Below are 72,089 nucleotides of genomic sequence, written 5' to 3'. Positions count from 1 at the left end.
CCAGGCTGTACCAATGGTGGTGTAGCGGACCCCTCAGAACGAGGCACAACCTCAGGCAAATCATAGACACGAGCCCGGGTAGCTCGCTGTGCCTGACTAGTCTCTCCCATCCTTGCCTTGCCCTTCTGGGCCGCCGTTGCCTTCTTCGGAGGCATCACAGCAAACACAAGAACGGGTTAGATCAGAATCATCCTAATAGCATAGCTCTATCGCACGATCTAAGATTCCAAAGAAAGTAACATTCTAAATGCCCTGTAGCCTCCTGTTTATAAATGTGGTGCACAACACATCGATAAACAAGACTCTACGAGACACGACCTGTAGACACTCCGAGGACAAACTGCTCTGATACCACTTTTGTCACGACCCAACCCCGTAGGCCGTGACTAGTGCCCGATCTGGGCACCCAAACCCATCTATCAAACGTATTCAAATGTATAGCAGAAGCCGACCAGGCTATATTCCAAATACAGATAATTTCCAGAAAAATTTCGGCAGAGTTTCCTTTGTTTTTCGGACTAACCAGAATAACCCTGTACACAGCAAACACTAACAGAGGCCACACAGAACTAATCAAAGCAATGCACAAACATATGCGGACCGACCGCCTCGACGTATGCGATCGCCCAAACAACATATACACATAAGCATACAGACTGACCATAACCCAAAGACATGTCCACAGACCTCTAAACTGACCGACAGAATCATATGACAGGACAGGGCCCCGCCGTACCCAAATAGTCAGATATGCAGAAATATATACATGGCAGAAGATATATATATACCAAAAGTGGACTTCGAATCAAGGGAGTACTCCGAAATAGCAGAAGTGGAGCCTACAGTGGTGGATCACCGGCGTCTGTACCTGCGGGCATGAAACGCAGCCCCCGAAGAAAGGGGGTCAGTACGAAAGATGTACTGAGTATGTAAAGCATGGAGTACAAAAATATAGGCCACACCTGAAAGCAAACAGAATACAAAGGAGAGAAATGCCGAGCAGTATATCAAATGTTTATCAAAAACATATATACATAATGCAAACAAAATCATGCAAAGCTCAGGAACGTGGTCACCACTCCGACGCTGGTGCCACACACAGCATAACACCAGAAGGTTCAAATCTCCGTACATCCCAGAACACACACATATGAGCGTATCACATTACAGCCATATCACAGCATAACTCCAAATGGAACCCGGCCCTATGGCGAGGCCTCGGGGAACCGTAACACAGCATACGGCCGAATCATCATAGAGCGCACGAATCATAACCGGCCCGGGAACCGGTGAACGAAGTCATAGTAAGGCACGAGCGGAGTCGTGAGAAAACAATGCACTTTGTATATTAAAATAGCCTTTCAAAACTTGATTACTTCATAAGTCAGTTCATTAACCAAAATAGTCAAATAATTAGTTAGTACGAAAGTTTATTTCACAAAATGTTTCCAAAGTGGTACGTATGGCTCAAAACATAGTTTGTTACATCATAGTGTTCCGAACATTATTTCATAGAGGACAATTTCAAAATCGAAGATTCTTTGTCGAAGCTTATCCAAAAAGAGAGCCTAGTAGGACAAATAAGGCATCTCGGGGTCAGCGGGCCCACCCCGGGTCAAGTAGAGGTGGCGAACATAATTTATGAACATTTCGGGTCTATAAGATCATACATAAAGATTTCAAAGTAATCCGATTGCATTTGCATAAGTTTCGGACGTTTGATTGCTTTCTAGCCAAAATAGGAACCTTAGGCTTCAATTGAATTGAATGAATAGTAGCCATTTTCTAGATCGGATTTCGAGGAGCAGAATTGCTCCCGGGGTTCCGATATCAACCTAACACACTAAGACATGCCAAAAGAAGAAGTGGGAAGCTTTACATACCTTAGAAACGTCTTATGCTCACCCCAAAATCAAATCCCGTTTCGTCAAGAATCTGCAAATGGTCAAAGTTACATATTAGAGATTCTTAAGCTTAAAAATTCCATTAACTTCATTTCTGCCTACCGAAATTTCGGCAGCACTTCCCCTATATATCTAACACCCCCGAGACTTAGCTCGGCCTAAAATACATCAACAACAACAACCCAAACATCACAAACAACACAAACCACAACTAAAGCACTTTAACTTCAATATTCTTCCTTACCATATAAGTTGACAACTTTCTTTCAGACTTCACAATACCAAACTAATGTTCACCTTATTGTACTCATTCACCGATTAAAGGTTATTCAAGCACAACCCAATTAGGTTCCAAACACTATACATAATTTCAAGAAGTCCTTACTTTCCATATTTCACCCGAAACATCAAAAATTCCGATGAACATTCCAACTTACATTGTTTCATTCCAAATTCATTAACAACAACCATAAGTCACATTTAAAGCCTTAATATCATAATTATACAATGATATACACAAATATACCAAAATCATATACTTTCCCACAATAATTCGCAACCATTTTCAATGCCAATTCAATTCGTTTAACATTCATTTACATCATAAATGCCACAACGACACAACTAACAAACTAAACAAAGTCAAATTCACCTCCCCTCCACCACATTATGGCTCACGGCCAAACACACCCTTCTCACACACACACGCCATGCACAAACACAACACCATTCCATAATCTTCATGCAACATCAATCACTATAACATATAAACCCATTTCATAACATAAAAACATAGATTTCTCACCTTTTTCTTGAAATTCCGATTTGCCGCAAACGTCGCTCTTTCGCCAAACTACTTGTATCACGTCGGAGAGCGTCTTGCGTACTCTACGAATACAAGAAGAACAAGATTTTTAAGACTAAGATCAAGGCTAGAAAATTTTCTTTTCTCTTCTATGGGGTTTCGGCCGAGAGCCTTTTTTTGGAGCTCAATGGTTTTAATATTTGTTTCTTGAACATTCTAATGGCTAAGGATGCTATATACTTGATTAAGGGTCATGTGCTAATCACATGACCACTTAAAATGGGGCTTGGGCCAAGCCTTGGCCGGCCACCCCTTACACTTGGGCTCAAATTTTTGTTAAATATTTCTTGGCCCAATCCATTGAAGTCTCGTTTTGTAATTCCCGAAACTAATTTCCGAAATTCCAAATTTACCCTCGGCCTTCCCCAATGACTTAGCACCAATAGTTTCATAACCAACATAGTCATATTCTCTAGAATCAAAATATTTCCTTATAACACACAAGTCTTATTCATTTTTCTCGATTTCCAAATATGTGAAAACACGGGACATAACAATTTGTCTCACTTGAGCTATTTTTGTATGATATAAAAGTAAGACTTTCGTCTATGAATCTAAGACTCCGTTTGATTCATTACATAAGTCATTGGAAAGCTCCTTAATGTGAATATCCTGATGTGAGCATGTAATTCGATATAAGGAGTCTGTTATGAGTAATCTGATATAGGTATCTTGACGGAAATATCCTGACACAGGTAATCTGATATAAGTATCTGAAATAAGTATTCGGTTATAAATAATCCGTTACGAATATCCTGGTAATACATTCGATTCCTTCATCGGGTTTTAATTTATGTGCATCTAGTTTCTTACTAATCCGCTCGTATATATGCTATGATCCCTTTCACCGAGTTTTGGGCCGGTATGTATCGTGCGTATGGTTCGCCGAGTCCCTTGTCTAGTAGTCGGGTTCCATGTATGTAATTTCGAAGAATGATGTGTCCGGCTCCGGGGTACTGTGGTATATGTCCGTCCCCGGTTGCCGTGTATATGGAGTATGATGTGTTCAGTTCCGGAGTACCGTGGTACATGTCCGTCTCCGGTTACCGTGTACGGTTCTGGGGTACTGTGGTATATGTCCGTCCCCAGTTACTGTGTATATGGATTATGATGTGACTGGTCCCCGGGTTCTCGTGGTATATGTCTGGTTCCCGAGATACCGTATACATGTTATGAAATCTTCTGGAGCATGGTGTGTTATGGCGCCAGAGACGAGAGTGGCCACCATGTTCCTGCGCCCTTTACATGACTTTGGTATGCATCAGTTGTGGTTGAAAAGTAAGTATTCTGATATTCTGGATAAGCTACTTACCTTCGGTATTTTTCTGATATACGATTTTGGTATACATGAATCTATTCACCGAGGGCCGGGGCACGTTGTATGTATGTGTGATGCATGATTCTGACATGTGTGATTTATGTTTGGAAAGTAATAAATTTGGTTATTGACCGCTGGACCCCTGACCGCGGTATGCCGCACTATGTGATATTGACCGCTGGACCCCTGACCGCGGTATGTGCGACATTGACCGCTGGACTCCTGACTGCGGTATGCCGCATTTGTGATGTTGACCGCTGGACCCCTGACCGCGGTATCTACGACATTGACCGCTGGACCCCTGACCGCGGTATGTCAGGTTTGGGATGCTAACCGCTGGACACTTGGTCGCGGTATGTGTGATAGTGACCGCTGGACTTTTGGCCGCGGTAATTGTGTGTTTGATTTTCTGTGTGTATGAGACGGAAATGTTTTTCAAAGGAAAGCAAGTATTTTGGCATTTTGATTGCCGTATTTGTCTTCCGGAACCTTTTATGTATGATTTGTACGTCAGATGCAACACTTTGGTATTCTGGCTATTGTGCTTACTTTCTGTACATTTTACTTCGGTTATGGCTTCGTTTTTTTGGTGTTTCATGCCTTACAAGCTCAGTACATATTCCGTACTGACCCCCTTTCTTCGGGGGTTGCGTTTCATGCCGCGCAGGTACTCCCAAATGAGTTGAAGATATTATGGAAGATGTTCCAGTGAGGATGGCAAGCTCCATTTGCTCCCGGAGAACTGCCGAGTCAAAATATATGTGTTAAAGGTTCTATTAATGTTAGAGACTTTGCAGACAGAGTCGTGGGTATTGGTTGTCAGTCTGTAAGCGGCTCCGTCAGCCGATATGTCGGATTGTGTTATGTACTGAATTTTGTATGATCATAGATTTGTTCGGCCTGGAAGCTACGAGAAAGAATATTTCAAAAAGAAAAAAAAATTTACTATGTATTTTAACTTATTTGATTTAAAAAGTTTGACGTGATTTTATGCACAGCAAAGTCTGAGGGTTCGCTCGGCCCTAAGTAAGGGTCGGGTGCCCATCACACCCTAGTAAGGTTGGGGTGTGACAGATATGATGATATGATGATGTATATGATATAGATATGTGAAGGAATACGAATATGATACGATTACGAATGAGAGTATGTACATGATATGAATGTGAATAAGGATACGTAAATGGATACAGATACGGTTATGGATGTATGTACACAAATACACATTAGAAATGGAAGGTTCCTATGAAAGGCAAGTAAGTGCCTATGACGGTGATAGTACCATCTCCCATCTTGTGCTATTTCTCATGTTGTTCATTATGCATCTATATTGATATTGATTATGCTTTACATACTCAGTACATTCTTCGTACTGACGTCCTTTTGTTTGTGGATGCTACGTCATGCCCGCAGGTGCACAGGGAGACAGGCTTGATCCATAGCCACATTCTCAGAGACTACGTAGCAGAGCTCCACTTCATTCGGAGCTATAGCTTTTGGGTACTTATTCTTTTGTGTACATAATTATGGGCACAGCGGGGTCCTGTCCCGCTTATAGGATATGTTATACTTTCCTTAGAGGCTCGTAGACACGTGTATATGGTTAGATATGTCTGGACTTGTCGGCCTATATTTTATATATCATTTTGATAGCCTTGTCGGCTCATGTACATTGGTGTGGCATAGATACCAATGATAATGCAAAGGCATTGTTGTCCAATGTGACTAGTATGATGAATGAATAGAATTATGTGTTTAATTATGTGCCTCACCTAGATGTAAGCATAAGAGTAAGCCAAAGGGGGTGCTCAGGTGGGCTAGTACCGGGCGCTAGTCGCGGCCCCCTAGACGGGTCGTGACATACATCCTGAACCCGAACCAGATATAAATATACCCCTTTCTAGTCATCTTACTTGCCTTAAGGTAGGAAATAAACCTACCCCTCGGCGAAACAGCATTACCCTTCTACTCTAAAACTGGCTCGTCTAGAAACTGGAATCGGACTACCTTCATTCTACAATCAACGTTAGCATAACAGGAAGCCAACCAATCCATACCTATAATAACATCAAAATCAATCATATCTGACTCAATCAAATCTACCATGGTATGACGATTACAAACTATAACTACACAACCTCAATATAACCACCTAGCTATGAATGGGTCACCAACTGGCGTAGACACCTCAAAACGTTTAATCAACTCAGGTTCTATCCCAAACTTACCAGCAACAAACGGAGTAACATATGACAAAGTAGAACCTGGGTCAATCAGTGCATATACATCATAGAAGGAAATTGATAATATGCCTGTGACAACATTAGGAGATGATTCACGATCCTGTCTACCAGCTAATGCGTAAATGTTGTTCTGATGACCGCTCGAGCTAGATGCTCCACCCCTCCCTCTACCACGTGCTACAGGTATATAAAAACCTTGCCCTGAAGAGCGTACAGATGAAGAAGAACCAGCTACAGACCCTGTAGGCTGAACAATACCTACACCACCCCTCGAAGGATATTCCCTTGTCACATGACCTAGCTTGCCACAAGTATAACAAGCATTAGATCCCATTCGGCACTGTCCAGCATGTAATCTACCACACTGGGCACACCGTGGAAAAGGTGGCCTCATTTGGCCCGACTCCTATCTATACTGAGAACTCGAAGCTCTAGAACTCTGACCCACTCCGGTCAAATCTCTGAACTGAAAATCGCGAAGGTGCACTCGCCACTAAATGAGATGGATACCGAGAATAATGTTGTCTCTGTCCCCCTCTGAACTCACTAGCAATATCTAATGATCTAGCCCTCTTACCATGGCCACGGTCACGCTCACGCTCTATTCTCCATTGATGCTTACGATCTTTCAGATTTTGTACATAAGCCTGTATACGGGAAATATCCATACCTAGCTGTAGTGCAGCTGTCATACACAAATATCAATAACTAGCTGTAGTTCAGCTGTCGTACACTCATCAATCAGATGTGGCCCTAGACCAATCACAAAATGGTGGACACAATCCTTCATATCGGCCACCACAGCTGGGGCATATCTAGCTAACGAGTCAAAGAGCACATTGTATTCTCAAACACTCATGTTGCTCTGCTGAATAAGCAAGAACCTATCTGCCCAGGCCAGCCAGACCTTTGGCAGAAATTAATGGCGAATAAAGGCCTTTGAAAACTCTTACCAAATGGCTGGAGGGGCATCCTCTCCCCTAGATAACTCCTAAGTCTAGTACCACTGCACTGCAACCTTACGGAGCCTATAAGAATCCAACTCCACTGACTCAACCTTATTAGCGTGCATGATCCTCAAAGTCCTCTGCATGCCATCAGTAAAGTCTTGAGGGTCCATGTTCTACCTTAACCCGAAAAACTCTAGGGGATCCAAACTAAGAAAATCTTTGACCCTCGCACTGACAGCTCTATCTTCCTGATCAACAACAGCTCCTTGACACCGAGCCTGAGCAGCTACCAATCTAGTCAACAACTGTATAGCATCCCACATATCCTGAACTGGTGCATCTGGCTAAGGGACTGGAGGCACTGGGGAAGGTGCTACAGGTTGGGCTGGCTCCTCTGGTGCAGGCGGGATATACGAAGTCTAAGATGCGGCATCACTTTGAGACTCGCCCCGAGACCGAGTAGGTCGCTGAGTATAGCTAGTAGCCTCACCAGCAACTCTCTTGCGCTTCTAGGCAACTGTAGCCTTCTTCCGAGGCATCGCTGAAATCAGAACAAATTATAAGAATGCGAACTCTTACCACACGGCTCTATTGCACGATCTAAGAGATAAAGAATTACAACATCCTAAATGTCCGGCAGCCTCTTGTCTATAAGTGTGGTGCATAACACACCTATAAACAAGACCCTAGGACGGAACTGCTTTGATACCACTTCTGTCACAACCCAAACCGATAAGTCATGATGAATGCCCGACCTCTACTTATCAGACACTCTCATACCTATACCTAAATCTTACTAAATAAAAGGGTGGCCTATATATGTCTCATAACTGAATCATACTGTCTTATGTATGAAAACACAACGACAGGGACAGCGCCCCATCATACCCATATAAACATCAACATAGAATACCAAAATGAACAGCAGCTCTGAACCGAGTGGAGCGCACCGACTACTGCAGGATAGAAGTCCTACTGAGCTGGACCGCCTGACTGTCTACCTAAACCTGCGGGCATGAACGCAGCCCCCCGAGCAGTAGGGGAGTTAGTACGAATAATGTACCGAATATGTAAGGTGTAAGATCAACATGTACATGAGAATCATGAAGGATATTTGAAACATGAAAGCTAATCTCAATATATACTCTGAATAAATTAAAGTGCCTCTGCAGCGTATGATATGCATGCTTCCTTTCAAAACTGTATACATATATCATAGTATATCTGCTAGTGTTGTGGAACGGACAGCGCGATCCATATATCATGTCATCTCGCGTCCGAGCTAATCTCATAATCTGCCCACTGCAGTGGTGTGCACATCTACGTGCCTGCCCGGCCGACTATAGCGCGGCGCGGTGGTGAGAAAATAGGTGTATATATATATATATAATGCATGAAAGACTCGTAAAAGGATACTCTGAACTCCTCTGGGTAACATAAGAGGCTAGTATGTCAGTGTAATAAATCTCTGGGAGCAATAGACATGAAACATAGGAAGCCAAGGATACGATATCCCTACGTTATCTAAGAATGGAGTCTTTGGAACTCGCTCGTTTACTTCTTTCGTTCGTATAACAAAGATCATGCCAAAAATGAAAGAAAGGGATAGCCTTAACATACCTTAAAGTCTATCTAAATGTCCAACGTCTACTTCTCGAGCTCGTAGGTCTACAATTAAGATAACATAAGCCACAATTAGATCATTTACACCACTTACTAACAAATCCAAGTATGAATGAAACTTAACAAAATTCGGGCAGCATTTCTCCTATAATTCTTATTCCAACCCAACTCCAAAACAGCCCACAATATACATAACATCAACAACAACAAAAACACATAGCTATACTCATTATCATTTATCCACCCCTGCAACACAACAGGTACAGCCCCAAGCACCACACAACTATACCCAATATTCATTTACGACTTTGGATCACCGTCCCTTAAGTGCTTTATCAGAAAATTGCTAGAAATACTTGGTTAAACACGTAAACAAAATTGGGATGGTATCCTCACTTCAATAAATTGAAGGAACACCTTATTAGCAAGCTTGAACTTTTAAAAGTTTTGCTGGAAAATTATAAATCCTCTTCTAAAAAAAATGAAGCCTAGCCGAGAGCTCAAAACAAAGTACAACCGTACGCAGCTGCTACTAATAGATTTATTCAAAGTGTATGAGAGTTGATAGAAGTATTTTTTACTCCTCCAAGGAATAATTGTTATATCCCGTATTTTTGAACCTCGGAGCATCTGCTGGGGTGGGGCCCACATACCGAGATTTTTTTTTGGAACATCTGAAAAGTCATATGAATCACATATGTAAAGTTAAACACAACTCATGAAGTACCTTTGGACCAAATCAAAGTGGAAACCCTCCAAACGAATATTTTTAAGAAAACGTTTTCGGGTGACCTGACTTTGGGGGGCAAAAACTGTATTGTAAGTTTGGAATTTCGAAAATACCTTGAAATAGAAGTTGTAGATAATTGAATTAGCTTTCCATCCATAGGTCGTGGGTTCGCAGGTGACGTCGGTACAAGGAGATATGAACGTTTTAAGGTCGAAAGGTCAGTGGGCTAGGCCCAACTCGGGACCAACCGAGTTGGCCCAAAAAAATGAAAAAAAAAATTCAGGCCCAAGTGAGGAGCCATTCGGCCATGGTCCATAAAAAGGATCCAAGCCCGTGGAATTAAGTCATGTGGTCAATGAATAAAAGACCACTTAATCATCCAAATTCCATAGAACTTTCAAGAGAAAGAATAGGAGGAAAAACAAGAGAAAAACAAGAACAAAAAGAGGGCATTTCGGGTTTGGCCATAGAAAAATCACCCCTCAAAATCTTGCCTCTAAAATTATTTTCTTGTTGAATTCCTACTAAATTAAGTGTCCTCTACAACTTGGTGTAATTGTTTTGGAAGAAGGAGCACTTATTTCTTCAAGTTGACAACTTGTTCAAGTGAAGAAGTTTGTAGAAAAAGGTAAGAATCAATTCCTTTTTCTTATGTTATGAAGGTTTGTTTGTGTTGTGGTATGTGGAAATGAGTAGAAATTATGGAAATAAGGAAGTTTGCAAAGTGGGCATGTATATATATATGTAGCCATGGGTGTATATATGTTGTATACATATATGAGTTGAATTTTATGTTGCATTCTAGTTGTGGTTATGATGGAAATTATATTGGGAATGAAAGTTGAATGAATTTTGGTTGAAGTTGGAATGTAGATGATTATGTCACTTTAGAATAATTTTGTGATATTATGGAAATGAAGTTGTTAAGATGTGAATTATGATTATGGTTGATGAATTTGGAAGTTGGAAACTTGTTATGAAGTTGTATGCCAAAGATTTGATGTTTTGCATAAGTTATGATTTTGGCGGAAGATTGTATATCATGTATATCGAGTGTATATCTTAAGGAAAACGATATGAAATGTTTCTAGAACTATATGGTGATGATCATGATGGTTGTTGAATATGAAATTATTGATCTTAGTTGAAAGTTGGGTTGAATTGAAGATTATGTCAACTTGTGAGAAAAATGACTAGTTGAAGGATATTTGTGTTTTTAATGTTCATTGTTGATATTGTTGTTGTCGTTTGGGTTGTTTTTGATGATTTATAGCCGAGTTGAATTCTCGGGGTGTCATATGTATAGCGGAAGTGCTGCCGAAATTTCGGTAGCCAAATATGCTTAAAGTTGAAATAATGGGATTAATAATTCACAATTGGTAAACTTGACCAATTGCAGTTTTTCGACGAAACGGGAAGTGAGTTTGGAAAGGCTTAAGGAGCGCGAAAGGTATGTAAAGCAACCCCAATTCTTCCCTTGGCATGCCCCTACTGTGTTAGGGTCCGATCCGGGCCTCGAAGGACCTCTTGGCCCTCGGAATCCGCAAGACAAAATTTCAGTTTTTCCTTCAGTAGAATTGAGCCATTTTGATACGCTTTTTCTGAAATTATGCAATTTTGCTCTAAATTATTCAGAAAATCATAGAATGTTTGTATAACCTTTTTAGGTGATACTATATGCTTAGAGGGCACAATTTGAGCCCGCCGCCTTGTTTGTCCCAAGGCGGGCCCGCTATTTACGGTTTTGCCCCTAATGTGTTAAAGCTTCCTTTTTAAGCGATTTTTGAAAGAAATGTTTTAATTACCCTACTAATCGCTTAATGAATATTATTTTAAATATTCTGTTAAATATTATAAATTATTTTGACACTCGGAATGACTTCGGGAAAGTTATACTTCTGTAATTTATTATGATATCCGAAATACATTTATTATGATTCCGTCCGACCCCATTGGATTTGTTTGTCTTTGATACGCTTCATCGAGTCTTTGAAAACATTTATTATATTTTTAAATTGCATTAGTCTCTCACTACTCCATTCGTGGATGTCCCAATGTTTCCCACACTTAGCCCGGGCCAGGATATGTTGTCAAGCGTAATTCTCTGCATTGTTCGCCGCGTCCCGATGTGAGGGGGCAGGTATACGCGTACATGGGTCTGTGGAGTATGATGTGCCATGTCCGCCTATTCTGATCTGATATGTATGGCCATTTTGATATGACATTATATGATACGGGGCCACGCCCCTTTTTCTGATTCCTCTGTATAGTGGCACCAGCGTCGGGAGGGTGGCCACATTCTGTCTGCCGAGTCCCGTGTCAGGGACCGGATATGATATGATATGATATGACATATGTTTCTATACGCATTCTGTCTGTTTTGGAAATATGCATTTGACACTCTGGATTCTGTACTCATTTTCTGTAACCATTATGATTTGACTTCTGTGATTCCGCTTTACATATTCAGTACATATTTCGTACTGACCCCCTTTCTTCGGGGGCTGCGTTTTCATGCCGCGCAGCTACTGACGACAGGTTCGCTGATCCACACGTTTAGGATCCTATTTCTGCTATTTGGGGCGCTCTCTTCTACAGAGCCCATCTTTTGGTACAGTCTGTCACTGCTATCTGGATATGTACTTTGTTCAGGGTATGACGGGGCCTTGTCCCGTCTTATGATTATGATATGTTCTGTAGAGGTCTGTGGATACATCTGTGTGGGTTCTGTACATATGTTTGGGATATTCTGTTCTGTGATGGCCTTATCGGCCTATGTGTGCCAAGTCTGCTTTTCTGCTAAATTCTGTAGCGACCACTAATATTATTATTATATTATTATTCTGTTAATATGCTAATTTGGGGTATCGGGTACGTATAGGTGCCCAGCTCGGGCACTGGTCGCGGCCCACGGGGTTGGGTCGTGACAAAAGTGGTATCAGAGCGGTTCGTCCTCGGAATGTCCACAGACCGTGTCTAGTAGAGTCTTGTTTATCGGTGTGTTGTGCACCACACCTATAAACAGGAGACTACAGGGCATTTAGGATACTACCCTTCTTTCTGTCTTAGATCGTGCGATAGAGCTGTGTTATCAGGATGACCCCTTCCTAACGAGTGGCTATATTTGCAGATATGCCTCCAAAAAAGGCGACAGCGGCCCAAAAGGCCAAGTCAGTTGCCGTAGGAGAGACTAGCCGGGTCCAGAGGACTACCAGGGCCCAGGTATATATTGCTCCGGAGACTTTGCCCCAGACAGAGGGTTCTTCTACACCGCCACTCGTGGAGGAGATTGGGGCAGCCGTAGCTGCAGATCGGGGGACGGCTCCACTGCCAGCTCCCGCAGTTCCAGTACCTGAGCCTCCAGCTCCACGGCCAGGCACTGAGGATCAGTCTATGAGGGAGGCAGTCCAGTTGCTGACTAGGCTTGTGGCAGGGCAGGTTCAGGGGCATGGACTGGGAGGTGACCGGGCAGTCAGGCGTGATAGTTCGAGAGCCCGTGAGTTTTTGACTTGTAACCCTCCAGAGTTCTTCGGGACAAAGCCCGAGGAGGATCCTGAGGAGTTTATTAGGAAGATGCGACGCACTCTAGATTTGATTAATGCTTCCGAGACAGAGTCAGTCGCATTAGCTTCGTACCGGTTATATGATGTGGCGGCAAACTGGTACGAGTCATGGGGGCTATCCAGGGGGGACGGCGCTCCTCCAGCAGTTTGGGGCGATTTTTCTCAGGCATTTCTTGGACACTTTCTGCCCCCAGAGTTGCGACGAGCCAGATCTGATAGATTCTTATTATTGAGGCAGAAGGGCCGCAGTATTCGGGACTATAGTTTGGAGTTTGATTCCTTGGCCCGATATGCACCTACTGTGGTGGCTACTATGGCGGACCGGATGCATAGATATATTATGGGGCTGGATCGGTATTTTGTTGATAGCTGCTTAGTATTGGCTGCTCAGCCCGGTATGGACATTGCCCGTATCCAGGCCCATGCCCAGGGCATGGAGGATCGGGGCAGAGGAGGACACCAGCCTGACAGGGGCCAGGATCGGAGACAGCCCAAGAGGGCCAGGTCATCTGGAGACTTTCGGGGCAGACAGTCCCAACAGCCGCAGCAGCCTAGCAGATTTTCATCTCAGCCGGCGCAGAGCGCGCCTCCCAAGCCTGCAGGTCGCAGATTCGATAGCCCAGGGTATTCAGGAGCAGGCCAGAGCTCCAGGGCTTCAGGTTCGCGGACAGATAGGGGTTCTGGTCAGATGAGGCCACCCAGGGTTCAGTGTTCTTTTTGCGGCAGATACCATACGGGAGAGTGCTACAGAGCCACCGGTGCATGCTTTTCTTGTGGCCGTCAGGGCCATTCTGTGAGAGATTGCCCGTATAAGGGTCGTTCGGGTGGTGCAGCGCAGCCTACCGGATCAGCCGCTGGGTCTTCATCTTCGTCAGGGGCTATGCGCCCTACGGGGCAGGGTATTTCGGCACCAGCGGGTCGCGGCAGAGGCCGTGGTGGAGCTTCTGGTATTAGCGGTCCTTCGAACCGTATTTATGCTTTGGCCAGCCGCCAGGATCAGGAGGCATCTCCTAATGTCGTTACAGGTACTTTATTGGTCTTCTCTCGGTCTGTGTATGCATTAATTGATCCAGGTTCAACTTTATCATATATTTCACCTCTTGTTGCCGGTAAAATTGGTATTATGTCTGAACCTATAGAGCCATTTGAGGTAGCCACACCGATAGGGGACTTTATTGTAGCGAAACAGGTTTATAAAGACTGTTCTGTGATTGTATGTGGCCGTGATACTAAGGCAGATCTGGTAGAGTTAGATATGACTGAATTTGATGTTATTATGGGTATGGACTGGCTAGCTTCCTGTTATGCTAATGTTGACTGCCAGAATAAGGTGGTTCGCTTCCAGTTTCCCGGGGAGCCAGTTTTAGATTGAGCTGGAAATACAGCATCGCCGAAAGGCAAGTTTATTTCATACCTTAAGGCAAAGAAAATGATTAGAAAGGGTTATATCTATCATCTGGTACGGGTGCAAGACTTGGACGCAGAGACGCCGACACTTCAGTCAGTCCCCATGGTTAATGAGTTTCCAGATGTTTTCCCCGACGAGCTTCCAGGTCTTCCTCCAGAGCGGGAGATAGATTTCTCTATTGATTTACTCCCAGACACTCAGCCTATCTCTATTCCTCCGTATAGAATGGCGCCTGCAGAATTAAAGGAGTTGAAGGAGCAGCTGAAAGATTTGTTGGATAAGGGCTTCATCAGACCCAGTACTTCGCCTTGGGGAGCCCCGGTATTATTTGTGCGTAAGAAGGACGGGTCGCTGCGTATGTGTATTGATTATCGACAGCTGAATAAGGTAACTATAAAGAATAAATACCCCCTCCCCAGGATTGATGATTTGTTTGATCAGCTGCAGGGCGCTAAGTGTTTTTCGAAGATAGATCTTCGATCCGGTTACCACCAGGTGCGAGTACGAGAGGCCGATATCCCTAAGACAGCTTTCCGGACCCGATATGGGCATTACGAGTTCAGGGTTATGTCTTTTGGGCTTACTAATGCCCCCGCAGTATTCATGGATTTGATGAACCGGGTATTCAGGCCATTCTTGGATATGTTTGTAATTGTATTCATTGATGATATCCTGGTTTATTCTCGGTCTGAGGCGGAGCACGCAGATCATCTGAGATCGGTATTAGGGGTACTCCGGCATCAGATATTATATGCGAAATTTTCTAAGTGTGAATTCTGGCTGTCTTCAGTGGCTTTCTTGGGGCATGTTATTGCAGCTGACGGTGTCCGGGTGGACACACAGAAGATTGAGGCCGTGAAGAATTGGCCCAGACCTACGACGCCCACAGAGGTACGCAGTTTCCTGGGGTTAGCAGGCTATTACAGGAGATTTGTGGAGAAGTTTGCTTCGATTTCAGCGCCTTTGACAAGGCTGACTCAGAAGGGAGCTAAGTTCCTGTGGTCTGACGCTTGTGAACGGAGCTTCCAGTTGCTGAAGGAGAAGCTGACTACAGCCCCAGTTCTGACTCTTCCAGAGGGACCGGACGGGTATGTTATTTATTGTGACGCTTCTGGCATGGGGTTGGGCTGTGTATTGATGCAGCATGGCAGAGTTATAGCGTATACTTCCCGGCAGCTCAAGAAGCATGAGAAGAATTATCCTACCCACGATCTGGAGCTCGCAGCGGTAATTCATGCTCTGAAGATATGGAGACACTATTTATATGGCGTTCATGTGGATATCTATACTGATAATAAGAATCTCCAGTATATTTTCAGGCAGAGAGAGCTTAATTTGCGACAGCGGAGGTGGCTGGAGCTTCTGAAAGATTATGACGTGGATATTCTGTATCATCCGGGTAAGGCTAATGTTGTTGCCGATGCGCTCAGTCGGAAGTCTATGGGCAGTTTGGCCGATTTACAGCCAGACAGGAGAGAGATAGCCCGTGATATTCAGCAGTTGGCTAGTCTCAGGGTTCGTCTGGCCGATTCTGGAGATACACGGATTTCTGTTTGAGGGGTTTCAGAGTCATCCCTCAGGGACGATATTAAGCGGCGTCAATACGAAGATCCTGTCTTAGCTCAGTACAGGGACACAGCCTATGATAAGGAGAGGACCCCGTTCGAGTTTTCACCGGACGGTACTTTGTTATACAGAGGCAGGTTGTGTGTACCTGATATTGCAGGCCTTCGGCAGCAGGTTATGAGCGAGGCACATTATGCTCGCTATTCGGTCCATCCTGGGTCTACGAAGATGTACCATGATCTCCGATGCTTATACTGGTGGGACGGCATGAAGCGGGATATTGCAGAGTTCGTCGCCCAGTGCCCTAATTGTCAGCAGGTCAAGATTGAGCATCAGAAGCCGGGTGGACTGTTGCAGGAGATGGAAATCCCGACTTGGAAGTGGGAGGTTATTAATATGGACTTCATTACAGGTTTGCCTCGCACTCCACGGAAGTATGATTCCATCTGGGTCGTTGTTGATAGGCTGACGAAATCAGCCCATTTTCTTCCCGTCAGGACTACTTATTCCGTCGAGGATTATGCCAGGCTCTATATTAGAGAGATTGTGAAGCTTCACGGAGTTCCTATATCTATTATTTCTGACAGAGGCGCCCAGTTTACGGCGCGTTTCTGGAGGTCGTTTCAGGAGGGTCTAGGGACTCAGGTGAGTCTGAGCACAGCCTTTCATCCTCAGAGCGACGGACAGGCCGAGCGCACTATACAGACGCTGGGGGATATGTTGCGGGCCTGCGTTATTGATTTCAGAGGCAGCTGGGATGATCACTTGCCATTGATTGAGTTTGCATATAATAACAGTTACCATTCCAGCATCCAGATGGCTCCGTACGAGGCTCTATATGGCAGGAAATGCAGATCGCCGATTGGCTGGTTTGATATTGGCGAGTCAGAGTTGATTGGCCCAGATATGGTCCAGCAGGCCGTGGACAAGGTAAAACTTATTCGGGAGCGACTGTTGGCAGCCCAGAGTCGACAGAAGTCATACGCGGATAAACGGCGTCGACCGTTGGAGTTTCAGGTAGGCGATTGGGTATTCCTGAAGGTATCGCCTATGAAAGGCGTGATGCGGTTCGGCAGAAAGGGTAAGCTCAGTCCGCGTTATATTGGGCCTTATCAGATTGTTCGAAAAACTGGAAATGTCGCCTATGAGCTAGATTTCCCATCTGATTTGGAAGCGGTACATCCGGTATTTCATGTCTCTATGCTTCGTAAATGCGTCGGTGACCCTTCTAGAATATTTCCTGCTGATGATATTCAGGTGACGGAGCAACTATCGTACGAGGAGCAGCCCGTATCTATTTTGGATCGTCAGGTAAGGAGGCTTCGGAATAAAGATGTAGCCGCTGTTAAGGTACTGTGGCGGAACGATAACAGGGAGGAAATGACATGGGAGGCCGAAGAGGAAATGAAGAAGAAATATCCTCATTTGTTCTCTATACCCACAGGTAACCTTAAATCCCTGCTTTAATTTATTCCAATATTAATCGTGTGTCATATGTGATGTCTGTAAACATGAACTCCCCCAAAGTATTTTCAAACCCTATGAGATTAATTTAACATTCGAGGACGAATGTTCTAAAGGGGGGGAGGATGTTATATCCCGTATTTTTGAACCTCGGAGCATCTGCTGGGGTGGGGCCCACATACCGAGATTTTTTTTTGGAACATCTAAAAAGTCATATGAATCACATATGTAAAGTTAAACACAACTCATGCAGTACCTTTGGACCAAATCAAAGTGGAAACCCTCCAAACGAATATTTTTAAGAAAACGTTTTCGGGTGACCTGACTTTGGGGGGCAAAAACTGTATTGTAAGTTTGGAATTTCGAAAATACCTTGAAATAGAAGTTGTAGATAATTGAATTAGCTTTCCATCCATAGGTCGTGGGTTCGCAGGTGACGTCGGTACAAGGAGATATGAACGTTTTAAGGTCGAAAGGTCAGTGGGCTAGGCCCAACTCGGGACCAACCGAGTTGGCCCAAAAAAATGAAAAAACAAATTCAGGCCCAAGTGAGGAGCCATTCGGCCATGGTCCATAAAAAGGATCCAAGCCCATGGAATTAAGTCATGTGGTCAATGAATAAAAGACCACATAATCATCCAAATTCCATAGAACTTTCAAGAGAAAGAATAGGAGGAAAAACAAGAGAAAAACAAGAACAAAAAGAGGGCATTTCGGGTTTGGCCATAGAAAAATCACCCCTCAAAATCTTGCCTCTAAAATTATTTTCTTGTTGAATTCCTACTAAATTAAGTGTCCTCTACAACTTGGTGTAATTGTTTTGGAAGAAGGAGCACTTATTTCTTCAAGTTGACAACTTGTTCAAGTGAAGAAGTTTGTAGAAAAAGGTAAGAATCAATTCCTTTTTCTTATGTTATGAAGGTTTGTTTATGTTGTGGTATGTGGAAATGAGTAGAAATTATGGAAATAAGGAAGTTTGCAAAGTGGGTATGTATATATATATGTAGCCATGGGTGTATATATGTTGTATACATATATGAGTTGAATTTTATGTTGCATTCTAGTTGTGGTTATGATGGAAATTATATTGGGAATGAAAGTTGAATGAATTTTGGTTGAAGTTGGAATGTAGATGATTATGTCACTTTAGAATAATTTTGTGATATTATGGAAATGAAGTTGTTAAGATGTGAATTATGATTATGGTTGATGAATTTGGAAGTTGGAAACTTGTTATGAAGTTGTATGCCAAAGATTTGATGTTTTGCATAAGTTATGATTTTGGCGGAAGATTGTATATCATGTATATCGAGTGTATATCTTAAGGAAAACGATATGAAATGTTTCTAGAACTATATGGTGATGATCATGATGGTTGTTGAATATGAAATTATTGATCTTAGTTGAAAGTTGGGTTGAATTGAAGATTATGTCAACTTGTGAGAAAAATGACTAGTTGAAGGATATTTGTGTTTTTAATGTTCATTGTTGATATTGTTGTTGTCGTTTGGGTTGTTGTTGATGATTTATAGCCGAGTTGAATTCTCGGGGTGTCATATGTATAGCGGAAGTGCTGCCGAAATTTCGGTAGCCAAATATGCTTAAAGTTGAAATAATGGGATTAATAATTCACAATTGGTAAACTTGACCAATTGCAGTTTTTCGACGAAACGGGAAGTGAGTTTGGAAAGGCTTAAGGAGCGCGAAAGGTATGTAAAGCAACCCCAATTCTTCCCTTGGCATGCCCCTACTGTGTTAGGGTCCGATCCGGGCCTCGAAGGACCTCTTGGCCCTCGGAATCCGCAAGACAAAATTTCAGTTTTTCCTTCAGTAGAATTGAGCCATTTTGATACGCTTTTTCTGAAATTATGCAATTTTGCTCTAAATTATTCAGAAAATCATAGAATGTTTGTATAACCTTTTTAGGTGATACTATATGCTTAGAGGGCACAATTTGAGCCCGCCACCTTGTTTGTCCCAAGGCGGGCCCGCTATTTACGGTTTTGCCCCTAATGTGTTAAAGCTTCCTTTTTAAGCGATTTTTGAAAGAAATGTTTTAATTACCCTACTAATCGCTTAACGAATATTATTTTAAATATTCTGTTAAATATTATAAATTATTTTGACACTCGGAATGACTTCGGGAAAGTTATACTTCTGTAATTTATTATGATATCCGAAATACATTTATTATGATTCCGTCCGACCCCATTGGATTTGTTTGTCTTTGATACGCTTCATCGAGTCTTTGAAAACATTTATTATATTTTTAAATTGCATTAGTCTCTCACTACTCCATTCGTGGATGTCCCAATGTTTCCCACACTGAGCCCGGGCCAGGATATGTTGTCAAGCGTAATTCTATGCATTGTTCGCCGCGTCCCGATGTGAGGGGGCAGGTATACGCGTACATGGGTCTGTGGAGTATGATGTGCCATGTCCGCCTATTCTGATCTGATATGTATGGCCATTTTGATATGACATTATATGATACGGGGCCACGCCCCTTTTTCTGATTCCTCTGTATAGTGGCACCAGCGTCGGGAGGGTGGCCACATTCTGTCTGCCGAGTCCCGTGTCAGGGACCGGATATGATATGATATGATATGACATATGTTTCTATACGCATTCTGTCTGTTTTGGAAATATGCATTTGACACTCTGGATTCTGTACTCATTTTCTGTAACCATTATGATTTGACTTCTGTGATTCCGCTTTACATATTCAGTACATATTTCGTACTGACCCCCTTTCTTCGGGGGCTGCGTTTTCATGCCGCGCAGGTACTGACGACAGGTTCGCTGATCCACACGTTTAGGATCCTATTTCTGCTATTTGGGGCGCTCTCTTCTACAGAGCCCATCTTTTGGTACAGTCTGTCACTGCTATCTGGATATGTACTTTGTTCAGGGTATGACGGGGCCTTGTCCCGTCTTATGATTATGATATGTTCTGTAGAGGTCTGTGGATACATTTGTGTGGGTTCTGTACATATGTTTGGGATATTCTGTTCTGTGATGGCCTTATCGGCCTATGTGTGCCAAGTCTGCTTTTCTGCTAAATTCTGTAGCGACCACTAATATTATTATTATATTATTATTCTGTTAATATGCTAATTTGGGGTATCGGGTACGTATAGGTGCCCAGCTCGGGCACTGGTCGCGGCCCACGGGGTTGGGTCGTGACAATAATATTGCTTCTTCAACCAGAAAATGGAATTAACGTTGCTGGAAAATGTTTTTGTCCTTTCAAGATAAGTTTCTACTATGTAAATAAGGTGTTGGATTAAATTGGGTCCTTGCACCCTAGAAGGACACGTTAGGACCACCTGCATTCATTAAAGGTTGTCCATGTGAATAAATAATTCACATGCCAACATTCAGCTTGCACATTAACATTTGAAAATGTAACCATTCCATCTTGGGACCCACATATGAAAATTGCCCCCTAAAATATATATATACCTATTTTAACTAATCCCTTTGTCTCCCACAGTAAAATTTAACCTCGTTTAACATACTTCATATACTCGTTATCATGGTTATATGATATAGCACTAGTCCATAGCCTTTCTTGGAATCTAGATAATATTATTTTCAATCATCGTCGTCACACTTTTTCGTCTTAAATTATTTTGGGACTTCATTCCTTGTATACACCGAGTTCGTGATTTTCATGCTTGAATACGACCAAATCATCCGGGCTCAGATAAATTTGCTCATGTTGGTCGGTTCAATTTCCTAGTCCAAAATACGGGATATTATAGCTTGGATCGTATTTTATTCAGATAAATTTCAAGCCTCGGCGAACCTTATTTTCTTCAATTTATTTAACTTCTAATCCTTATGACACATCTGTACCATCACTCTAACCACCTATAATCTTGGGGATAACCTTCTTTTCATTATTAATGTCATTTAACTCGCACGCTTTCCAATGCATGGAAACAAGGGATGTAACTTAATTAAAGCAAGAAGTAAAGTTTCAATTCATGAAAAGTTCACTTTTTTATTCAATAAAGAGCTTTTTAAAAGAGACATTGATCCAAAACTAGTTTTCGAAAGAGAGACATACCTTAATTATGTTATACGCAGTTCAACAAATTACTTTCCTAGAGGAGAATAACCCAAACCCTAGCTTGAACTCCCTTGAAATAGATTATCTTGCTACTGCCTTGAAATAGGAGGTTTTGAGAAGTAATTTTCGTACATAGGGTTTTTGAACAACTGAAAAATGATGAAATTAACTGAACCCTTGTTTTTAAAGTTTCTGATGGATGCGGGAGAAGTACGTCCAAGAAGGACGGGGCGTACTTCTAAGTACGGGCCTTTCTTTCAAGCCGTACTTCCAAGAATTTTACAAAGGCAATTGTTGAGACACAGGGGAAGGACGGGCAGAAAGGACGTCCCATCCTTTGAATTACAGGCCGTACATTCCCTAAAATTTCCAGAAAGTTCAGATTTGAAATGACCAAAGAATGTTCGCAAAGTGCGGGCTGTACTTTGAAGTACGGGCCATACTTTTGTCGTAAAATCTCCTAGTTACCGTTGAAATGGGATTTTCATCACAACACTCCCTGTTTTGGTTTCTAAGTCTCGAATTGTGAACATAACCTAACTTATAAGGTTCAAAACGACTCGTCTAATGCTTTCACATTCCATACGGATTTATAGGATGTTACATTATCCCCCCCTTACGATCATTCGTCCTCGAATGAGAATCATAGCCTAGAAGGTATACACTGAACCACAAGTTGTTTCAAACAAACACAAACGATTCATCTAAGAATAATTAAAACGCTAGCTCATACCTGCCATAGGGAACAAGTGGGGATATCTTTTCTTCATGTTCTCCTCCGCTTACCAAGTAGCTTCCTCAGTATTATGGTTTCGCCATAACACTTTAACCGATGCCATGTCCTTCTTTCTCAACTTTCTAACTGGATGATCTAGAATTTGAACCGGTTTTTCTTCGTAAGATAACCCTTCACTAATTTCAATTTCTTCATGGTTCAACACACAAGAAGGATCAAGTTTGTACAATCTCAACATTGAAATGTGAAACACAAGATGCACCATGGCCATATCAGATGATAACTTCAACTCATAAGCCACCGTCCCAACTTTCCTAACAATCTTGTAAGGGCCAATGAAACAATGACTAAGCTTCCCCTTTTTACCAAACCGGATTACTCCCTTCATTGGCGACACTTTCAAGAACACCTTGTCACTAACTTAAAACTCTAGCTCACGTCGCCTCATATCCGTATAAGACTTCTATCTACTCTGAGCTGTCTTAAGTTGTTGTACAATGAGAATAACCTTCTCGATTGCTTCATAAACTGAGTTAGGACCCAACAATTCTACTTAAGTGGGTTCAAACCAACCAATTAAAGACCAACAACGCCTCCCATAAAAAGCCTCATAAGGAGCCATTTGGATACTTGCTTAGTAGCTGTTGTTGTACGCGAATTCTGCAAGAGGCAAATGTTCATCCAGTTTCCTCCGAAATCTACAGCACAAGCTTGCCGCATATCTTCAAAAGTCTGAATGGTTCTCTCTGTATGCCCGTCAGTTTGAGGATGAAAGCAGTGCTCAATTCCACTCTAGTCCCCAAACCTTCCTGAAAGGATGTCCAAAACTGATCATTGAATTGTGTACCTTTATCATATATGATGGATTTCGGAATCCCACGCAATCTAAATATTTCCTTTAGATATAGCTTGGCGTACTTCGCCATGGTATGTGACGTCTTCACAGGGAGAAAATGGGCGGTCTTTGTGAGTCTAACCACTATCACCCAAATCGAATCAAACTTGGCCTTTTTGCGGGGTAAACCCACAACGAAATCCATACTGATCTCCTCCCACTTCCACTGCGGAATCTCGATATTCTGAGCCAGGCCTCCAGGCCTTCAATGTTCAGCCTTAACCTGTTGACAGTTCAAACACATAGCCACAAAGTTAGAAATATCAACCTTCATGATCTTCCACCAATAGTGTTGTTTCAAATCCTTATACATCTTGGTGGATCCCGGATGAACTGAATACTTGGAACTATGAGCTTCCATTATTAATTCTTATCGAAGACCATCAACATCGAAAACACACAATCATCCTTGCAACCACAGAACACTATTGTCGTCCCAACAGTAAATAAAATGTACTCACCCTTTCCCATTCCGTCTCTCAGCCTTGCAAAAAGTTCATCATCATATTGCTTAGATTTAATCCTTTCTACAATGTCAGACCGTGAAGGCGTGATTCCTACTAACCCTCCATCTTCAGTTTAATCAAGTCTGAACACAAGACTAGCAAGTCTTCGAATTTCCTTCCCCATGGGCATGTCAGGAATGCGCAAATAAGCCAACGTGCCCAAAGATTTTCTACTCAAAGCGTTAGCAACCACATTAGCCTTACCAGGGTGATACAAAATATTCAAGTCATAGTCTTTTAACAACTCCAACCACCTTCTCTGTCTGAGATTCAACTCTCGTTACTTAAAGATGTATTGCAAGCTTTTATGGTCAGTAAAAACATCGCAATGCTCACCATAAAAATAATGACTCCAAATTTTCAAGGCAAATACCACGGCAGCCAACTCTAAGTCATGAGTCGGATAATTCTTCTCATGCTTCTTCAACTATCACGAAGCATAAGCAACCACCTTACAGTTCTGCATCAGTACACAACATAAATAAATTCTGGAAGCATCATAGTACACCACATATCCACCAGACCCAGAAGGTAACGTCAAAATAGGAGCCAAAGTCAACCTTGTCATAATCTCTTGGAAAATCTTTTCACAAGCTTCGGACCACTGAAACTTAGCAGTCTTCTATGTCAGTATAGTTAATGGAGAGGCTATAGATGAAAAACTTTCCACAAACTTCCTATAATAATTTTCCAAACCCAAGAAGCTATGAATTTCCGTCGCACTAGTTGGTCTAGGCCAATCATTAACCGCTGAAATTTTTCGAGGATCTACTTTAATGCCGTCACGAGTCACCACATGACCCAAGAAAGCCACAGACTCAAGCCAGAATTCACACTTTGAGAATTTCGCATAAAGTTCGTTCTCCTCAAGTGTTGTCAAAGTTATTCTCAGATGATTAGCATGATCCTCACGACTTTGAGAGTACACCAAAATATCATCAATAAACACAATAATGAAGCGGTCTAGATACGGCTTAAACATACGATTCATCAAATCTATGAATGTAACAGGTGCATTAGTCAACCCAAAGGACATGACTAGAAACTCAAAGTGCCCATAACGAGTACGAAAAGCAGTTTTTGGGATATCCTTCTCCTTTATTTTCAATTGGTGATTCCCAGACCTCAGGTCAATCTTTGAAAAGAACTTAGCACCCTGAAGTTGGTCAAATAGATCATCTATCCTAGGCAAGGGATACTTATTCTTAATGGTCACCTTATTAAGGTGACGGTAATTCACACACATCTTATGGGAACCATCTTTCTTTCTGATAAACAAGACTGGAGCACCCCAAGGTGAGGAACTTGGTCGGATGAAACCTTTATCCAACAAGTCCTTTAACTGATCCTTTAATTTCCTTAGCTCTACTGGAGCCATACGGTAAGGTGGAATAGAAATAGGTTGGGTGTCAGTTATAACATTAATCCCAAAATCAATAACTCTATCAGGAGGAAAACCAGGAAGTTCTTCGGGAAACACTTTGTGATAATCCCTAACTATGGGAACATATGCAAATTCAGGTACTACGACTTTCGTATCATTAACACCAACCAAATGGTAAATACACCCCTTAGTAATTATCTTATGAGCCTTAAGATAAGAAATAAATCTACCCTTTGGCTTAGCTATTTCACCCTCCCACACAGTAACAGGCTCATCGGGAAAGGCGAAATGAACTAACTTATGGCGACAATCCATATGAGCATAACATGCGGACAACCAGTCCATCCCTATAATTACATCAAAATCTACCATCTCAAGTTCATACAAATCAGCCACGGTCTCACGACCTTTAATCACAACAACCAAATTCTATACACTCTAGAAGCAATAACAGGAACACCAGAAGGTATATCAACACCAAAGGGTTCCAACAAAGGTTCAGGTTTCATTCCCATATCAAGAACAAAATAAGGAGTCACATAGGACAAATTTGAACCCGGATCAATCAATGAGTAAGCATCATGAGAACAGATAGTAAGGATACCTGTAACCACAGCGTCAAAAGCCTCAGCTGCCTCCCTATGAGTCAGCCCATAAAGTCGAGTGTTACCTCCACCAGAAGTGTTAGCAACTTTCTATCCTTTGCCATTATTACGAGCATTCTGATTATTATTGTTAGCATTACCAGCAGGCGAATTTTTAGCAAATGCAGGAATAGGCGAATCATTCCTTTGGTTAGACATAGCAGCCATCTCGCGTAGCCACTTTCTGCACTCCCGCTTAAGGTGGCCTCTAATACCACAATGATGACAGATACGATCTTCCCATACAGCAGACCGACTACTACCCTGAGAGAACCTGCTTGCATTATTATTCTTTTGACCTTGCCTACCAAAAGGCATACTGGTGTTCGATTATGCGCCAGACTGAGCAGGTGAAAAATATCCTTTACTTTGCCCTCCCTTGTAATTATTACCACTAAAACCACCCACCGATTGAGACTTCTTATTATGGTCTCAATCCACACTCTCCTCATTTTTCCAACTCTCTTGTTGTTCAGCAAACCCAACCAGAGTTGAGAAAGTGCAAGTAGGAGACATAGCAACCGCAGCACATGCGTACTTGATACGTGGTACCAAGTCTTTCACAAAATAACTCAACTTATGCTTTTCAGTCGGAATCATGTAAAAAGCATACTTTGACAAACGGGTGAACTCCAAACTATACGCACGAACCGACTTGTTACCTTGTTCCAGCTTCTCAAATTTTGTAGCCATAGCAAATCTCTCCTCACCAGACAAAAACCTTTCCATGAAAGCCTCTTTGAATTCAGCGCACATAGGAGCTAAAGCAGCGTCACCCCTCTTAGACTCCCACATCTTGAACCATGCGTGAGCAACATCCTTCAACTGATAAGAAGCAAGCCTCACAGCGTCGAAATCATGGGCTTCCATTGCTCTCAATGCCTCGAAAGTCTCATCTAGAAAGTGCTGGGGGTCATCCACCTCTCATGACCCGAAGAACTCTAGTGACTTTAAGTCTAGGAATTGCTTCAATCTGCTTCTATCATGAGGTTCCACTCCTCCACGCTGTTGCTGAGCCGCAACCAACGCAGTCAACATTTGAATAGCAGTTTGCATCTTAAAAATCTCAGGCACACCCGCAATAGGAATAGCAAGTGCAGGCGGTGCTTGAGGTTGTGCTTAATTTCCAACATTATTTCTGTTACTAGTATTTACGCCCCCGAGATTTCAGTTAGCTCTCACGGGTTGTCCTCGATTACCATTTTTTGATCGCGACAGAGCCATTTCTGCAAGAAACGAATTAACGAGTGAATTAGAACAATCCTAAAAGGACTTCTAGCTCTACAGCACAATCTAGAATCAAGAAGAGTAGGAAACACCTATAAATGTCCTGAGTGTTCCGCGGTCATGCAGGTGATCAGGCTGCACAAGGAAAACTCCACTAGATACAGCTCCAGAGACATCAACATTAATCCTTGGATGTATTTAAACCTAGGCTCCTATACCAAGCTTGTCAAGCCCCGAAACCCAGTCTAGATATGATTGGCATCCGACGTCATGAACAACTTCGTATGAACCTAAATTATGCAATAATAACACTTGAACCCGCCAGGTTTAATATTCACCTCCAACAGTTTATAAGATAAATTCAAACGAAAGCATGATATATGAATTAAATCAGCGGAAGTCTTTAATAACATAAACTTTAATCAAGCGTGTCACACGCCCAAGAGTTAAACAAAACTCAACATCTACCCACAAGAATGTATACTATATAGCTTCTAAGACAAAAAGTAATTGTCTGACACATCAGGACGCAGCCCGCTAAAACTAGAATAATAAATGAATGTTCTAAGGGGTGTCCCACGAATGAACATGTAGGCTCACAAAGTCAGCAGCAACAACAAGTCCTTCTTAAGCGCCTGAAGTATCAAGAACCTGCTCTTCTCCATTTCCTAACATACCATAAAAAACAACATGCTATGCCTGAGTACTTCGTACTCAGTGAGTGCCTCGGGGACAACAAGTAATATGAAAATCAAGTACAATGATGCTTAAAGAAATCAGTTCTGAAAACCATGTGAAATTAATGTAAAAGCAATTATTCAACTTGTGTATCTCGATAAGAACAATCAGAACTGATTATAAAGCCTCTTGTTAAGTTACAAATTTCAAATATGCATTTCAATTTGATCATGATTGTCAACAACAGTTCCAAGAAAGAATAAGGATTATCACACTTACTAATATAGGCCCAAGAATCAATCACATCAAAGGGATGACCGTAGAGGTTCCCTAATAACAGCACACCACACCAGAATATGTGATTCCCGGTGGCTATCCTTCCACCCGAATAGCTAGGGATTAACCGCACTCCGGGTGGCGAACCCTGCAGTGGCCACTCTTCCTCCCGAATGGCTAGGTATTGCCACACTAGGATCCATAGTGACTACCCTTCCTCCCGAGTAGCTAGGTCAAACACAATAATGAAGTTCATAGTATAGAAGCTGATTCACAATTTGTCTCAAGGTAGTCACATTATCAATTAGCATTAAAGCTCATTATACCATATCGTAAAGATAAATCATTTCAAAGAATGTCTTGAAAATGTTTACGCTTCTTTAACCAAGATTTCAATGTCATAATTCAACATGATAATATTATTATCAATCCTTAGCCATCATTATTGATCATCTCTTATAGAGGAAAAACGTTTATAAACTTGTATGTGTACTTAGAGCATGATACAAACTAATTTTAATGTGGGCTTCTCCCCACACGCACATTAACCTTAATTAAAGCATGACGTAATGTTACAATTCATAAAAGTTCACCTTTTTATTCAATAAAGAGCTTTTTAAAAGAGACATTCGTCCAAAACCTATTTTCAAAAGAGAGACATACCTTAATTACGTTATACGCAGTTCAACAAATTACTTTCCTAGAGGAGAATCACCCAAACCCTAACTTAAACTCCCTTGAACTATATTATCTTGCTACTCCCATGAAATAGGAGATTTTGAGAAGTAATTTTCATACTTAGGGTTTTTGAACAACTAAAAAGTGATAAAATTAACTGAACCCTTGTTTTTAAAGTTTCTGATGGACGCGGGAGAAGTACGTCCAAGAAGGACGGGACATACTTCTAAGTACGGGTCGTTCTTTCAGGCCGGTCTTCCAAGAATTTTACAGAGGCAATTGTTGAGACACGGGGGAAGGACAGGCAGAAAGGATGTCCCGTCCTTTGAAGTACGGGCCATACTTCTAGGCCGTACTTTCCATAAAATTTCTAGAAAGTTCAGATTTGAAAATACCAAAGAATGTTCGAAAAGTACGGGCCGTACTTTTGTCGTAAAATCTCCATTTACCGTTGAAATGGGATTTTCATCACAACACTCCCCGTTTTGGCTTCTAAGTCTCGAATTGTGAATATGACCTAACTTATATGGTTCAAAACGACTCGTATAACGCTTTCACATTCCATACAGATTTATGGGATATTACAACAACCCAAACGGCATCCTGCTAAAAGCAAACGTCCCATACGGACAAGTGAAAGTCGTCTTCTCCTAATCTTTAAGAGCAATGTTAATCTAGTTGTAGCCAGAGTATCCATCCAAGAAACAATAATAAGACGGCCCTGCTAGCCGATCGAGCATCTGATCAATAAAAGGCATAGGGAAGTGGTCTTTGCCAGTAGCAGAGTTTAGCTTGCGACAGTCCATGCAAACTCTCTAACCTGTCACAGTCCTCATCCGAATCAACTCATTCTTTGCATTGGGAACCACAGTGATGCCACCCTTTTTTGGAACACATTGAACTGGGCTCGCCTATTTACTGCCAGCAATTGGGTAAACCACTCCAGCATCTAACCACTCTATGATTTCTTTCTTCATGACCTCTTGCATATGTTGGTTCAATCTCCTTTAATGTTCAACAGTCAGTTTCCTATCCTCCTCAAGCTAACTTTTATGCTCACAAATACCAGAAGGAATACCCCGAATGTCTACTATGGTCCAACTAATAGCACGCCAGTACTCGCACAATATCTTCAACATCCTCTCTATCTCTTGCTCAGTCAGTAATGCTAAATCAATAACCGGTAATGTACTATTCGGACCAAGGAACTCATACCTCAGATGTACAGGAAGCTGCTTAAGCTAAAGCTTCGGTGGCTCAATAATAGAAAGCTTTGCTAGAGGAGTTGTTCTATTTTCAAGATCAAGATCAAGCTTCTTCGCGTTTCTGCTCTGTCAGCTGAACTTGTAACGTCCATATTTCTCTACTCCGATGTCCTATCGACGAGCGGTTTGTTGCGTTGGAAACTACACTCGACGAAATTCATTTTAGGCTTTTGTTTCATCTTAAAACACTTCATATGCTAAGAGATATTTGTCCCCCAAGTTGGACCAAAATTTTCACACAAAACATTACCCATCCTTTCTCCAAAGTCGTACTTCTTCATTTCTGCCACTCATTTCCTTATAAAACCTTCTGGTATACCTTATATACATCCTTCACTTATTAAATATATTTAATAATGCTTGCTCCGTATATTCCAAAGTGGTTTTACTTAACCCTAACTCAACGTACTTATGTTGCAAATTTGATAAGTGCTCTTCGAAGATACGGGGTGTAACATCCTTCCCCCTTTAAAAACATTCGTCCTCGAATGTTGCAGTATTGCCAACCCACGACACCATCTTTGATTTGGTAGAACAATTATTTTTCCTTTAGGGTCCAATTACCATTTGCTTAAACTACAACTTGGATCAGTCTCTTCTCATTCTTTCTTAACTCTTTTATTGCCTTCAGTCATCTTCTTTCACTTCTTTGTCCACATGTACATGATCGGAAATTAACTAGCATCTCGCTCTTGTTATTTTTCTATTATGGTAGTCATGACTTGCCGTGCCATAACTATCCATCGTCCTGTAAATACTCTTTTTTTTCTTGCTACTTGTTTCCTTGTTAGTGGGCAGCTACCTTTCTCCCTTTACGGCGCCCTCTTTGCGTTTACTCCTTCGGTGCCATCTCGGGGTATCCTTTTGTACCCGTTGATCTTAGATATACACTGTACCGATTTCTTTTTTGTAGTCCATTAGTCAGGCTCTCTAATCCTTACATCCTTGTCGCCATCTCTTTTACCGTTACATTCTAAATGTTTACCCAGCATAACCGTGTCATTAGTGAACATAATGGTTATGTTCCTTTCTAAGGCCAGTTATATCATTATCTAAAATACGTATATACCTAATGTTTCTTTGCCATTTATTATCCTTCGCAGTCCAGTTAAACTTATGGCAAACTTGTATTCCGAGTTCAACTAATTTCATAGCTCGCAACATCTTCGAGCTCCTGCTACAACTTTTTCTTTACTTCCTTCCCTCACATCTATCAATACAATCCGAGAAGCATAGGACTATGGAAATTCTCCTATTATGACTCTTTTGCAACGCAAGTATACTTATCTTCGATTTCCTTGTATCGGCGATCGTTTCGTCAGTCGTTATTCCTTATTGGCTTTCCGGTGTGGCCTTCTTACAACTGTAGTTGGGCATAGCTTCACGTTGACGGTTCATATAATTCCATAGCATATGCTCTCATGTTCAGCATAATTGTCCATGAACTATTTTCTAATATCCGGTGAACTCTTTTATTTCCATTCATAGGAGCAGTGTTCTTTCTTTCCTTCAAAAATTTCCAAACTACCAATCGTTGTTCCTTTTATTACAATTGTCATTGTCATCCAAAGTGTCCTTTGGGCTCGTCATCCTCTCTAATACCCTTTGTAAATTTAGCTTGGAGACCTTTCTTGCTCTTTTCATTACCCTTTAGGGCATGTCACTGCATACTTATGTACCGCGCCCTTTTTGCCCGATACGAGGGATTCAAATCATGGTCTAAAAAATATCGTAGTTCATCTTGGCGTAAAGTGCTCTCTTGAGTTATCTTCCATACATTCTCCCTATATCTGCCCCATGGTACACTTATTGTCAATTCGTTTTTACTTCTTTCTGTTACCTTCCCGGTATGCCAATACATCTCGAACTCTGGACCTGAGCTAATAAATCTCCTTTTCTGGGGCTTGAAACTTCATAGCTCCTTTCAAGTCTAGTATATTCTTCCCCCCTTATTAAGGAGGTCCTTATACGACCATAGCCTTCGAGTAACCGTTGTCTTTGATAATTATCTGTCGCCCTTCACAATCTTCTTAGGGTTAGGGTTCCGTAATCGTATGGTTTGACTTGTCTATCTTCTTGCTAGTTATAGTCTTGTATCCAATCGGAATACTTATAAGGGTTAGATCCAATTCCGATGCCTTCTTTTCCGTCTTTTCACACCTCTGTCTTTTTATGACTAACGGTTTTCCAGACCTGCAAGGTAATGGGGACATCGAGATTCACCACGTCCTTTATAAAGTCTTCGACTATACCTTACTCATCGTCTCTATTCCCAACTTTGCTCATAACATCTCTACAACTTTTCTCCTTCCATTTATTTCTATGCCATACCATTTTGTCAATATTCCATACCCTTCCATCTATTACTAGTCTTTTCACTTGTTTAGCTCATACACTCATAATTCTTCTTAACTACGCGTTTGTGTTGCAGCTGTGAGTCTAAGTTTTTCGAGTGTCCTGCTACTTCTTACTCCTAGCAAAGAATCCTTATAATGTACTCTCTCTCCATCCTCATTCATCGAGCCTTTATCTCTATCCTCGTTCATCGAACCTTTATCTATCTTTCTGATGCTATGGCCGGGTGGTCTTCCATGCACGTTCCTTACATTTCATTCTATTTCCTCTATTATCGCATCTCTCGGTCTTCACATGAATTCTTATTCCATAACATTAATTTTCTAATCAATTGTGTTGACTCATCATCCTTGTTCTTTCCTCAATGAGTAATCGGTTTCCTATCGCCAACTCGTTAAAGTATCCTTCTTGCTCCCATGGTTAAAGATTTCCAGTTACTTTACTCCTGAATGCTATCTTTTTCCTTCGATCAACCCATTAGTATACCTTTCCTACTTTCATCCTTAACCTTCCTTGGGTTTCTTCCTCCTCGAACACCTTTCTCCTCTTGTTATTTGTAGTATCGGCTCTGATGTTCGTGAAATATTCCTTTAAACGCGCAAATCCGTTCTATTCTTAAGTCATCTTTTTGGAAAGCTTCTCCATGTCTGAGGCAACCGTGTTAATTTTACCACACACTTATCCCTTTATATACCTTTCGATGGCTAAAAATCTGATGACATCGTCGCAAGGCCTAACCATTATTTCTCTTACTTCACATTCCTCGTCGTGGTCACTATCCTTTTAGCCCCACTTATCGAAGCCTATTCTCTGACCCCACATATTCCTCTTTTGTTCCATACTGCCACACTTTATCCAATTCGCATGCCTACCTTCAAATTTTTACCCAAATAGTCTCGTGATTGCCCGTCGTTCCTCTTGGAGGCTTCACTCACTCATGTTTCTTACTTTTCACTTTTTCTGACATTTTGATCTTCGTACCTTCCATCTACTCACTTTCTTTCCTTTCCAGATGTCATTACATTAAAACTCTCCAAGCCTAACCCGTAGTGAAAATAGCATCAACTTACCTTGTAACATTTGTACCATTTATTTTTTTGTCACTTAAACTTTGTTACCCTGTTCGATTAATGCCTTCTATATACTGCAACGTTGGTTGCCGGGATATGCATACCCGCTGATATAGCCACGTATGGGATATCATATGCATACGTATATATATATATATATATATATATATATATATATATAATTACTACCATCTCGCTTACAAAATATTTCCAAACGCTATTCAAACTCACTCTAATTCTAGAGTGGTGATGCACCTTCTTTCTCTTCACCGGTCTAGTCCGCCTCGTCCTACGCGACCTCTTATGGTGTCCAACCACTCCACAAACTCCAATCTCCCTTAGGCTCGTATAGCTTCTCATTTGCCTCTTATATCTAAATTTATAGTACTTTTTACACACTTCCCAGGGGTCACCCATCCTAATATTTCTTTCACCCCAGCACGCTTAACCTTGAAACTCTGATGAAATCTGGTGCGTTAATGCTGGCATGATCACATCTACCTCACTGCATGACCTTCACTGCATAATCTAGAGCAAGCTGAAGTCTTGACAGATTCCAAAACATTCCCGTACTGCGTCTCTCTCCGAATTAGAAAGGATCTTTTACTCTTCTAACTATACACTTACTAATTTTGTCTTTTCAATCTTCAATATCCACCTTTCATCTGTATGTATGACTACTTTCCGTCCTAGATTTCCAGATTCCCAATAGTAGCGAACACACCTTGGTCGCCGTTACTTATAAATACTCGGTTATCGGCCTCTTTGGGTTTTCACTCGCCACTATTAAATAATAATCTACAGCAAATGCACATACATAGAAAATTCCAAGAAAGGCTCATATACCTGTAGTCGATCGGTCTCTAGTCTGATCTGGTGGACTATAAGGTGAAGTGTGCTCCTCATCATCGTCTACCCACCATCTGCTCGTCTGGCCTTCGTCATGTCTCTCATCTGAATCCGAGAGATATAAATAACCGGGTAACTCCTGGTTTACCGACGGCCAGGATAGAGGGCTGGAGTAATCTGTAACACTCACCGGGGAGGCTGGTCTGACGTGGTGCTCTGCCATAGGAGCAACTGGAACGGCCTCGGGAATCTCCTCCTCCGGTGTCCCAGACAAATACTCGGATGGATCTATATCATAGCTGTCCTCTGGGGGGTCCTCCTCCCTGGGAGTCAAGAACTCTGGAGGGATCATCGCAGGGTCCTCCGAGGGATCAGTCTCAATAGAATAACTGAGGCTCCTTTTGCTCGGTCCTGAAGCCTAGGGTCCTGGTGATACTCTAGGGGCCTTCTTAGCACCCCCACTATCTGAAGCTGATCTCTTCATCTCTCGTCAGTCTGCGCTTACCTACAGGAAAAAAGGTCAGAAGCAATCTTTCCTAGACTCTGGCTCTATCGCACGATCTAAGATAGAAGGAAGGTCAATGATTCCTAAATGCCCTGCAGCCTCCTGTTTATAAGTGTGGCCGGCTTCACACCCATAAACAGGACCCTACCGGACACGGTCTGTAGATAATCCCTAGGACGAACTGTTCTGATACCACTTTTGTCACGACCCAAACTGACGGGCCGTAACAAGTGCCCGACCACTACTGGCCAAGCACTCCTATGCTTGCATTTACTGCTCACTAACTATCCTGGGCCCATACACAATCTATAACTGAGCTGTACTATCTCCCGAACAATCAACATAAGAGACACTGTACCGGGAACTCACGACAAACACATACATATAAACATAAACACTGAGAGTAACAGCGCGAGCCGATTTGGCCGCCACATAGATACTGTACAACAAAATAAACGCTGACGAGGCTGCATAACATCACGACTACACATCGCTGTCTACAGATATCTATGGAGTACAAACTGTAGAAAGGACAAGACAAGGCCCTGCCTTACCCATATATGTACGTACCAAGATGGCATACCAACGGACTGAAGCTCCAGATCAATGGAGCGTACCGACTGCCGCTGAGGGGAGGTCCTACTGGTGTGAATCGTCTGACTGGCTACCTGGTCCTGCGGGCATGAACGCAGCGTCCACAAGAAGGATGTCAGTACGAATAATGTACCGAGTATGTAAGGCATGAATAGTAACATAGTAAGGGATATAAAGTATGAATAATAACAGAATGGAAATATAGAGCATATCGTGAGATAAAAGAGTAACCTGTACATGTGAGTGCCTCTTAGGGCGGATGCCATGCATGCTTAGCTTTCTTTGAAAACATTTCTTGTTCATATATAGAGAAAATATAACATATCATGTTGCCGAGGCGTCGGCTCCGATCCATTTAGCCACATATGTCCCGCGTCTAGGCATCCCGCATCCGGGATGATATCATGTCATATAATACCAACTGATCCGGTGGTTAAGCGTCTATAACGCTCTGGCCCTTTTTCCCATATAATACCAACTGATCAGGTGGTTATGCGTCTATATAATACCAACTAATCAGGTGGTTACGCGTCTATAGCGCTTTGGCCTTCTTTCCCCTATACATATATATGTATCATGTTCATGTATCATGTGCATATATCATGTCCATGTATCATATACATATATCATATAAGCAGCATGCAGGAGAGCCCAAGGAAGTTATATCCTTATCGGAGTGATGTAAGGTCGGTAACCTCCGATTATATTATGGAATAATCATCATTGCTTTGTCTCACCTTGAAGGAACAATTATTATAAGGTGAGACTACCAATGAAGAATAACGTCAACAGAAAACATAGAATAAGATCATAAATCTCATAAGGCATCAATTCATATACTTTGGAATCTTTAAAAATAGTCATCATCCATGAATAAAATTGAGAAATTAAGAAATAGCTCAACATTCGTATATCGTCATTGAAATCGTAAACTTGGAACCTTTAAACACGGAATCATCATCATCATAATCATCGTAGGAAAATATTCTCAACTTTGACCTCATCATTATCATTGTGAAAACAGGTTCATCGTTGCTATCATAAGAGATCACGGAGCGATAAATCTCTGATTTTGGAAATACGAACATTTTGGAAAACATTTATGAATTATTAGGAAAGGGGTCATGCCTTGGAGTCATAAACATCTAACTTTTGAAAACAAAGAAGATATGGAAACATTTTTGAAGTCACAACATCGGAATCATGCCTTTGAAAGAAAGGGACGAGCCGTAACATACCTGTTCAGCCTCCTATTTTCTACGCTTATCCGTCCGTACTCGTAAATCTACATCTGAGAGAATTCACACTATCGTTTGACTCATCGTTGCAAACGTGTACTAAGCTTTCAATTTAAACTACTCTATATTCTGGCGAAAATCGGGCAACATCTCCCCTATTTATATGCCTAGCCCGAAATCATAATCCAACAACCAACAACACAACAACAATACCAACATCAACAACATCATTTCCAACACCAATATGTACCATAAAACAGCCCACACGTTGTTTTCCAACTTCCATAACTAACCAACTTACTACACAATTATTTAACTGCTTTATCTCCGTAAATAAGCCTTAAATAATACCAAAAGAGAAAGATTCATACCTTATTTTTGTTAAAACAGCGATATCTTTAATATCCACCTTGAATCCACCGCAAAACTATACTAGAATCACATCTATGCGTTTATCCGAGCTTCGATTAATACTCCGTCACTTGAAAATTGTTTACTTTTTGTTTCCCTCTCTCTCTCTCTCTTCAAAAATTTGGAAATTTCTGGGCTAAATCTGGTGAAAAAAAAGGGTTATTACCCTTTTTATAAGGGTCAAATTCGGGTCGGGGGTACTGTAACAGGTCGGTTACTGTTGCAGTACTGTAGCATGCGTTTCGGCTCTGTCAGCTGAACTTGTAACGTCCATAATTCTCTACTCCGATGTCCTATCGATGAGAATTTTCTTGCATTGGAAACTAGACTCGACGAACTTCATTTTAGTATTTTGTTTCACCTTAAAACACTTCATATGCTAAGAGATATTCGTCCCCTAAGTTGGACCAAATTTTTCACACAAAACATTACCCATCCTTTCTCCAAAGTCGTACTACTTCATTTCTTCCACTCATTTCCTTATAAAACCTTCCAGTATACCTTATATACATCCTTCACTTATTAAATAAACTTAATAATGCTTGCTCCGTATATTCTAAAGTGGTTTTACTTAACCCTAACTCAACGTACTTATGTTTCAAATTTGATAAGTGCTCTTCGAAGATACGGGGTGTAACATCCACGTAGCCCTCCATGTCATCAGCCTTAAAATTAACAAGAATAGAAGCAAAAGCTTCTACCAAACTTTCTTCATCCATTTTAAGTTCCACAGCTTCATCAACAGCATCAAATGAATCAATTATGGAAATACTCTTATAAGTACTTGGAAACTTCATCCCTTTACTTGCCTAGAAAATCACCTCTTCATCATTTACTCGACATTTGATTTCATTCTTTTCTGTGTCCATCAGCGCCCTTCCCGTACCAAGGAACGGTCTCCTCAAAATAGTGGGAATATCTTGATCAATAGCACAGTCGAGAATCACAAAATAAGCAAGCAGAAGAAACTTACCAACCCGAACCAACACATCATCTACAACCCCAACTGGCCTTTTTATGGACTTGTCAACCATTGTAGTCGTATAGTAGTCGGTCTAGGCATCCCTAATCCTGATTGCTTGTAAATAGAAAGTGGCATTAAATTAATACTAGCCCCATTACCACACAGAGCACGAGCAAAATCATGATGCCCAATAGAACAAGGAATGGTGAACGCTCCTTTATCTCCATTCTTCTGGACTGTAGTTGTTAAAATAATAAAGCTCACTTGATGAGTCAAATTCAATGTTTTATCTTGCACATACCTCTTCTTAGGCATCTCCTTAACAACATCCAAGAACGGCAAATTCACTAACAACTGCTTCAAAAGATCATAGAACTTTTGACACTCTGCATCTTCAGTCTTCTTCGCCAACCTTTGAGGAAAGGGTGGTTTGGATTTCAAGAGCTTAGTCAAAGGGGGAAGAGACCCTTTTCCAGTCTACTTGCTAGTGTCATCACCCACGCCAATCGTCTTGAAATTATCTGGAATATCAGTAACTTTCTCTTTAATCAGAACCTCATCAGCAATAATAGGCACATCAGACTGCACCTCTTCTTCTTCAGCGACCGACTTTAGATCAATTACTTTTTTTTTCAGCACTTTGAAGTATCTTACCACTCCTAGTGCTAATATCACAAGCACGCTCCACATTACCTCCCCTATTCCTACGATTTGGAATAGTATTACTAAGCAGCTATCCCTTTTGGGGAGGATAATATTCTTTATAAAGGTCCCTCATAGTGATTCCAGCTTCTGAATGGAAGTCGTATGAGATCCCACTATTTCAGTCAGCCCAGATAGAGTCTTTTCTGCTTTGTTTTGATTAGCTAGCAGCTCTTTAGCATGAGTTCTAGCTTCGAACTACTTTGATCATTGGATTGCCCCTTGGGTGGAATATGTGGATTGGAACTCTTATTTCCGAAGTTGTTGCTATTGTTTTAGTTCCATTGGTTCGTACCTCTACAGTTGTTATTGTAGTTCCTTTGATTGTTGTTGTACCCTTGTCCCCACTGAGGTCTCCATTGATTCTGATATTGGTAACCCCCGTTGTAGTTCTACCTTGGATACCCCCCTGGAGAGTTGTTCACATAATTAGCATCTTCAACTTGCATATAAGGTACCTCTAGTTATGGACCCTCTTGGACTTGATACATCCCCTTGGGCATTCCTTGAACTTCTTCATTACATGTTAACCTTCTTAGTCTCCCTCTCAACAAACTTCTTAGTCAGCAAGGAAATATTTGTTGCCAGCTGAGCCAAAGTTTATTGTGTCTCCTGATTCTCTTTCACTATATTTTGGATCATTGGAGCCCCACACGGTAGACTATCAGCATTACCCGAGTGCCATGCCTGATTATATGTAGTCAATCTATCAAGCAAATTTGTGATTTGGTTATAAGTCTTGTCCATTGTTACACCTCGAAAAATTCTCCGTTGATGCACAGTGAATAGACTAATGAAGAGCACAAAGTATATTGTATTTCAATAAGTAAGTAATGACATTTGATGACCCTAATTGAGATTTGCATCGACATTCGGAGTAAGAGGAGAATGTTTGCCAAGAAAGGGCAAGGCATACGATGTGTATCGGAAAGGATTTACGAGTAACAAGTTAATGATGATTTAATAGTGTCTTGGAGAAGAATTATAACGTCCCTTAGATCGTTAATGAGGTGTTAAACAAGTATTAAGAAGGTTCCGTAAGGATTGGAGGTCAAACGAAGTGACGAGAACAAGATAAGAGAAAATATGGGTTACACGGCCGATTATACGGTCCGTATAATGTTATACGGTCCGTATAATTGTTATAGCCCGTATTTCGTACGTCCGGAAAATTCAAGATAATGGGGAGAAGTTAAGAATAAGACTATGTTTCAAAAATTATTTTAATATACGAGTTGTTGAAAATATTATTTATGAATATTGTTAGTGTGGAAATATTGAGGAAGACCAAGGGCGAAAAGGGAAATTGGCAAAATGGCATTATGGTAATTTTGTGGAAATGCTAGGGGCAAGAAGGTAATTTCACAAGATTCAAGAAAAGAAAAGAAAAGAAGAAGAAAACTCTAGAAAAGGAAAAATAGAAAAAGAGGAGAAAAATCTAGAGAGGGGCATGTGCCCCTCACATGCTACTATAACTATATATATATTATGGATGACCAAGCTAGACATATAATTCATATCTCTCTCTGTAGAAAATTCAAGAAACATGGGAAACAAAAAAAAAGGGGGCCATTTTCGGCCAAGAGTAATGGAAAACAAGACCAAGATTTGGCCATCAAAAAAATTGTTTCTCCAAGCAAACCTACTAATTGAAGGGTGCTCATTAACGTGGAAGCGTTATTGGAAGCGTTAGATTGTCCGTTTTCATCCGTGACCAACTTTAGGCAAGTTGTGGAGTGAAGAAGAAAGGTAAAAATTTAATCTTATTTCTCATATGTTATGGGAGTTTTGAACATGTTGGAATATGTAGAAATGAATAAAAATTCATGGAAGTGTGTATGTTGATGTGGCCGTGTAGGTGTATGTGTGTAGGAGTGATGAACTAGCTCTATTTAGCATGTTTGGTTGTTGTAGTGTGTAGAAATGAATGAAATACATGGAATTATCTATGTTGAAGTTGTAGCCGTGTGTATTATGTAGCCGTGTATGTTGTGTTATTTGAAAAGATTATGTCAATTTTATGTAGTATGTTGATGGTTATAATGCATGGAAAAGGATGGAAATTCATGGAATTGTGCATGTAGTGTGTGGGTATGGTGTTGGCCGTATGGTCCCCCTTTTGTGTAGTTGAGAATGAATAAATCGTCGTTAGTATTTTGGTTGTCGTCGTTGTGAGTTTTATGATGGAAAATGAAGTTTTAATAATCCAAGATAAGATTATAATCGTGTGGGCCGCATTGGAAGGAAATGTAGTCTTGATGTGGTTTCTTGAATTTATGAAATGAAGTTGTAAATGTATGTATTGTGACATAATGTGTGAATTTGGAAGGAAAGAATGTGTTTGGTGTTGTTCTCGGGCTTGGGGACAATTCCGGGTGAGTTGGAACCTTGCTTGGGTCGTTTTGGAAAATTTTGTGGATTGTTGGAAATGTTATGGAATCATGTTTGAATGGTTTTGGATTGATTATATATCTTGATTTGAACGTAATTGGAATGTCGTCGCATATTGCGAAAAAAAAGGTTGTTGACGTTAAAGTGCGTTTACATTAATGGTCGATGTTGTTAGAATGTTTGTTGTCATCGTTGTTGATATTGTGGCCGGGTCAAATTCCCGGATTGTTGTTGTTGATTGGGCTGAGCCGTATTCTCGGGGATGGGGTATTTACAGGGGAGATGCTGCCGAAATTCCGGCAGAATATAAGTGAATGTGTTTGAAAGGTTAAAGCAAGTATATGATAATGGAACTAATGAAGGGACGAACTTTCTTGCATGTAGACAAACAAGTGGGATGCACAAGCGTAACTAGTTGGTCGCAGCACAGGTATGTAAGGCTTACCTTTTCATTCTCTGGCATGTCCTAGAGCCAAGTAAGGTATGATGTGATATGCTGCCTTGGAGTAACTCTGTTCTGTGATTCTGAGACTGGTTATGATTCTAAATCACTTCTTGATCTGAGTTTATGATTCTGGTTCATCCTTTGATATAAGTAATTTGATATAAGTATTTGATATAAGTATTCTGATATTCGCATTTTGATATAAGTATTCTGATGTAAGTGTTTTGATATAAATATTTTGATATAAGTATTTTGATGTCAGTCCTTGATATAAGTATTTCGATATGAGTATTTTGATATAAGTATTTTGATGTAAGTATGCTGATATAGGTATTCCGATATGAGTATCCTGATATGAGAATTCCGAAATCAGTATCCTGATATGAGCATTCTGATATGTTTATTCCGGTTCGAGAAACTTCTGTAAGATTTAATGTCCCTAACTTCTTTATACGATCTCGGATTGCTCTGAAATGTTCGAAGAGGTTTCTGTATCAAGATGTCCAAAATTTTCTTATACGTAAGTATGGTTCCAAAAATCTCTATTTGATCTGATTCGTAAGGACATCCGAAGGTGCCTGATATGACTATGACTCTGATCCTCCGAAAAAGGCTTCTGAAACGCTTATAAAGCGTTCTGTACTTCAAACGCTCGTAATTTTCTCATACTACGTCGGATTGACCTGAAATCTGTTCCGAGCCTCCAGGTATCGGTAAGTACACTGGTCTGTCGAGTCTTGATTTCTATGCATGTGGTTTCTCACGACTCTGCTCGTGCATGACTCAATGTATCTTTCACTGCGTCCCGGGCCAGGTTCTGTTATGTCCTCGTGTGTCCGCTACGATATGATTCACTGCGTCCCGGGCCAGGTTCTGTTATCGTGCGCATTCCCCTGCATTGTTCACCGCGTCCCTCATAGGCGGGCCGGGCTCTGTTATACGGTATGATGATATGATGATATGGGGTGGTGGCCAGGATGGCATATGATCTGTCTGTTCATCGCGTCCCGTACTAGAGGGCCGGGCTCTATTACCGCGCCCCTCACTGGAGGGCCGGGTTCTGATATATGCATATATGATACATGAATTTGACATATGATGATTCTGTTTACCGCGTCCCTTATCACAGGGCCGGGTTCTGTTATACACATATGTGACATACGATTCTGAGTATTCTGTACGTTTTGTATTCCGTCTGATATGTGACATCATCTGAGTAATCTGTACGTTCTGTATTCCGTCCGATATATGACATCATCTGAGTAATTTGTACGTTCTGTATTCCGTCCGATATATGACATCATCTGAGTAATCTGTACGATCTGTCTTCCATCCGATATATGGCATCATCTGAGTAATATGTACGTTCTGTATACCGTCCGATATATGACATCATCTGAGCATTCAGTACGTTCTGTACTCCGTCTGACTTATGACATTATCTGTGTGTTCTGTACGTGCCACACTCCTTCTGATGTCTGATATCGGTATGTGCGATCGGTGTCTGGAAAGTAAGTATGTCGGCATTCTGTATGCTCTGTATGATTTTGTTACGCTCTGTATGATTTGTACGGTCTGTATGATCTCTGTCTGAGAAGTAAGTAATTCGGCAATCTGGATAATATGCTTACCCTTGGTACTGTTTGTTTCGATTATGGTTCTGCTTCTTGTATTCTATGCCTTACATACTCAGTACATATTCCGTACTGACCCCCTGTTCTTTGGGGGCTGCGTTTCATGCCGCGCAGGTACTCCCAGACGAGACAAGGACGCTATAAAAGATATTTCAGCAGTGGTGGCGAACTCCATTTGCTCCTGGAGGACTGCCAAGTCAGTGTATGGTATATGTGTTGTGGTTTCTGTATGGTGTTAGAGACTTTGCAGACAGCGTCGTGGGTATAGTATGTCAGTCTGTAAGCGGCTCCGTCAGCCGATATATCGGTCTGTGTTATGTATTGAATTTTGTATGACTATAGATTTGTTCGCTTGGAAGCTTCGAGAAAGAACATTTCTGAAAGAAAGAAAAAAAAATTTACTATGTATTTTATCTGATTTGATTTAAAAGTTTGACGTAACTTTATGTGCATCAAGTGTCTGAGGGTTCGCTCGGCCCTAAGTAAGGGTCGAGTGTCCATCACACCCTAGTAAGGTCGGGGTGTGACAAAGTGGTATCAGAGCAGGTCTGTCCTAGGGGTTGTCTGCAAAGTCGTGTCCGGTAGAGTCCTGTTTATGGTGTGAAGCGCGCCACATTTATAAACAGGAGGCTACGGGACATTTAGGGATTGTTGACCTTCTTTCTGTCATAGATCGTGCGATAGAGCCAAGCTATAGGAAATGAAATTTCTTATGTAAGCCTTACGTACGACGGAAAAGGTAAGTGGTAACACGGAAAGTCATAAGGGTAAGTATTGACGTATTTGACCCGTTACCTGGAATTGGCAGTTTCGGATGGTCAGAATGTGACATAGCTGTATGTTCTGTAAGGTGATATTGATATTTGCCGTGTACAAGAGGATGGCATAAGAGAAACAAGGTCTGATGGAGGGTTCAGAAAGTTGACAATAGATTTTGTTACAGATTATTATGTAAAAGCGGTGAGTAGGAAATTCGAACGGACTGATATCCGGACATTTATGAAGTAAGGGCAACGAAGGTGTATCTGTTATCATTAGGGGTCTGGGAACCTAGGATGAAAGGTACTGATACACGAAAGTGAAGGGTGAGCACCAAGGACCGAAAAGAGTAAAATGGTAATTATGGAAGAAAAGACGTGCCACGAGGGTGTCCCGGGATCTGTAGGACCTCGATTAGTCCCTAATCATGTAGTAAAGGTCATGCGAGAAAGTGGACCCGAAAATATCAGCATTAAGGCATCGGATTCCACTAAAGATTCGAGGTTAAGCGTGCTCAGGTGGGAGCAATTTCAGGATGGGTGACCCCCCTGGGAAGTAGTTGGGAAAATTTTGTAAAATTAAAAATTTAAAGGAACAAATGGAAACCTAGAGTAACCTAAGTGAATGTTATATCCCGTATTTTTGAACCTCGGAGTATCTGCTGGGGTGGGGCCCACACACCGAGATTTTTTTTGGAACATCTGAAAAGTCATATGAATCACATATGTAAAGTTAAACACAACTCATGAAGTACCCTTGGACCAAATCAAAGTGGAAACCCTCCAAACGAATATTTTTAAGAAAACGTTTTCGGGTGACCTGACTTTGGGGGGGCAAAACCTGTATTATAAGTTTGGAATTTCGAAAATACCTTGAAATAGAAGTTGTAGATAATTGAATTAGCTTTCCATCCATAGGTCGTGGGTTCCCAGGTGACGTCGGTACAAGGAGTTATGAACGTTTTAAGGTCGAAAGGTCAGTGGGCTAGGCCCAACTCGGGACCAACCGAGTTGGCCCAAAAAAAAATAAAAAACAAATTTAGGCCCAATGTTTAAGGGGTGGCCGGCCAAGTGAGGCCCAACCCATGGCTTTAATGAGTATTTCCATGTGCTAATTAATTATAAAGGGAACAATGTGCCTTAGAAGGTTCAAGAGACTTAGAAGAGAAAGAAGAGCAAAACAAGAGCAAAAAAAAGAAGACCATTTCGGGTTTGAGGTGCAAAAATTCACCACCAAAAATCTTGCTCCTAAAATTTTTCTTTTGTGGTTTTCCTACTAAGTTAAGGTTCCTTTGTAACTTGGTATAGTTGGATTGGAGTGGGGAGCATTAGAATCACCAAAGTGATCACATCTCCAAGTGAAGAAGACTTGAAGAAAAGGTAAGAATTTCTACCTTTTTATTGTGTTATGAAGTTTTGATTGTGTTGTAGTATATAGAAATGTGTTGATTGTATGGAAAAATGGAAGTTTCCAAAGTGGGTGTGTGTTGTAGGTGTGTAGCCGTGGGTATGCACAATTGTATAGCCACAATGTGTTGAATTTATGTTATATTCTAGTTGTGATTGTGATGAAATGCATATGGGAATTGAAAGTTGGATGAATTTAGTTGATATTGGAAAAAATAGACATATGGCCGTAGGGTGTATATGGTTTGGGATAGAAAGGAATTGAGTTGTTTAGTGTGTTAAAGTGTTGTTGTGATGTTTGTAATGTAAATGAAGTTAGAATGATATAAGTTTGTATTGAATTGGAATGTAGAAACTTATGTCGTTTTAGTATGATTTTCCGACATTAAGGAAATGAAGTTGTTTGGTTGCTAATAGTGATGATCATTGATGAATTTGGAAGTTGGAAACTTGTTATGAAGTTGTATGCCAAAGATTTGATGTTTTGCATAAGTTATGACTTTGGCGGAAAGTTGTATATTATGTATATCGAGTGTATATCTTGAGGAAAACGATATGAAATGTTTCTAGAACTATATGGTGATGATCATGATTGTTGTTGAATGTGAAATTATTGATCTTAGTTGAAAGTTGGGTTGAATTGAAGATTATGTCAACTTGTGAGAAAAATGACTAGTTGAAGGATATTTATGTTTTTAATGTTCATTGTTGATATTGATGTTGTCGTTTGGGTTGTTGTTGATGATTTCTAGCCGAGTTGAATTCTCGGGGTGCTATATGTATAGGGGAAGTGCTGCCGAAATTTCGGTAGCCAAATATGCATTAAGTTGAAACTTTGGTATTCATAGCTTACAATTGGTAAACTTGACCAATTGCAGTTTTTCGACGAAACGGGAAGTGAGTTTGGAAAGGCTTAAGGAGCGTGAAAGGTATGTAAAGCAAACCCAATTCTTCCCTTGGCATGCCCTTAGTGTATTAGGGTCGGATCCGGGCCTCGAAGGACCTCTTGGCCCTCGGAATCCGCAAGACAAAATTTCAGTTTTTCCTTCAGTAGAATTGAACCATTTTGATACGCTTTTTTTTTCTGAAATTATGGAATTGTGCTCTAAGTTACTCAGAAAGTCATAGAATGTCTGTATAACCTTCGTAGATGATATTATATGTTTAGAGGGCACAATTTGAGCCCGCCGCCTTATTTGTTCTGAGGCGAGCCCACTATTTACGGTTTTGCCCCTAATGTGTTAAAGCTTCCTTTTTAAGCGATTTTTGAAAGAAATGTTTTAATTACCCTACTAATCGCTTAACGAATATTATTTTAAATATTCTGTTAAATATTATAAATTATTTTGACACTCGGAATGACTTCGGGAAAGTTATACTTCTGTAATTTATTATGATATCCGAAATACATTTATTATGATTCCGTCCGACTCCATTGGATTGGTTTGTCTTTGATACGCTTCATCGAGTCTTTGAAAACATTTATGATATTTTTAAATTGCATTAGTCTCTCACTACTCCATTCGTGGATGTCCCAATGCTTCCCACACTGAGCCCGGGCCAGGATATGTTGTCAAGCGTAATTCTCTGCGTTGTTCGCCGCGCCCCGATGTGAGGGGGCAGGTATACGCGTACATGGGTCTGTGGAGTATGATGTGCCATGTCCGCCTATTCTGATCTGATCTGTTATGGCCATTCTGATATGACATTTTATGATACGGGGCCACGCCCCCTTTTCTGATTCCTCTGTATTGTGGCACCAGTGTCGGGAGGGTGACCACGTTCTGTCTGCCGAGTCCCGTGGCAGGGATCGGATATGATATGACATATGTTTCTGTACACATTCTGTCTGATTTGGAAATATGCATTTGACACTCTGGATTTTGTACCCATTTTCTGTAATCATTATGATTTGACTTCTGTGATTCCGCTTTACATATTCAGTACATATTTCGTACTGACCCCCTTTCTTCGGGGGCTGCGTTTTCATGTCGCGCAGGTACAGACGACAGGTTTGCTGATCCGCACGTTTAGGATCACATTTCTGCTATTTTGGGGCGCTCTCTTCTACAGAGTCCATCTTTTGGTACAGTCTGTCACTGCTATCTGGATATGTACTTTGTTCAGGGTATGACGGGGCCCTGTCCCGTCTTATGATTATGATATGTTCTGTAGAGGTCTGTGGATACATCTGTGTGGGTTCTGTACACATGTTTGGGATACTTTGTTCTATGATGGCCTTATCGGCCTATGTGTGCCAAGTCTGCTTTTTCTGATAAATTCTGTAGCATCCACTAATATTATTATATTATTATTCTGATAATATGCTAATTTGGGTATCGGGTACGTATAGGTGCCTAGCTAGGGCACTGGTCGCGACCCACGGGGTTGGGTCGTGACAGTGAAACTATGGTATATGGGATGGCTGGAGACCATAAGAAGACGCTGTTATATCCCATATTTTTATACATTGGGACGTTTTAAAATAAACGCAACAAGTTAAAGACAAGACTATCTTAAGGTACGAAGTAGAGATTTTAACTTCCGGTTTCGTTTCGAGTCACAATTCACCTACAATTTCGTTGGCATGAAAGTATTAATGGAAAATGGGGATTAAATTAACCATGGTTAGATTAATAAGTGGGATTGGGAACAAAAAAATCAGCCCATTATTTAAAGCCATGTTTGGCCGTGTAGAATAATGGAGTGGTCAAAGATTCTTGACCCAAGTTAGTGTAGTACACATGGCCAAAATATGGAGTGAATACATAATGTGAAAAAAATCTTATTCACTCCACATTCCACAACTCATTTCAACACTTACAAGTTGAAAATACATAGTGAGAGAAAGAGAAGCTCTCGGCTAGAGCTAGCCGAGAGTGGTGAGGTGAGTTCAATCCAAAAAAAAAATCAGCTTTCTTCCTCAAATCAACTCCTCATTTAGTGTACAATAATATGTAGTAGTTGTTGAAAAGAAACAAGGAAGTGTAGCACCTCAATAGAGTTGAAGTTTCGGCCAAGGTGAAGAACAAGATTGAAAGGTAAGAATGCTTATTGTTCTTGTGTTGTATGATGATTTGAATGTATAGTTCATGCATGTTGTTGTTGGATTGTTGTTGTAGTTGAAGTAGAGAGTGAGCCGTGAGTGAGGTGAAGTCATGATTGATTTCATTTTGCATGTATTGTTGATGAATTGAATATGTACCAACATAGGTAAATGAACAAAGATTGTAGAAGTTGGTTGTGATGTTGCATGTTGGATATTGGGCTGTTTTTCTTGAATTGAAAATGAGCCGTGTGTTGAAGGTTCTAATGAAGTCATGCTTTATCTTCTTGAACATGTATTGGGAATGGATTGAATGTATTGTAGTTGGATAAACGGATAAAAATCATGAAATCGTGGGAAGGGTGTTGTAGCCGTGAAAAAGGGACTGTTTTAGGGGAGATTTAGGGACTGTTTTGTGTCACCTTTGGATTGTTGTTGTTATGGACATTATGGTGTATTGTATGCATGTTGAATATGTGAATTGAGGTGTTAAAGAAATGAATTATGTTGAAGTGTATAGGCAGTCCAAAACCGTGGACAGTTTTGATGTTAGAAGTGAATTTGTGTGTTGAATGTTGATTCTTGTTGCAAACGTTTAGTGAAAGTAAAGTACATTGATTCAAGTTGAAACTGAAATGATGGTGGGCTGTTGTAGGAATGATAATGAGGTTAAAACAGTTCCAAGAATCATGAAAGTAATGTCATTAAACGTGTTGTTGTGGTTGCAAGTTAAAACTGGAAAATTGCTAAGTGAGAATGGAAATGCTATGTGTGTTGTTTAGCCGTGTGTATGAAACAGTTTTGAATGGTGTAGGGACTTCCCAAGCTCCCTAAGTCATGTTTAAACAAGTCTTGATTAATATATGAAAGAACGATTAGCAATGTTAGCTTGTAACGCTAGTTGGTTTGAATGCGAACGAAACGTCGTTTAATTGTTAGAAAGGAATTGTGAGTGTCACAATACGTATTGAATGCCCTTGTAGACTAATTGTAGATCTTTATATCTTGATATAGGATAAGTGTTTTTGGGCAGCAAGTACAAGTTAGAATACAACTAAACGCTAAAGGTATGTAAAGCCTATTCCTTCTTTCTTTTGGCATGTCCTAGACGTAAGTATGAAACGATATGAACCTTGGGGTAAATTCTATTCTCTAGTTCCATGCATGACTTATGATTCTATATTTCATTAAGGCCATTGTCATGTGCCTACAATATGAGTGACTAATGAATAATGTATGAAGGTTCCTATTCTTAAAGGATTGCACAATTAGAGACATACTTGACTTTCAAAAGCTACACCAAATTAAAGTGATATATGTACATGAAATCTGAAACGTTTCTTATGATAGGTTGTTATGAGACTTGAAATGAACTGAAAATGAATATCATTTTAACAATTTAGAGCTGGTCAGTTGCTTATCCATTGAGTCTCAAAAGATGAATTGCATATATGTGGTTGCTTATTATTCTGCTCGTGCTTATCGCTATATCCTTCACTGAGTCCCGGGCCAGGATACGTTTTCGTGCGCATGTTTACTATATTATTACCGAGTCCCTCATTAAAGGGTCGGGACACGTTATATATATATATGATGATGATGTGATGATATAATGATATGATGATATGATGATGTGATGATATGATGATATGATGATATGGAGATGATGGCGGCCAGGAGGGCATATTCCTTATTACCGAGTCCCTCAGGAAAGGGCCGGGACACGTCTATGTTTATGTTATGATGCTATGATTTTAGATTACCGAGTCCCTCATTAAAGGGCCGGGACACGTTATATATGTTATATACAGAATGATTATGCAGCTTTGATTACAAAACTCTATAATGATAATGATATGACATTGATACAGATGAATTATGCTCATAGGCAAGTTTTAAGAAATTCTGGTTGTTGCACTGAGTCCTACATACTTTGTCTCCTTATGAGTCTATTACTACATTTCATGCTTTACATGCTCAGTACATATTCCGTACTGACCCCCTTTCTTCGGGGGGCTGCGTTCATGCCCGCAGGTACAGACGCTCGTTTCGGAGATCCGCCAGCTTAGAATATCTATTCAGCTATTTTGGACTGCTCCCTTGTTCCGGAGCCTAGCTTGTGGTATAACTCCCTTATGTTGTATTCATATGTGTTTGTTTGGGTATGGCGGGGCCCTGTCCCGCCATATGATACGGTCATTACTCTTAGAGGTCTGTGGACATCGGTGTGGGTCTGTTTGTAGTTGTTGATGCGTTTTATGTCTATGGCTTATGTTTGGGGCGTACCCATTCGTAATGGCAGCCTTGTCGGCTTGCATATATATGTATGTTTGGTATTTTGTATATCGTGGCAGCCTTGTCGGCTTGCGTAGTAATATATATATCTATGTGGTTATTTAAAAGTGCAACTCCTCAGGAGACAGGTGCCTAAGACACACAAAACTTTGACAGATTTAAAATACTCCCTATCTTTTATATACAAATGAGATCATGACATGCTAATTGTAAATGACTATAGTTAACAGACAATATGAGTGTCCAACTCGGGCACTAGTCACGGCCTACGGGGTTGGGTCGTGACAAAAGTGGTATCAGAGCGGTTCAATCCTCGGAGTGTCTACAGACCGTGTCGAGTAGAGTCTTATTTATCGATGTGTTGTGCACCACATTTATAAGATGTACCTAATTGCTTGAGTATTAATGTTCTAGCATCCGAGACTTAGTAAAGAAATCAACCCAAAAAACAACGAAGTGAAACACATAGAAAGAGCATAATAAATGTTTGTTACCATCTCAAATAAAAAAGAGCATAAAAATCATGAATTTGTTTTTGAAGAGCATCAAATAGGATAACTAAGGGAGAAGATATATGTCACGACCCAACCCCGTGGGTAGTGACTAGTGCCCGAGCTGGACACCCGTACACACTCATTTACCAGAATCGGCGTACAAATGGCTTATCCAGATACGAAGATCAGACGTCGTCTCAAGCAGTCGCATATAAACAAATGTATCACACAGAAGCCGGCATGGCTGTCATAAAACACACTGCCCCAGAAATATATATATATGGATATACATACAAGCCGATAAGGCTGTCACAGCAAATGGAACAGCTTAAGACATAAACCATATTAACATAATTGGACATCAACGACCCATGACCCACATACATGTCTATAGGCCTATAAGAATAACAACAGAATCATATGATGGGACAGGGCCCCGCCGTACCCCTGAATATATCCATACATATATATAACGGAAGAGTCTATACCAGAATGTAGGCTCCAGAACAAGGGAGCACTCCAAAACAGCAGAATAGGTGTACTAAGCTGGCGGGTCACCAGAACGAGCGTCAGTACCTGCGGGCATGAAACGCAGCCCCCCGAAGAAAGGGAGTCAGTACGAAATATGTACTGAGTATATAAAGCATCAAAAACAATAATCAAGATCATAACTGAAATAAGAAGTATGGAAAACGAGTACAGAGATCAGTATACCAAAAAGCTTGTTTTTGAGACACAAATAATGCATTTAAAAATCATGCATAGGGCTTAGGAACGTGGTCACCACTCCGACGCTGGCGCCACAACACATCATACTCCAGAAGATTTCATATCTCCGTACAACCCCGAAACACATCATAACATCACAGCACATCATACGCCATAACACATCATAACGTCGTATATAGGCGGTATCCGGCCCCCCTAGCGAGGGACTCGGGGAACCGTAACACATCATACTGCCGAATATAACATAGAGCGCACGATGACAGAACCGGCCCTTGACTCGGCGAAAGATATAATAACAGTATGCACGAGCATAGTAGTGAGAAACTATATGCACATAAAATCAATTTTTAAGATTCGATAGATATATACACTAGTCGACGCTTGAAGATCATAAACACGTTTCCAGTCAATCCGAGTTAGTATAAGAAAGTTATGGACAGGCTTTAGGATCCTCTAGGAACGTATCGGAGCGATCCGAGCTCGTCTATGAAAGTTACGGACATTATTCGACATAAAACTGTTAGGAATAAAAATTCTTTACACATATTTTTTATCCAATCATACAAAAGACACAAAGACCATAGTTCGACTATATTAGGAATACTAACATCGAGAAGCGAATAAGAATCGTGGACATGCTCGGATCTTATGAACAGAGTTACCCCAAGGCTCGTGTCATATCTTACTTACATCTAGGACATGCCAAAAGAAAGGAAGGGTAAGCTTTACATACCTTGCCCGCTTCCTAAGCTAATCCCAACTCAAGTCTCGGGCTCCCCAAGATCTACAACAACATCATTAAGTTCCAAACGTTAGCTACAAGTACTTAGGAATTCAATCCTAAGCTAGCACTTGTCTACAAAAATTTGGGCAGCATTTCCCCTATAAATTCAACAACCCCGAGAATTCAACTCGGCCAAATCATCAACAACAATACCAACAACCATATTAACAACATCAACAATTAATTCAAAACACATTCTAACATTAGCAACTCCCTTTTACATAATTCGACGGCATTCCATTTACATTCACTTCAACTACATACAATCAAGCTAACACCAATGCTCGCACACTCAAACACTAATCTGAAACCATTCAAACAAAACTCAAGAACACTTCAAACAATTCACACAATATTCAAACTAATCTAACCAATATGCCACTCCACCCGAAAACTTCCAAGTCCACTAGGAACAACCACAACACATTTCCTTCTTTCAAATTCATGAACTACACCAACAATTCACACACTAACAACATTATTTTCCATAAATACAAGAGACTACATTCAAATCACATTGGCTTCTAAAACAGCCCACAACAATTTCAACTTCAATTTGAATCATTAAACTCTCATTTTCATCATAGAATCCATGACGACAGCAACAAAAATACTAGATAAAATTAGTTCATTCTTTGCCATACAAGGTAGCCCATATTCGGCCACCACCCCCAACACACAAATTTCATGGCTTTCATCCATTTCCACACACTACAACATGTTCAAAACATTCATAACATAAGAAAAAGAGGATTAAACCTTACCTTTCTTCACTACACTTCTCAACTTGGCTAGGGTGGTAAAGTGCACAAATAAGTGTTTTGCTTGCTCCAACAACTACTTCACGTTAAAGAAGACCTTCCAATGGGTTGAATTGCTAGAAGAAAATAATTTTTTGTGATCAATTTTTCATGGACCTTGTTCGGCTATGCCATGGCCGAAGGGCTCTTTTTTTTTTTTCCAAGGTTCTTGAATTTTCTAAGTGTGGAAAAGATGATGAACATGAGTAATAAGTCATCTAATATTACATATATAATTCATCCATGTGGCCCAAGGCCCACCCCACCTTACACGGCCACTTGGCCATTTTTGTTCAAGAATTTTAAGTTTCCATAATTCACTTTTAACCCCAAATTTTCCTTAATATTTCCATGAGCCACCTTGTGAATTTCCCTTTTTACCCCTAGCTTTTCTTAACATTTCCACATCAAAAAATTTCATAAACAACTTGTGTGTTAAACAAGATCAAAATATAGCCTTGCCCTTAACTTATCGCAATTATCTTGAAATATCCGAATGTACAAAATACGGGATATAACATCCTCCCCCCCTTTAGAACATTCGTCCTCGAATGTTGAATTAGTTTTATAGGGTCTTATAAATACTTCGGGGGAATTTCCTTTATAACTATCACACACAATCCACCTATCAATCAACATAACCAATTCAGAAATTTAAATTACCTGTAGATATCGGAAACAAGTGAGGGTACTTCTTCTTCATCTCTTCCTCAGCTTCCCAGGTTATCTCCTTTCTGTTATTGTTCCGCCACAATACCTTAACAGAAGCCACATCTTTAGTACGCAGTCTTTTCACCTGACGATCTTGTATGGCTATCGGCTGTTCTTCGTAGGACAGCTCCTCCGTCACCTGGACATCGTCTATGGGAAATATTCTGGAAGGGTCACCAATACATTTGCGAAGCATCGACACATGGAAGACCGGATGCACTGCTTCTAGATTAGATGGTAAGTCTAATTCATAAGCGACCTTTCCTACCTTGCGGACGATCTGATAAGGTCCAATATACCTCGTACTGAGTTTTCCCTTCTTGTCGAATCTCATTAAACCTTTCATGGGTGACACTTTCAGAAATACCCTATCGCCAATCTGGAATTCTAAATGTCGACGTCGATTATCCGCATATGATTTCTGTCGACGCTGAGTTGCTAGTAACCGTTCCCGAATAAGATTCACTTTATCCACTGTTTGCTGAATCATGTCTGGGCCAATTAACTTAATTTCGCCCATATCGAACCAGCCGATCGGTGACCTGCACTTCCGGCCATACAGGGCCTCATACGGTGCCATCTGGATGCTGGAATGGTAGCTATTATTATAAGCAAATTCAATAAGTGGCAAATGGTCGTCCCAGCTACCCTTGAAGTCAATAACACAGGCCCGTAGCATATCTTCTAGTGTCTGAATAGTACGCTCGGCCTGTCCGTTAGGCTGCGGGTGAAATGCGGTACTAAGACTTAGAAAAAAGTTGGCGCAATGGATTAGAAAAACCCATGACACAGAATGAGGACTCATGTAAAGACCGAGGAGTTCGATTATAAAGGAAATAGGGTAAAAGATAAGGAATGGGCATGAAAAAAAGGACAACTATAAGAGCCCCCCCCCCCCCCCCCCCGAAGTATTATAAGACCCCATAAGATCAGTTGAACATTCGAGGACGAATGTTCTAAAGGGGGGGAGGATGTTATATCCCGTATTTTGTACGTTCAGATAATTCCAGATAATTGCGAGAAGATAAGGGCAAGACTATTTTCCAAAATTATTTTAATGTATAAGCTGTTTATTAGTATGGAAATGTTGAGGAAGGCTAAGGGTAAAAAGGGAAATTCACAAGTGGTTCATGGTAATATTAAGGAAGGCTAGGGGCAAGAAGGACATTTCACAAGAAAAAAATTCAAGAAGGTTCAAGAATGAACCACCATGGCCGTGTGGTATATGAGTCCCACCCATGGCCATGTGTCCATATTTTTACTTGAAGGGCCTAATTATATATATACACATAAGTGGTCAAGTAAGACATATTCATCTTTGAATTAAGAAGCTTGTAGAAAAAAAAAAAAAAAAAGAGATAGAAGTCATTCGGCCATGGCTTCCAAAATTGAGCCATGGAAAATTGATCAAGAAAAATTATTTTCTTCTAGCATTTCAACCAAGTGGAACGTCCCTAACAACATGGAGGAGTGGTTGGAGCAATCAAATCATTCATTTGTGCAATATATACCCCTAGTCGAATGAAGAGATAAGTAGAGAAAGGTATGTGTTCAATCTTCTTTTACATGTGTTATGGGTGATTTGTACATGTTGTAGTGTGTAGAAATGAATGAAAATCATGAATTTGGTGTGTTGGGGTGTTGGCCGTGTATATGTTATGTTGTGTAGGAATGATGAACAAATTTTTATTTAGTATTTGATTGTTGTAGTTGTGGATTCCATGATGAAAATGAAGGTTTGGTGACTTGAAATGAAGTTGTAATCGTTGTGGGATTGTGGTAGAAGCTAATGTGATTTTAATATAGTTTCTTGTAATTATGAGAATGAAGTTGTTAATGCATAGACTATTGTTATAGTTCATGAATTTGGAAGGAAAGAATGTGTTGTTGTTGGTTATGTTGAGTTGAGAAGGGTTCGGGTGGTAGGTATAATTTATGAATTTGAAAGAAGGAAATATGTTGTTATTATTCTTATTGAATTTGGAAGGTTTCGGGTGAAGTGGTATGTTGGTTGGGTTGTTTGAACATTATGTGAATTGTTTGAAAGTTCTTGAACCCTGTTAGAATATATTTTGGATTGATTGTTGAACTTGTTAGTATGATTGTTGGTATTGTTGTTGATAATTTGGCCGAGTTGAATTCTGGGATTATTGTTGATAGATTGGCCGAGTTAGATTCTCGGGGATGGTGTATTTACAGGGGAAATGCTGCCGAAATTTCGGTAGAATATAAATGAACTCATTTGAAAGACTAAGACAAGGATATGACGATGAGTCTAATGATTTTGTCGATTCTCTTGAATATAGACTAGCAAGCTTGGACAATTAAGCATAGCTAATAGGGCGTGGAACAGGTATGTAAGGCTTACCCTTTCTTTCTTTTGGCATGATCTTTGTGAAACCAACATGACAAAGTATATGTATGATTTCAAAGAAACTCCTATTCTTAGAGCCACTAGGAATGCTAACGGTCTCGATTTCCATAAGCTGTTTCATATGGTTTTGATGCGTATCTACGATGTCCGAAGTTCTGTTTGATATGTTTCCGAATGGCATTCGAAAGATAATTGATATGACTAAAGTTTTGATTTTCAAATGCTAGCACGTTCGATTATTCCATTGAGTCTTTGATATATTTTGATATGTACGTATGGTTCCAAAAGCTATATTTGATTTGATCCATAACGATATCCCAAAGGTACTTGATATGATTGTTGCTTTGATTTTTCAAAAATGGCTTCTGAAACGTTCGTAGAAGGTTCTGTACTAAAACATCCATAACTTTGTCATACTAAATCGGATTGACCTGAAACATGTTTATGATCCTTCAAATGTCGGTAAGTGTGCGTATCTATCGAATCTTGATTTATGTGCATATGGTTTCGCACTATTCTGTTCGTGCAAGCCTCAGTATGTCCTTCACTGCGCCCCGGGCCAGGTTCTGTTATCTTGTGTCTTCCTCTGCATTGTTCACCGCGTCCCTCTCCCTTGCGGGCCGGGTTCTGTTATATGTACATCTGTATATGATGACATGATGATATGGGGATGGCGGCCAGGATGGCATGTGATGATTCTGTTCACCGCGTCCCGCAATAGAGGGCCGGGATCTGTTATATGCATATATGATATATGATTTTGACATGCATTGATGATTCTGTTCACCGCGTCCCTCACTAGAGGGCCGGGATCTGTTATATGCATATATGATATATGATGTCGGCTTACATGATGACTCCATCCAACGCGTCCCTCACTAGAGGGCTGGGATCTGTTATATGTATATGATGACATATGACATCGGTATGCAAGATTTGCGTTCGGAAAATAAGTACCTTGGTATTCTGGTTAATGTACTTACTTTTTGTACCGTTGTTCCGATTATGGTTCTGTTTTCTGTATTCCATGCCTTACATACTCAGTACATATTCCGTACTGACCCCCTTTCTTAGAGGGCTGCGTTTCATTCCACGTTGGTACACCCAGATGAGTAAAGGACATTGCTAGAAGATGCTTCAGCTGGATTGGCGAGCTCCACTTCCTTTCGGAGTGTTGCCGAGTCAGAGTACATATATTATGATTTATGATTAATGTTAGAGACTTTGCAGACAGAGTCGTGGGTAGGGGATGTCAGTTTTGTAAGCGGCTCCATCAGCCGATGTGTCATTCTGTATTATGCGATAAATTCCATATAATTACAGATTTTGTTTGATTTGAGAACAACGAAAAAGAGTATTTCTGAAAGCTTTACTATGTATTTCATTTTATTTGATTTAAGAGTTCAAAGAGACTATGTGTGTAATAAGAGTCAGCGGGTTCGCTCGGCTCCGAGTATGGGGTCGGGTGCCCATCACACCCTAGTAAGAACAGGGTGTGACAACCAACAACCATATTAACAACATCAACAATTAATTCAAAACACATTTCTAACATTAGCAACTTCCTTTTACATAATTCTACGGCATTCCTTTTACATTCACTTCAACTACATACAATCAAGCTAACACCAATGCTCGCACACTCAAACACTAATCCGAAACCATTCAAACAAAACTCAAGAACACTTCAAACAATTCACACAATATTCAAAATAATATAACCAATATGCCACTCCACCCGAAAACTTCCAAGTCCACTAGGAACAACCACAACACATTTCCTTCTTTCAAATTCATGAACTACACCAACAATTGACACACTAACAACATTATTTTTCATAAATACAAGAGACTACATTCAAATCACATTGGCTTCTAAAACAGCCCACAACAATTTCAACTTCAATTTGAATCATTAAACTCTCATTTTCATCATAGAATCCATGACGACAACAACCAAAATACTAGATAAAATTAGTTCATTATTTGCCATACAAGGTAGCCCATATTCGGCCACCACCCCCAACACACAAATTTCATGGTTTTCATCCATTTCCACACACTACAACATGTTCAAAACATTAATAACATAAGAAAAAGAGGATTAAACCTTACCTTTATTCACTACACTTCTCAACTTGGCTAAGGTGGTAAAGTGCACAAATAAGTGTTTTGCTTGCTCCAACAACTACTTCACGTTAAAGAGGACCTTCCAATTGGTTGAATTGCTAGAAGAAAATAATTTTTTGTGATCAATTTTTCATGGACCTTGTTCGGCTATGCCATGGCCGAAGGGCTCTTTTTTTTTTTTTCTCCAAGGTTCTTGAATTTTCTAAGTGTGGAAAAGATGATGAACATGAGTAATAAGTCATCTAATATTACATATATAATTCATCCATGTGGCCCAGGGCCCACCCCACCTTACACGGCCACTTGGCCTTTTTTGTTCAAGAATTTTAAGTTTCCATAATTCACTTTTAACCCCAAATTTTCCTTAATATTTTCATGAGCCACCTTGTGAATTTCCCTTTTTACCCCTAGCCTTTCTTAATATTTCCACATCAAAAATTTTCATAAACAACTTGTGTGTTAAACAAGATCAAAATATAGCCTTGCCCTTAACTTATCGCAATTATCTTGAAATATCCGAATGTACAAAATACGGGATATAACAATATATATGTACTCGAATTTCTCACAATTGCTCGTTTCCTAAAATCAACCCAAAACAAGAAGCTGCCCGAGAAAAAAAGCATCAAATACTATGATTGAAGAGAAAATATATACACACTCAAGTTCCTGGGTTTCGACATTTTAGAAACTGAGAATCTCTTTGAGCTAGATCATGCTGTTAGGGTGGACGGTCAAATAAGACAAAGATCACTTAATTACTGGGGAATAAATGTGCATGGATGTATAGTTGGATTCATCATTATCAGTATTCATTTCAATGGAAAAAATCTAGAATTTAACTTCTTATGTCCATTGATGGTATAAATGAGCATTTACAAAATCAGTGTAATTTAATAAAAAGAAATCGCTTACACTATATCAAAAAGTAAAGCTATAAAAACCCATAAAAATATCTAATTTCATGGTCTAAGAAAGGCTTCGACAAATCTTACCTAGTAGTAGTTCCCATAGTTTAGAACAGAAATATTTAAAAGCATAATTGTTTTATTTTGGATTCAACATCTATATCATTATCTATACCTCCATAACAGGATATTGATAAGCTTTATCCACTGATATTTATATTCTTTACTGTAATCTGATTAACTCTTTTAAGTTATCCATCCTTTTATTAAGATTACAAAGTTTGTGTATGAGAATCAATAAACCAAGCAACCCAAAAATAAGAGAAGCATACAACCGAACAAGATGTTCTCAAATCTCAATCATATTCTCTAAATACCATTGATAAGAAAAATTACCTCTTGGTAGAACACTTTTGAGTCAAATAGGGTACGAAATTCAATGAGAAGTTGTTTAGTTCTTCAACCTACAAAACAAAATAATGAATTGATGATTTACTAATGATGACTACGAACAAATATGAAAACAATAACACTAGAAATCAATCACTAGAGCAAACAACATCTATTTCACAGAAAACCCATTTCATTATTTTTCTATGTTTTTCAAAAAAATCCTTCAGTAGAAATTTTAGATTTTAAAGAATATTACCACTAGAAATCAATCAATAGAACAAACAACATCGATTTCATAGAAACCCATTTCTCTATTTTTCTAAGCTTTTCCAAAAATACTTCAGTAGAAATTTCAAATTTTAAAGAACATTACCACTAGAAATCAATCACTAGAACAAACAACATCGATTTCATAGAAACCCATTTCTATATTTTTCTAAGCTATTTCAAAAATCCTTCAGTGGAATTTCAGATTTTAAAGAACATTACCACTAAAAATCAATCAATAGAACAAACAACATTGATTTCATAGAAACCCATTTCTATATTTTTCTAAGCTTTTAGAAAAACCCTTCAGTGGAATTTCAGATTTTAAAGAATAATACCACTAGAAATCAATGACAAAGGAAGGGATTTAGTCCCACACCTGTAGAATGCAAAGAGACAGAAGAAGCCTTCACCGGAGAAAAAATCTTCCCCGGAGAAGAAGCAGATGTTGATGTTGAAGAAGACGCCCTTTGTTGGTGTTGAGTTCTAAAGCCTTTATTGTGTATACACAAATTTTTTATACCCAGAAATATTTTGGGTTTACTTTTTAATTAAAAATAGAAAAACTTTGGCGGGTGAGTGAAATTAGAGGGAAAATAATTAGGGAAAAGGAACTGTCGCCATAGCCTTTTTTTTTGGAAAGAACCGTTGCCACAGAGCAATTTACTGCAATGAGTTCCACAACCGTTGCCATATTTAACACTGTGGCAACAGTTTTATGACTAATGCAACGGTTGTAACCGTTGTTATAGACTATCTATTGCAACGGCTACAAATCCGTTGCCAAAAAAACCATTTCTACAGGCCTGTTTTCTAGTAGTGGTGGTGCGATGGAGCTGAGCAAATTTTAAGTCTGTTCAGATAGACCCTGGACCGTTATTAAAAGGGGCCTACCCCTTATTTCTTCGGCCAAAACACCCCCAAACTCTCTCCAATATTCTGGAAGTTTCCCCCAAAATTCCCAACACCAAATTTTAAGCCTAAACCAGGTATAATTCCTGAATTTCGGTCCAGATAGCGTACTGTTGCGATTAAAAAATCGTATAGCAATGCGTTTGGCTCAGTTCAAGGTGGAAAAAAGTGGCGATATAGTAATATTATCAGGAAAAAGGTATGAATCTCTTATTATTAATGTTAATCTTGATTTATTTACAGATATAGAACTGTTAAATAGCCGTATCATAATCTTGTTGGTGGAAATATGGAATAAACACCATATGGGATGTTTATGGAGTATTTTGGTATTAAGAATATTATGGTTGATATTGGTATTGTTGTTGTTGTTGTTGGTTGTTGAATTGAGATTCCGGGCTAGGCATATAAACAAGGGAGATACTGCCCGATTTTCGACATAATATAGAATAGTTAAATTGAAGGCTTAGCTCAAGTATGCGACAATGTCACGACCCAACCGGAGGGCCATGACGGGCCCCCGGTGCTAACCCACCCTAGTACCTCTTATCGTACTCTGATATTCACATCTAGGTGAGCCACATGGCTTACTCATAATTTATATGCATCAATAGTGATAATCTCGTTGGGCAACAACAAATCTATATCATCAACAATAACAATGCATGTATTCATGTACACAAGCCGACGAGGCTATCAAAATGATATGCAAAATATGAGCCGACAAGGTGTCGGCTAAGGACATCTAATCACATACAACTGTCTATGAGCCTCTAAGAAGAGTAGAGTATGTCACATCATATAGGCTGGACAGGACCCCGCCATGCCAATAGGTATGTACACAAAAGAATAATACCAAAAGTTGTAGCCCCGGATTAAATGGAGCTCCTCTATGCAGTCCCTGAATAAGATATCTATGGATCAAGCCTGTCTCCCTATCCACCCGTGGGCATGACGCAACGTCCACAAAGAAAAGGACGTTAGTATGAATAATGTACTGAGTATGTAAAGCATAATCAATATCATAACAAGAGCATAAGTGCCACGCCCCAAAACCCACCCTAGACGTGACCGGCATCCGACGTTATGAACAACATCGGAAGAACCTAAATAACACAATAACAATACTTGAACCCACCAGGTTCAACATTCGCCTCCAACAGTTTATAAAATACAGGTAAACAAATCATGCACACAAGAATTAAATCAGCGGAAGTCTTTAGTTATCTAAACTTGTCAAACACAACAACGTGCCCAAAGGTTAATCAATAACTCAACAACTACCCACAAATGTATACTAGGGAGCTTCTAGGATAAAGGAATAATAGTCTGACTCATCGGGACGCAGCCCGGACAACTAATGTAATAAATAAGCAAATCAATAGGGTGTCCCATGAACGAATGTGTGGGCTCACCAAATTAGCCGCAACAACAAGTCCTTCCTAAGCACCGGGAGTATCAAGAACCTGCTTTGATCCGTTACCTAACATACCATCAAAAACAACAATGGTATGCCTGAGTACTTCATACTCAGTGAGTGCCTCGGGGACAATGAATAATACGAAAATAAAGTAAAATAGTACATGAAGAAATCAGTCTTGAGAATCATATGAAACCAACGTAAGAACAATTATTCAGTCTATGTATCTCAATAAGAATTATCAAAACCAATTATAAATCCTCTTGTCAAGTTAGAACTTCAAACATGCCTTTTTAATCAATTAAGATAGTCATCAACAATTCCATAAGAGAATAAGGATATCACACATGCCAATACAGGCCCAAGAACCAAGCATATCGCGCATAGCGCACAACACCGGAACATATAATTCTCGGTGGCTATCCTTCCTCCCGAATAGCTAGGCATAAATCACACCGGAGTATGTAGTACGCGGTGGCTATCCTTCCTCCTGAATAGCTAGGCATAAATCACACCCCGAGTAGCGAACCCAGCGGTGGCCACTCTTCCTCCTGAATGGCTAGGCAATGACACACTAGGATCCATAGTGGCTACCCTTCCTCCCGAGTAGCTAGGCCAAACACAACAACAAAGTTCATAACATAGAAGCCGATTCACAATTTGTCTCAAAGTAATCACCCCATCAAATAGCATTAAAGTTCATTATGCCATTACGAAATTCCACAATTTCATAGATAATCTTGAAAACGTTTCCACTTCTTTAAACAAGATTCCTTTGTCATAGTTCCTTTGTAAAATCATCAATACCAAAAATTAACCATCATCACTGATCATCTCTTAAAAAAATGATTATGCTTTCATATACATATACAGAGGATAATACAATCAAGGTTTAATGTGGGCTTGCCCCCTCACGCACATTAACCATAAATCAAAACATGTAATAAATTTCAAGAGTGTAAAACCAATTCATCATATCATTCAAAACATGCTTTTATAAAGAATCAATCTTTCAAGAGAGTTTGCAAAAGAGACATATAATTTACCTTTATATTCAAAAAGGATTTTATTTTCTAAAGAGACCTACAAATCACAACCAAAGAGTTCGTAAAAACCGATAGAAACCGTATGTTCAAAAGAGACATACCTTAATTTTTTAAACAAGGTTTAACAAATCACTTTTCTAATGAAGAACACCCAAACCCTAGCTTAAATCTCTTTGGGAAGAATTATGTTGCAAACCCTAGGTTTTGGTCATAAAATCATGTTAGAAAGGGATTAGGAACTTGAATTCAACCTAGAATCAAGATAACACTTACCTTGTATGATTCTTGAGGCTTGGGACTTGTTCTTATTGACTTTAGGAAATTTTTTCGTGAATGGGGTGCTGGGGAAATAAACCCCAAACCTTAGATATAACTTAAAACGCGTAAACCGACTTTTTGACCCTAAACCGACCCTGTTATGCGATGGTCGCGCAACGCACATACAGCGTACGACCATACTCAGATCATTTGTCAGAGAAGGGGTTTTTGGGCGATCGGCATGTGGCACGGGGCCATTGCACGCGCCCGCACGCGCCCTCACAAGCGGCAGGTGTCGGTTCTGAACAGTGTTCGGTAAAATAGGCATAACCCTTTGTACGAAGCTTTGTTTGGGCTGGACGACCTACCGTTGGAAAGCTATTTCAAAGATCTACAACTTTCAGCAAGGAAGATTTTCGAAATTCGCAACACAGTTTCATGAAAATCGCCCAGAAGACAGACCTACCAAAACTTAGGCGAATTTAAGAGCCCTTAAGAACTTCACTAGTTGGTTTTACTTCAAAACGACCATCCTCCACCCGAATTCATCAAGAATGGATTCATATAGATAAAATATCATCTTAATTCTAGAATTTTACACATTCACACCTAGTTCAAGTTTACGAGGTGTTACATTATCCCCCCCTTAAGATCATTCGTCCTCGAATGAGGATAGTATTCTAGGAATATAATTAACCAACACGAGTTTTAACCACACAAACACCTTGCACACAAATAGCTCAAAACTTTACTCATACTTGAAATAGGGAACAAGTGAGGATATCTCTTCTTCATGTCCTCTTCCGCTTCCCAAGTAGCTTCCTCAGTATTATGATTTCGCCACAACACTTTGACTGACGCAACATCCTTTGTTCTCAACCTTCTAACTTGGCGATCCAAAATTTGAACTGGTTCTTCTTCATAAGACAAGGATTCATCAATCTCAACCTCTTCATAGTTTAAAACATGAGAAGAGTCAGGTTTATACAACCTCAACATCGAAATGTGAAACACCGGATGAACCATGGACATCTCAGCCGGTAATCTCAACTCATAAGCTACCTGCCCAACTCTTCTAACAATCTCATAAGGACCAATGTAGCGAGGACTAAGCTTGCCCTTTCTGCCAAAACGCATTACCCCCTTCATAGGTGACACCTTCAAGAAAACCTTGTCACCAACAGCAAATTCCAATTCCCTACGCCTCATGTCTATATAAGACTTTTGTCTAATCTGAGCGGTCTTTAGTCGTTGCACAATAAGATTTACCTTTTCGATCGCCTCATGATTTGAATCAGGACCCAACAACTCTACTTCCGTTGGTTCAAACCAACCAATTGGAGACCGACAACACCTCCCATAAAGAGCCTCATAAGGAGCCATCTGAATACTAGCTTGATAGCTATTATTGTAAGCGAATTCCACCAACGGTAGGTGTTCATCCCAACTTCCTCCAAAATCGATTGCACAAGCACGCAACATATCCTCCAAAGTTTGAATAGTTTTCTCTGCTCGCCCGTCAGTTTGAGGATGAAAGGCAGTGCTCAGTTTCACTCTAGTCCCCAAACCTTCTTGAAACGTCTGCCAGAAATGAGCAGTAAATTGCGTACCTCTGTCAGATATGATGGATATTGGAACACCATGCAACCTAAAAATCTCCTTCAAATATAACTTGGCGTACTCTGCAGCATCATATGACGTCTTTACAGGAAGAAAATGGGCAGACTTCGTGAGTCTATCCACGATCACCCAAATTGAATCATACTTGGCCCTTGTGCGAGGTAAACCTGCAACAAAGTCCATATTTATCATCTCCCACTTCCATTGAGGAATATCAATGTTTTGAGCCAAGCCACCAGGCCTTTGATGTTTAGCCTTCACCTGTTGACAGTTCAAACACTTAGCCACAAAGTTAGAAATATCAACCTTCATGCTCTTCCACCAATAGTGTTGTTTCAAATCCTTATACATCTTGGTGGATCCCGGATGAACCGAATACTTGGAACTATGAGCTTCCATCATTAGTTCTTGTCGAAGACCATCAACATCGGGAACACACAATCGTCCTTGCAATCACAGAACACTATCGCCAGTCCCAACCATAAATGAAGTGTACTTACCCCTTTCCACTCCATCTCTTAGCTTTGCCAAAAGTTCATCATCATATTGCTTGAATTTAATCCTTTCTACAATGTCAGACCGTGATGGAGTGATTCCTACTAACTCTCCATCTTCAGTTTCATCAAGCCTAACCCCAAGACTGGCGAGCCTTCGAATCTCTTTCCCCGTGGGCATGTCATGAGCACGCAAATAAGCCAACGTGCCCATAGATTTTCTACTCAAAGCATCAGCAACCACATTAGCCTTACCAGGATGATACAAGATATTCAAGTCGTAATCTTTTAACAACTCCAACCACCTCTTCTGTCTGAGATTCAACTCTCGTTGTTTGAAGATATATTGCAGACTCTTGTGATCAGTAAAAACATCGCAATGCTCACCATATATATAATGACGCCAGATTTTCAAAGCAAATACCACAGCAGCCAACTCCAAGTCATGAGCGGATAGTTCTTCTCATGCTTCTTCAACTGACGCGAAGAATAAGCAATCACCTTACCGTTCTGCATCAACACACAACCCAAACCAATTCTAGAAGCATCACAATACACCACATATCCACCAGACCCCGAAGGTAACGTCAAAATAGGAGCCGAAGTCAACCTTGTCTTAAGCTCTTGGAAACTCTTTTCACAAGCTTCAGACCAGTGAAACTTAGCAGTCTTCTGTGTCAATTTAGTCAATGGAGAGGCTATTGATGAAAAACCTTCCACAAACTTTCGGTAGTAATTTGACAAACCCAAGAAACTACGAATTTCTGTCGCACTAGTGGGTCTAGGCCAATCCTTGACCGCTGCAATATTCTGAGGGTCTACTTTAATGCCGTCACCAGTCACCACATGGCCCAAGAAAGCCACAGAATCAAGCCAGAACTCACACTTAGAGAATTTTGCATAAAGCTCGTTCTCCTCAAGTGTTGTCAAAGTTATCCTCAAATGATTAGCATGCTCCTCACGATTCTTAGAGTACACCAAAATGTCATCAATAAACACAATAATGAATCGGTCTAGATACAGCTTAAAAACACGGCTCATCAAATCCATGAATGCAGCAGGCGCATTAGTCAAGCCAAATGACATGACTAGAAACTCAAAGTGCCCATATCGAGTACAGAAAGCAGTTTTCGGGATATCCTCCTCTTTTATCTTCAATTGATGATATCCGGACCTCAGGTAAATCTTCGAAAAGAACTTAGCACCCTGAAGTTGGTCAAACAAATCATCTATCCTAGGCAAGGGATACTTCTTCTTAATGGTCACTTTATTAAGCTGACGGTAGTCGACACACATTCTCAGGGAACCGTCCTTCTTCCTAACAAACAAGACTGGAGCACCCCAAGGTGAGGAACTTGGTCGGATGAAACCTTTATCCAACAAGTCTTTCAATTGATCCTTCAATTCCCTTAGCTCTGCTGGAGCCATACGATAAGGTGGAATAGAAATAGGTTGTGTGTCGGGGATAATATCAATCCCAAAATCAATAACTCTATCAGGAGGAATACCAGGAAGATCTTCAGGAAATACTTTGGGATAATCGCTGACTATGGGAACAGGTGCAAATTCGGGTACTACGGCTTTGGTATCATTAACAGCAACCAAATGGTAAATACACCCCTTAGTAATCATCTTATGAGCCTTAAGATAGGAAATAAATCTACCCTTTGGCTTAGCAATTTCACCCTCCCAAACAATAACAGGTTCATCGGGAAAGGCGAAACGAACTAACTTATGGCGACAATCCACATTAGCATAACTCACAGACAACCAGTCCATCCCCATAATTACATCAAAATCCACTATCTCAAGTTCATACAAATCGGCCACGGTCTCACGACCTTTAATCATAACAACACAATATCTATACACTCTAGAAGCAATAACAGGAACACCCGAAGGCGTGTCAACAACAAAGGATTCCAACAAAGGTTCGGGTTTCATACCCAAATCAAGAGCAAAATAAGGAGTCACATAGGATAAATTTGAACCCGGATCAATCAATGAGTAAGCATCACGAGAACAGATGGTAAGGATACCTGAAACCACAGCGTCAGAAGCCTCAGCTGCCTCCCTATGAGTCAGCCCATAAAGTCGAGCTGTCCCTCCACCAGAAGTATTAGCAACTTCCTTTCCTTTGCCGTTGTTACGAGCATTCTGATTATTATTGTTAGCATTACCAGCAGGCGGATTTCTAGCAAATGCAGAAACAGACGGAACATTCTTTTGGTTATTCATAGCAGCCACCTCACGTAGCCACTTTCTGCATTCCCTCTTGATGTGACCTCTAATCCCACAATGATGAAAAATACGCTCTTCCCACCCTGGCGGACGACTACTTCTTTGCGAAAACTTACTATTATTATTGTTTTTCTGGCCTTGCCTACCAGAAGGCACACTAGCATGCGAATAAGCTCCAGACTGAGCAGGTGCAGAATACCCTTTACTCTGCCCTCCCTTATAATTATTACCACTTAAACCACCCGCCGATCGGGCCTTCTTGTTTTGATCTCGATCTATTCTCTTCTCATTTTTCCAACTCTCTTGTTGCTCAGCAAACCCAACTAAAGATGAGAAAGTACAAGTAGGAGACATAGCAACAACAGGACATGCAGACTTGATACGTGGTACCAAGCCTTTCACAAAGCGAGTCAACTTATGCTTTTCAGTCGGAATCATGTATAAAGCATACTGTGTCACGACCCAACCCCGTGGGCCACGACTGGTACCCTAACTGGGTACCCATACGTACCTACCTAACAGAGTTGGCGAACCAGACAGAAAATTCACAATAGGTGTTCACATATTCAAGCCAATACAATTACGGCGCGCGCGAGAATATATACATACATAAACATAGTGAAACTTATACATAAGCCGATGAGGCTAACATAACGGACGGAGTCACAAAATCGTACGTACCTACCTGAACAGTAGCAACCCGTAACCCACATACATATCTACAGGCCTCTAACAGACATACAGAGTCATATGACGGGACAGGGCCCCGTCGGACCCGGAGTTACCATACATACAGAATATACAGAAGACAGAAGATATATACCAAAAGTACACGCTCCGGATCAAGGAGCTCTTTAAAATAGCAGAATCTGAGCCCTAGACTGGCGGCGTATCTCCAGGTGCGTCTGTACCTGCGGGCATTTAACGCAGCCCCTGAAGAACCGGGGGTCAGTACGAAAAATGTACCGAGTATGTAAAGAAGAAACATAACAAACATAATCATAGCCTGAACCGGAAGCACAGAAATATAGCGGACAGAACCATAAATCAAACGGACGGACAGAATTATGGTCCAGACGGACGGGTAGAATCACAATCCATACGGACAGACGGAATCATAATCCATACGGACAGACAGAATGATAATCCATACGGACAGACAGAATCCGAATCCATACGGACAGACAGAATCAGAATCCAATCAGACAGACAGAATCAGAATCCATACGGACGGACAGAATCAGAATCCATACGGACAGACAAAATCATAATAGGGCACAGGAACGTGGTCGCCACTCCTGCCTTTGGCGCCACAACATATCATATTTCAGATGATTTCATATCTTCGAACATTTCCATCACATACCACATCATATCATAACCACGGTAACCCCGGGGACATATCACACGCCGGGAAACCGGACACATCATACTTCGTAACATATACACGGTAACCGGGGACGGACATATACCACAGTACCCCGGAACCGGACACATCATACTTCGGAATTCATACATGGGACCCGGCCCCCGACAAGGGACTCGGCGGCCCATCCGCACGATATAAACCGGCCCGGGATCCGGTGAAAGGAAGCATTGAGACATCCACGAACAGATTAATGAGAAACCACATACATACAGATCGTTATACCGACTCAATCAAACTGAAGTATGCCAAACGGCGAGTCAAATCAGAGTATTCGGATAGTGTCCATAATACGCGCCTATATCCTACTTGGAAAGGCATGACAGATTATTACCGGAATCAGATTCCCAGATGTCAAAACCATTTTGTAAGATTTATATAAAAAGTAGTAATATCGTGATCAGAATAATAGTTCTGATGTTGTTTGTGAAAAACGGACAGAAATAAGACAATTTAGGTCATACAATAGGTATCGGGGCTCCGTGGGCCCACCTCGGACCAACTCGAGGCGACATGCGTAAATTACTGATAATAGACCTTATGAGGTCATCCATAATCATGTGGAAGTATTCCGACTCCGTTTAGGAAGGTTTCATGCAAAAGCTCACTTTAGGGACAAGTTATAAGAAAAGTGATTCAATCTTACTGAAGGAATTGGAGCGGATTTCCATCTCGAATTCCGAGGAACGGAGTTGTATTTAAGGCTCGCGACCGAGCCTATTACGTTCAGAACATGCCTAAGAATGAAGGGGTAGGCTTTACATACCTCGATTGCGTCTTACGCTCGCTTGGCTTCGATTCCAATTTCGTCCAGAATCTACAAATGGTCAAGTTTACCAATTGTCAAATTCAAACCTTAAGACTCCAAGTTTATTATATATTTGCCTACCGAAATTTCGGCAGCACTTCCCCTATATATATAACATCCCCGAGACTTAGCTCGGCTTAATATATCAACACAGCAACCCAACAACAACATCAATAACAACAACAAGTATCACAAAACACATAATATGGCATACTAGCCATCTTTCCGACATAACATCACATCTTTTATTCCGACCTTACATTTCCAAACCAATCTTACCATTTTCATATTCATCACTTATCAAGGCCATTACAACATGATTCGGAGGCATGTCATATCGTTTTCACCAAATATACATAAAGTATACACAATATACAAGTCTCCTGCCAAAGACATAATTCACCCACAACTTCCAATCTTTTAGCAAGCATGTTCATGACATATTCATATCTTCCAACTTCATCAATGACAATCCTAATTTGCCTCTTACTACTTTCATTTCCATATTTACATAAGTTACAATAAATTTGCATAATTTCTTATAACAACATAGCAACCATTTTTCCATGACAACAAGAACTATTATCTTTTCATTTACTTCACCATAACACACTTAACATACTAACAAAACTTAATTCACTTCCATTTCACTCCTTACATCTCACGGCCACATACTATTTTTTTCCAACTTTCACTAATTCATTCAACTTTCACTTCCAATACACTTTCTACCACAACCACAACTAGATTTCATCATGAATTCAAGTCATCATGAATATGCAACACATGCATACATACGGCCAATATACATACACACCAACACACAAAATTTTCATGCTTTTCATTCATTTCCACACACTACATCATACAAGCATCTTCCATAACATAACAAATCATGAAATCCTTACCTTTTCCAAGACTTTCCACTTGCCAATAGAGTTGTCCTCTTGCTAAGATAATTGTATCACTTTGTAGAGAATCTTGAGCTTAGTAATAATTCCAAAGAAGTTGGATTTTTGAACCAAGAATTTTTTTCTTTCTCCTTTCTCTTTTTTCTCCTCTCTAGCCGTGACCTCTTTCTTTTTTGTTCTTGATTTTTCTTTGTTTTTCTTGAAGCTTCTTTGGATAGAGATGACTATATAATGTCACATGGAAATTAATTAATTCCATGGACTTGGGCCATGTTGTGGCCGGTTGGGCTCCCATGTTTTGGGCCTCATTTTCTTATTATTTTGTGAGCCCAAATTGTAGGCTAAATATTATGATTCATGGAACAAGTTTCCAAAATTTCAATTTTGCCCTTGGCCTCCTTTCGTAATTCCACACCAATGTTATCCTAGCCGACACATTCATACCAAGTAAGGTCCAAATATGGCCTTATTCCTTACAAGTCAAGTTATCTCGAATTTTTTGAATATGCAAAAATGTCGGATGTAACATCCTCCCCCCTTTAAAACATTCGTCCTCGAATGTTAAATTGACTTCATGGGCGTCATACTACTTCGGGAGGGTTCTTTTTATAATTGTCCTTTGTTGACTTTTCGATATGGATTCTTTACCAATATGATGGAGTAATTCTTCACATTACTGACTCATATGTTTTCATAAC

General features: G+C 40.4%; 1 long non-coding RNA gene across 2 annotated transcripts; it reads right to left on the bottom strand.

Moving 5' to 3' along the window:
* Window positions 1-27,503: 27,503 nt before the first annotated feature.
* LOC132633943 (uncharacterized) lies at window positions 27,504-60,751 on the bottom strand. 2 transcript variants are annotated; one of them, XR_009579952.1, is made up of 5 exons: window positions 60,635-60,751; window positions 59,992-60,059; window positions 51,648-51,735; window positions 35,335-35,454; window positions 27,504-27,772 (listed from the first exon to the last, which is right to left on the bottom strand). It is a non-coding gene; the product is annotated as an uncharacterized LOC132633943 (long non-coding RNA). The 2 variants fall into 2 exon arrangements; XR_009579953.1 differs by having other exon boundaries at window positions 35,351-35,454.
* Between the last annotated feature and the right edge of the window lie 11,338 nt (window positions 60,752-72,089).

Source organism: Lycium barbarum, chromosome 3, assembly GCF_019175385.1.
Source record: "Lycium barbarum isolate Lr01 chromosome 3, ASM1917538v2, whole genome shotgun sequence".
NCBI lineage: Eukaryota > Viridiplantae > Streptophyta > Magnoliopsida > Solanales > Solanaceae > Lycium > Lycium barbarum.
This window is presented reverse-complemented; position numbering and strand designations above follow the sequence as displayed.